Genomic DNA, 72,089 nt, shown 5'->3' with positions numbered 1-72,089 from the left:
TTGTTGAGAACTGCCTTATTAACTAGAGAGAACCTAGAATCAAAAGTTCAATTTGGGGCTTCCCTGGTGGCGCAGTGGTTGAGAGTCCGCCTGCTGATGCAGGGGACACGGGTTCGTGCCCCGGTCTGGGAAGATCCCACATGCCGCAGAGCGGCTAGGCCTGTGAGCCATGGCTGCTGAGCCTGCACGTCCGGAGCCTGTGCTCTGCAATGGGAGAGGCCACAACAGTGAGAGGCCCGCGTATTGCAAAAAAAAAAAAAAAAAAAAAAAAAAAAAAAAAAAAAGTTCAATTTGGATGAGTTCATCACTCACCTCAAGAGAAAAATACAGGAAAAAAAAGCATTAAGTTGTATCACTAGAAGCTGGAAGCTAGAAGCCAGATGATATGATGGGTGGTGACCAAACGGCAGCACAATACCCTTGCCACAAATTAATTAAGTGAATAAACAACCAAAGGTGTTTATTAAAACCAATCAACAAATTTGGTTAATCTGGCCTGGGATAGAGCTAAAAATGAAAGTGATAGTCCCCAGAGTAATGAAAAATCCCAGATTAAACAGTTCTGTTAATGATCCACATGACAGACAAAAGCATCTGTGCTAATTTTAAACTAAAGTAGAGCGGAGAGCGGAGAATAGGAAAATAAGGAGAAAAATTGGAACTTTGAAGTCAGACAGATTCAAAGTCAATTTTTCACCACTTACTAGGCATAACCTTGGTGAAGTTTTGCATTCTTTCCAATCCTCAGTTTCTCTTTTTTTAAAATAGGGAACAATTTATGACAGTATATACCTCATAAATTGTTCTAAGGATTAAATGAGAAAGTGCATGAGTGATATTTAGTACAATACCTGAAATATAGTAAGTGCTAATTAATTTTTAGCGACTATTACTATTATTATTAATTCTAAGGTGAGTTATTTGAAGAAAAGGATGAACGATCAAAATAACTTTGTTTTATGGAAGCAGGATTAGAGACAAACTGAGCGGGTTCAAAAGGTTCAAAATCTTGACAGTAAACTTGCAAACATAAATCAAGACGGTTCTGACTAGATTCTGCAGCAAAGAAGGAACAGTTTCCCTCCAAGGGGATGAGGGTCAGCCTTGCATCCTTTTGTAAAATCAGAGATTGTGGCCTCTTGTTCACATCTGTACCATGTGTGCCTGTATCCCAGCACACTTGTGGAATGAAAGGAAGAATGCTCTAGGACACACTCGTGAGGACATATGTCCCCTCAAAAATAAAAAAAAAATAGAAAAATAAAAAAAAACTCAACAATCATTAAAAAAAAAACAATTTAATCCAGACTCCTTGCAAAGTATCATTCAAAATATTCAGGAAAAAAGAAAAGTTTTCCCACCAAAAATTACTGGACATGTAAAGGAGTAGGAAAATATGATGAATAATCAAGAAAAAAACAATCAGAGGGGACAAACGCCAAGATGACTCAGATGTTAAATTTAGCAGGCAAGGACATAAAGAGGCTATTTTAAGCTGTTATTAGAAATATTTTTAGGGACTTAAAGCAAGATATGTGGTCATAATGAATAAATGACTAGAAACTCTCAGCGAAATAGAAATTACACTAAAAAACAGTGAACAGATATAGAATTTTAGTAGATAAAAACCAAAAACATAAATGGAAATCCTTGAAACAAAATGTCCAATATCTGAAGTGAAAAAAAAATCACTGATGGACTTAATAATATTTTGGAGATGACACATACAGACTCAGTGAACTTGAAAGCAGATGAATAGAAATTATGTCATATGAAAAAACAGAAAACAGATTTTTTAAAAAAGAGCCTCATGTAGCAGTGGAATAATACCATACTGTTTATAACACAGGTACATAAGGACCCAGGAGAGGAGAGAAAGATAATGAGGCAGGAAAAAAAAAAAAAAACACCCTTGAGAAAATAATGGTTGAAAATTTCCCAGATTTTATTTCAGAACCTCAGTCTACAGGTCCAAGAAGCTCAAGAAACCCCAGGAAGGAGAAATACAAAGAAAAAGCACTTAGACCACTCTAGTCAAAATGGACAACAACCACAGAGGAACAGAAAATCTTCAAAGCATCTAAAGAAACATGGCATATTTTATACATGGGAAAAGTTATATAAATGTTGCCTGACTTCTAACCAGAAACAATACAGGCCAGAAAATAATAAAATTACAACTGTAAAGTGATAACAAATACCTGTCAAGAGTATTCAATACCTTACAAAATTGTCCTTCAAAAATAAAAATAAAGATATTTTCTGAAAAATGAAAGCTCAGAAAATTTGTAACCACCATATCTATACTGCAAGAAATACTAAAAGAAGTTCAAGAGGCTGAAGGAAAGGATAACAAATGGAATTTCAGATTTAAAGGAAAGAAAGAAGATCTAAATGTGAGGATAGGTTTTAGAAGACTAACTTCTTTTCTTTTATTTCTTTGTTTCTCTAAAAGACAATTTATTGTTTAAAGCAAAAAAAAATCATTATAAGGTAGTGTTTATAAAGTGTGTAAAAGTAAGATTCATGACAACAGAAGCACAAAGTAATGGATGCAAAAATGAAATTAAAGTGCTATGAGGTTTAGGTGTGGAAAGACTTGAATAAGCCAGGAGGAGAAAACATGACCCAATTTATTTTATGTGTCTAGCATAGCACTGAATACAAAACCTGATAGAGATATTATATGAAAAGAGCAATATAGACCAACATCCCTGATGAAGATAGATGCAAAATTTTCAACAAAATATTAGTAAATCAATAGAAATATACAAAAGGAATAACACATAAACACCAATTGAGGCTACTCCCAGGAATGTAAAATTAATTTTATATTTAAAAATCAGTCACTGTAATTCAACAGCTTGATCATCTCAATAGAAATTGTCAAAAACAATTTTGACAAAATGGAACAGCAATTCATAATTTTAAGAAAATCAACTCTTACCAGACCAGGAATAGAAGGAAGCTTCCTCAATGTTGTAAAAGGTATCTATGAAAAATAAAGAAGAAAAAATAAAGAGCTTGGTGAAATATTGCACTGTTTCCTCCTAAGTTGGAAACAGTGGAAGGATATCAGTTCTCCCTATTTTTATTCAACATTTTACTGTGGAACACTCCACAGTGAAATAAGAAGGATAGAAAATAAAGTTCACTCAGATTGGAAAAAAGGTCAACTTTATTTATAGTTGATATGATTGTTTACATAGAAACTATTTAGAAACCAAGCAACTACTGGAAGTAATACATTTAACAAAGGCATAGAGTACAAGGTCAATATACAAAAATCAGTTGTATTTTTATATACTAGCAACAATTAAAGAATAAAAAATTTTAAATCAGTTTCCTATAACATCACCCCGAAAACAATAAGTAAGAAACAGTATCACATTCCAAAGGAATTGAAGAGATTTGAGCCACCATCAAATATATAAAAGATGTAGCAAAATTAGCCACGAGCATTTTTCTGATCCATTCATTTGTCTGACCTTTGTAAAAACCATGGGTCATGGTGGATGATGGGAGACTGATGATGGGAGACCTTAACGAGATTATAACTTCAATTATTGCTATCCTACAAGACATCAAGAACTGGGAAGTGTGAGATTTTACTCCACTTGCAAGCTAATAAGTTAGCCTGTCACAGTTTCTTGGACACTGGCAGAAAATAGGAGATTCTTGGGTTAGAGACAAAAATAATGTATTACTTACAGAAATAGCAGTAGACAGTGTATCAACATTTGCACCAGTTCCCCAAACCCTAGTTCACACAGGATGTTACAAAGACAACCAGGTGATTCCTTCACACTCAATGGGGTGTATTATAGGAAAGGAACCTCAAGCTTAAGGATCCTGAATCTTTTATAATGTGAAGTAAGCCTGGTTGCCCCTTGCCTTGATGGGAGATACTGTCTTTCTTATACTGGACTGTAAATAAACCTACTGTTGGCTCTGAAAGGGGATGCTTTCTCTATCTATCTTCCAAAGCTGTTTACTATACAATCATCCTTTGAAAGATAGTTTAGAATAAAGAAAGTTGTGCTTTGTGACCACCTGGAGGGGTGGGATAGGGAGGGTGGGAGGGGGATGAGGGAGGGAGGAGATATGGGGATATATGTATATGTATGGCTGATTCACTTTATTGTGGGACAGAATCTAGCACACCATTGTGAAGCAATTATACTCAATAAAAATGTTAAAAAAAGTCTGTGTCTCTGCTTACAAATTACACAGATATGTGAGATACTCATTGATAACTGACTCCCAATAGCTAATTATTATCTCTATTAACCCAGTCTCTGACATTTGGTGCACTCTTATCCAATTAACGATCCATTTACCATAGAAGATCAAGCACAGTTTGCCTTTACATGGTTATGTTAACTGTGATACTCTTTCGGGATCTAGTCCTCAAGTGTCTTGACCATGATGATCATTCTCACATTCTACAGAATATCCCAATGGTCTACTCTATAGCTGACATCATTCTAATCATTCTGATTGCCCTGGTAAGCAAGAGTGAACAAGTATTCTCAATACTTTAGTAAGACACATATATACCAGAAAGTGGAAGGAGACCCTACAAAGATTCAGGAGTCTTGTGTTTTGGGTCTGGTGATCTGGGGCACACTGAGTCCTTCCCTCTAAAGCAATGGTTATCAACCGGGGAAAAGTTCTGCTCCCGAGAGACATTTGGCAACGTCTGGAGGCATTTTTGGTCTTCAAAAATCAAGGTGAGTGGGTAGCATCTAGTGGGCATCAGGGGTAGAAGTCGGGGAAATAACTAAAGTGGATAGAAGCCATGGAAGCAACTAAACATGCTGCAATGCACAAGAAAACCTCCTCTAACAAAGAAGTATTCAACCCTACTTCTCAGTAATGGCAAGATTGAGATTGCTTTAAATGAAAGTAATAAATATGATTTTGCCTCTTGCAACTCCTACATGACAAAAAGAGATATAGTACGTGTGAGCCCCTTTAAATTTTGGTGGTAACATTTATAGCAAATGGTAATACTACTGTGACCTTTAACTGTGACTTAGGGGTTTCACGTTTTGCTTGTAGCCCTGTATAAGAGAGTGTTCTGTAGTGGGTCCATGTTGCTATTCAAGCTGCCCTGTCACTTGGAACATCTTTATGTGTCTCCTCTTTACCTTTATCCCTGGCCCTAGCACTTGCTTCCAAGCCACAGAGATTTAACAATAGTTCTTGCCCTTCCCATGATGGTAAAGGTACAACGATTTCTACTTCTCCCACAAACGCAAATGAATGACCCCCTGCATAAGGTACTTGAGGCCGAAATCTCAGCCTCTGTACACCCTTGCAGAATCTAATCTGGGAGACAGAGGTTTAGGTGAAGCAGAAGAGAATAGCTTTATTTCTTTGCCAGGCAAAGGGGGACACAGCGGATCCCTGCCCTCAAAAACTACGTGTCCCCACCTGGGTGGATTTGGTGAAGGGTTTTATAGCAATAGTTTGAGGGTGGGGTTGCTGACAAGACTAACGTGTGAGCAGGACCTGTACTCCCTAAATATCATCTTAGGTGGGTAGTCTCCTAATCTTGATGAGCTTCTCTGGTCCCTTTAATCTTGCCTCAGGTGGTTTCTTGGTTGTTCCTACCTTGAAAACAACTGTTTGAATCTGTCCTTTGGAACTCAGGGAAGGTCATGGAGGCTGAAGTCTTGCCTACAAGAAATGGGGGACAAAAGGGCCTCCGTGCCCAGGAGCCTTACAAGGCCCTGCTCGTTTTCATACTGATTAACAAGGAGAAACAACTGCCATGGCTTACTGGTGAAATGAAGTTGAGGAGGTCCTAGCTTCCCTACTGGAAGCCTCAGGGAATAACACAGCCTGAATGTTCAGGAGAGGGAACACTCCATGGAGTAGACTAATAAGATACAAGAGATGAGATGGAGGTAACAGAGAATCCCTTGCCCTACCAATCCACCAAGGACTCTTTTGAGGTGCAGTGATTCCTTGAAGACAGTCCAGATATATCCTGCAGGACTCAGGTGAGTAATGGGAGACTGTGGCCAGCACAGCAACACACTACTCTGTATTTGGTTCCCCTCTTTCCATGCCTTACTTTCCCTTTTTGTCTCGTGATCCTTTGTACCATTCAGGAGGCAAATGGTACCTCTAAACCTCTTAGGGATTTTGGCTGGGACTCAGAATTAAATTGACATAAATAGATTAACAGGAGAAAAGCATAAAAGTGAACTTAATATGAGTTTTACATGACGGAGAGCCCTCATAAGTAACTGAAGACCCAATGAAGCAGCTAGACTTGAATGCATATATATACTGAATTAGGCAAAGAGTAGTAAATCGTGAAAATGTGGCAAGGTAGTGGGGCTAGAACTAGGATAGTTCATTGGGTAGAAAAGTGACCAGAAAGATAAGTGTAGTTTAACAAGGTTTACTTTTATAGATTTCTCTCAGTGCTAAGAATGCTACTTTCCTCTTGGTATTAGGAGGGCATGTTCCACAAGCGGGTTTATCTCCTGCTTTCAGGAAGAAAAAGAGGAGGTCACAGTGCCCTTCTTTCACCAGATTTTTTTTTCAGGTGTCTTTAGCTCAAAATAATCCTTATGTCAAAATGGCATACTTTTAAGGTGGCATATTCTGTCACCCTTCAGTACCCTCCAATAAAACATCAGCATGTAATTTTGCCTCAGGTTTTCTTTTCTAAAGTGCTCAGGCTAAAACACAGTATACTAGAATATGGAGGAAATGTGGTCAGCAAGGAGACTATAGGGATAAGTTGAGGCTTCAATGTCAAGCTTAGTATTCAAAGCAAGCTCAGGTTCCAAGAATCTATGATTCTGTATTCACACAGAGTGGTCGGAACAGAATTCTGCCTCAATAAATGACTCAGTGCCTGTCCAGGCCTTCATTAGCTAATTAAAATGGGAAGTGAAGATTGCTGATTCTTTCTCTTCACATAATTCCTATGAGTCTCTCGTTCATTTAATTTCATGGGTTGCACTCTCATTCCTGTCAGTAGCCCGTCTCTCATGTGCTGGAGAGGAAAGGTCTGCCAGAGGTGAAGCAAAGCTTCTTTAGGGAATTAGTTAAAGAGAAATCTGCAGCAACTACAAGCATGAAATTTCCCCATGCTTACTGGAGGGGACTATTTAGTGCTCAAGCAGCTAAAGAACCCCAAAGCAGGACTTTTGAACTGTTATCAATATCTCCATGGTGCTTTAGGCAATTTCTGAAACTGCAATGGAATATAGTGGCTATTTTATGTTTCTGACTTGCATACAAGATAAAACAAGAATAGACATAAACTAACAAAATACATGACAAGTAGATCCTTGCAGGACATTTGGTCCTGTCCAAAATGTCCATAAGACATTTGGTCTATTAGATATTTGGTCTATGCCAAAATGTCCTTATATTTGCAGAACTATTTGATCCTGTCCAGAGCCATTTGGCACGGACCAAATATGCGGATGGATATTTTAGATAGCACCAAATGTCTTCTAGCCCAAATAGATTATTTGCAAATTGTAAATGTGCTAGAGTTAAACCATCATTATACCTAATCTATAGATGATGAAGTCAGTGAGCAGGTTGAATATGTCTCTGAAGTTAATTTGTGCTCTTTATGTTTTTACAGCAATGTAGTTTTTCTTTGTCTTATATGGTAAGTGAGGGAAAAGGTAAGCAATTTACACATATCTTGTGTTTGTTGAGTTTCTGTACAATGGAGTTTTGAGGTTAAAAACAATATGTGAATATTATATTTTATTAGAGGTGTCTTAATTTTCTTTCTGCAGAAGCATACCTTGAAACAAGGATTCAAGTACAGGTAGTTTATTGGGGAGGAAATACCAGAAGAGACTGATGGGGAGAGGAGAAGTGAGCCTAGGAAGGGAAGAAAGCCGATAGAGTATGTTATCAAGCAAGATACGACTGTGGACAACTGGAGTGTAATCCACTAGGGAATTTGGGATGACGGTAAAGAATATGCTTCAGAGTTTTCCCAATCAAGGCCAAGAAAACCAACATAATTATTTTTCAAATTCCTTTCACTGGATGAAGGCTGTTTCAGGAACTCTACTAGATTTCATTCTAAAGTCATCAGCTAAGTCTCTCTTCTGAAATATATTTTTCACCAAGTTGTACCTAAATGAGTATGTCCCATCCTATTCTATGTCTGGCTACACAGAAAAGTACAACTCCGGCTTTGGTGTGGGTGGATAACATGTACATAATACTCCATGGACAATGAACAGTTGTTGATTGTACCATCAGCTTGAAATACTGGGAAGAACAGCAGATGAGGAAGAAGATAAAGAAATCAGGACTCACCAATTGCCATGACATTCACAAGTGGTGCATCACAGATTGAACTTATGCATTCTGAATCTTAGTAATAAGTTTTTACCATTATGGAACCCAGCTTCTTGAATGATTTTATCCCTCGTGTCTCTTGGCTCACTGACGGTTACATGGTTGGGGATAAATAGGTACTTGTGAAATAACTGTGAGATATTTTTTAAAAAGAGAATATATTCCTAGACACTACTGTCCAAATTCTTGTCTTAAATTTTCCCTCCCCAGAGACATTAATCTGTTCATGGGTTGCTTGATGAAGATGTCTCATAACAAAGCTAAGTATGGAGTTGACTCTCAGCAGTCAACAAAACGGATTGCTTCTACATCCCCCTCTTTCCAGGGACTATTTTCCTCTCGACTCACATTTCCTAGCAAACCTTCCAGTAGCAGCAATAATTCTGAGTTCATCCTGTTATAGTACTTAGTGGACTTAAGAACAGCTGAGCTAAAAAGTCATACCCAGGCAGGAGTTACAAATTATACGTCAGGATAAAAGCTTCATAAATATTGATTCCACCTAATGGTTTGTGTCAAAGAAAGAAATCTCATTATGATAATGGCATTTTCTCCCTAAAACACTGCTCTTTGCACTGAGTTTCTCTAGGAGTATTAAGTTCATCAAGAATTTAGTTAATAAAACTGAATTGTTCAATATCTAACTTCATCCATTATTTAATGTATTGACAACATAGAAGATTTCTCACAGTGAAATCTTGAAAAATATTGTGGTGCAAACTAATTGGAAATTTGTTGTTGCAAGATAGCATTGTGAATCAGTCAAGACTGAGCAAAATGGGTTGTCCAAGCCAAGCATATTTAAATGATTTTGTTTTCCATTCAACTTTTCAGGCCACCCGTTAGAATGAGACACATTTCTTTGCTGCTTTGATGAAGGCTTATATAAATTCTTAAATTTGATTAGCCACCCAAAAAGACTTCCTGGAATCCACCAAAAGGGGAGGAGATGGCTCAGTCAAGGAGAGGAAAGTGACATATTGTGGGTAAGCAGAAAGCCACCACTAAAAATAGAAGAAAAGGAAAAATGAACTAGAACACACACACAGAAAATAGATTTACTGGGAAAAAAGAGTAACCATTCTAAGTTAAGCAAAGCAGTGATGATTTCATAATTTAAATCAATGATTTTTTGTGAGGCTACTGTGGATCTATTATTGTGTTCAGTATTACATTGGGTGTGGAAAAGTATGAAAAGAACCTTGAATTATCCTTTGTTTTAAGATGATTTTTGCATGTTACAAATAGCTTATAAGGAAGTGTTCATTAGAAAAAGAAGAACAAAAAAAACCCCCCAAAGTTAGCAGAAGCAAAGAAATCATAAAGATCAGTTCAGAAATAAATGAAAAAGAGATGAAGGAAACAGTAGCAAATATCAATAAAACTAAAAGCTGGTTCTTTGAGAAGATAAACAAAATTGATTAACCATTAGCCAGACTCATCAAGAAAAGAAGGGGGAAGACTCAAATCAATAATATTAGAAACGAAAAAGGAGAAGTAACAACTGACACTGCAGTGATAGAAAGGATCATGAGAGAGTACTAAAAGCAACTATATACCAATAAACAGACAGCCTGGAAGAAATGGACAAATTCTTAGAAAAGCACAACCTTCCAAGACTGAACCAGGAAGAAATACAAAATATAATCAGACCAATCACAAGAACTGAAATTGAGACTATGATTAAAAATCTTCCAACAAACCAAAGCCCAGGACAAGATGGCTTCACAGGTGAATTCTATCAAACATTTAGAGAAGAGCTAATACCTATCCTTCACAGATTCTTCCAAAATATAGCAGAGGGAGGAACACTCCCAAACTCATTCTACAAGGCCACAATCACCCTGATACCAAAACCAGACAAAGATGTTACAAAGAAAAAAAACAACAGGCCAATACACCGATGAACATAGATGCAAATATCCTCAACAAACTACTAGCAAACAGAATCCAACAGCACATTAAAAGGATCATACACCATGATCAAGTGGGATTTATTCCAGGAATATAAGGATTCTTCAATATATGCAAATCAATCAATGTGATGCATGATATTAACAAATTGAACAATAAAACCCATATGATCATCTCAACAGATGCAGAAAAAGCTTTTCACAAAATTCAACACCCATTTATGATACAAACCCTCCAGAAAGTAGGCATAGAGGGAACTTACCTCAACATAATAAAGGCCATATAAGACAAACCCACAGCAAACATCATTCTCAATGGTGAAAAACTAAAACCATTTCTACTAAGATCAGGAACAAGACAAGGTTGACCACTCCCACCACTCTTATTCAACATGGTTCTGGAAGTTTTAGCCACAGCAATCAGAGAAGAAAGAGAAATAAAAGGAATCCAAATCAGAAAAGAAGAAGTAACACTGTCACTGTTTGCAGATGACATGATACTATACCAAGAGAATCCTAAAGATGCTACCAGAAAACTACTAGAGCTAATCAATGATTTTGGTAAAGCAGCAGGATACAAAATTAATCTTGCATTCCTATACACTAATGATGAAAAATCTGAAAGAGAAATTAAGGAAACACTCCCATTTACCATTGCAACAAAAAGAATAAAATACTCAGGAATAAACTTACCTAAGGAGACAAAAGACCTGTATGCAGAAAACTATAAGACACTGATGAAAGAAATTAAAGATGATACAAATAGATGGAGAGATACACCATGTTCTTGGATTGGAAGAATCAACATTGTGAAAATGACTCTACTACCCAAAGCAATCTACAGATTCAATGCAATCCCTATCAAACTACCACTGGCATTTTTCACAGAACTAGAACAAAAAATTTCACAATTTGTAAGGAATCACAAAAGACCCGAATAGCCAAAGCAATCTTGAGAAAGAATAACGGATCTTGAGGAATGAGGCTCTCTGATTTCAGACTATACTACAAAGCTACAGTAATCAAGACAGTCTGGTACTGGCACAAAAACAGAATTATAGATCAGTGGAACAGGATAGAAAGCCCAGAGATAAACCCACGCACATATGGTCACCTCATCTTGATAAAGAAGGCAAGAATATACAATGGAGAAAAGACAGCCACTTGGAAAACTGGACAGCTACATGTAAAAGAATGAAATTAGAACACTCCCTAACACCATACACAAAAATAAACTCAAAATGGATTAAAGACCTAAATGTAAGGCCAGACACTATCAAACTCTTAGAGGAAAACATAGGCAGAACACTCTATGACATAAATCACAGCAAGATCCTTTTTGACCCACCTCCTAGAGAAATGGAAATAAAAACAAAAATAAACAAATGGGACCTTTTGCACAGCAAAGGAAACCATAAACAAGATGAAAACACAACCCTCAGAATGGGAGAAAATATTTGAAAATGAAGCAACTGACAAAGGTTTAATCTCCAAAATTTACAAGTAACACATTCAGCTCAATATCAAAAAACAAATAGCCCAATCCAAAAATGAGCAGAAGACTTAAATAGACATTTCTCCAAAGAAGATATACAGATGGCCAACAAACACATGAAAGGATGCTCAACATCACTACTCATTAGAGAAATGCAAATCAAAACTACAATGAGGTATCACCTCACACCAGTCAGAATTGCCACCATCAAAAAATCTAGAAACAATAAACGCTGGAGAGGGTGGGGAGAAAAGGGAACCCTCTTGCACTGTTGGTGGGAATGTAAATTCATACATCCACTATGGAGAACAGTATGGAGGTTCCTTAAAAATCTAAAAATAGAACTACCATATGACCCAGCAATCCCACTGCTGGGCATATACCCTGAGACAACCATAATTCAAAAGGAGTCATGTACCACAATGTTCATCACAGCTCTATTTACAATAGCCAGGACATGGAAGCAACCTAAGTGTCCATTGACAGATGAATGGATAAAGAAGGTGTGGCACACATATACAATGGAATATTACTCAGACATAATAAGAAACGAAATTGAGTTATTTGTAGTGAGGTGGATGGGCCTGGAGTCTGTCATACAGAGTGAAGTAAGTCAGAAAGAGAAAAACAAATATCGTATGCTAACACATATATAGAATCTAAAACAACCAAAAAGGTTCTGAAGAACCTAGGGACAGGACAGGAATAAAGATGCAGACATTGAGAATGGACTTGAGGACACAGGGATGGTGAAGTGTAAGCTGTGATGAAGTGAGAGAGTGGCATTGACATATATACACTACCAAATGTAGAATAGCTAGCTAGTGGGAAGCAGCTGCATAGCACAGGGAGATCAACTCGGTGCTCTGTGACCATTTAGAGGGGTGGGATATTGAGGGTGGGAGGGAGACACAAGAGGGAGGAGATATGGAGATATATGTATATGTATAGCTGATTCAATTTGTTATAAAGGAGAAACTAACACACCATTGTAAAGCAATTATACTCCAATAAAGATGTTAAAAAAAAGAAAGTGTTCAGCAGAATATTGCAACAGAATGTTTAAGCAGAAAGGATCTCAGACATAACTAACCTCAGCATCTTACATAGGGGAGACTGGAGCCCATAGCTTGGAGGTCTCAATATTGTATGGTAGAGCAAAATGTATTACTTTTTTTTTTCTAAGGTAGGTGACCAAAGCACATTTAACCTGGCTGGATAACAATGCAAATATTTCTTTAAGTACATTTTATGATGAATAATGTTTTCTTAAAATTAATTTCTTAGTAAATAGAGATGGTTTAAATAAAGATAATGAATGGTGGTATAATTATTCATTGTAGCCAACATTTATAACCATTATGGAACACAGCTTCTTAATGTTTTCATCCCTCATATCTCTTGGCTCACTGATGCTTACCTGGTTGGGGATTGATAAATAGGTACTTGTGAATTAACTGTGAGATTTTTTTTAAAAGGGAATATGTTCCTAGATACTTCTGTCCAGATTCTTGTCTTAAATTCTTCCTTCCCAGAGAAAATATGTGGAATGCATCATGCTAAATTTTTTACATCTCATATTTTCTCTCTTAATTCTTACCACAGGCTGGAAGATATATATTACAATGAAAAATAAGGAATTACTCTCCTTGTCCTCAAGCAACTCAGATTTAGAAGGCAATCCAGACACTGACTTAAGGAGTAACCAGTATGATGCCACAAGTACAGTAACACATAGAATTATATTATACTCTAAGTATATGGAAGAAGAAGCAATTTATTCTGCCTTAAGGAGTTCTTGGCATTCTTAATTGGAAAATACAATCTTGGACTTCTGATTTTTTTAAAATAAGTTTTCCAGGTAGCTTAAATGAAGGATAAGGATCTGCTAGACAATGGGACCTGTGTGAACAAAAGAATGATCTCTTAAAAGTATTCTCCTATCTCCTTTGCATAGTGAGGCAAGTTCTAAACCAGCTCTCAGAGTAAGAGAAAGGAAAAAGCTGAAATCAGGTGCAGAGAAGAGCAAATAGGACTCCTGAGATTAGTTCCTAATAAATGTAAAGTCAGGAAAATGGCCAAACATAGATGAATTACTCTATGAGTCAGACACTCATAACAGACAAAACCTTTAGGCTAATCTGCAGTCCAAATCCCAAAGTCACACACAAGGAGAAAAGGCAAAGAACTTATAGGGAAGCTCTTCATTTGAAGAGATTCTCATAGAAAAATGCTTTTTGCTCTTGAGCTCCTCTGGATGAAGCCTTGATTCAGATTCTAAGTGAACTGCAGCATGCCTGCCAGTTTCCTTTTCTGACATCACTTGGTTTCCAACACTGTTCTTCCTCACAGATAATGACATTCTTTCTCAAGCATAGCAAACACCATTATAGTTTATTGCCTGGTCTATATACACATTAAGGTGTTCAGATATTATTAGTTAGTTTGCCTATTAATTCAAAGTCATGTTCGGTTTCCCTTCACCTCACGTGCTCAGTGCCAACTGTTTCCTCATTTAGGAGAAAATCAAAGAATACTATATGCCAGCCTTTGTCTCCTCTTGTCCTCTTTTCCTCTGGGCACGGAGATTCTCAATTTGGAAATCTCAGCCCTGACTAGTTTTAGAGATACACATCCTTCCACCTTTCTTGAGATAGCCCTATTCTATGTCTAGAATAGTAAGGACCCTTCTTCCCTCTAGCAGGTGGAGTTTGAATTAGTCAAAATAATAGAAAGTACCCAAGCACAAATAGGACTACAAATGGACTCATTCTTCTTGTCTATTCATTTGTTTAATCAGTAGATATTTTGGGGGAGACAATTGTGGGCCAGGATTTCTTCTGGTTGCTGGGGATATAGTTATGAACAAGGCAAACATAAATCTTACAAGCATATTGAAACTTATTGTGCAATGGAGACAGATAATGCACAAAAACATACATGAGTAATCGATTTAGAGTTAAGATATGCACTATTCAGAAAAGTACAGCACAGTGAGAGGCTGTGATGTGAGGACACGCCTAGTCTGGAAAATCGGAGATTTTGCTGAGGAAGTGACACTTTTAACTGAAGCTTAAAAGGAAATGTGTGTGTGTGTGTGTGTGTGTGTGTGTGTGTGTGTAAGTGGAGAGAAGAGAGTGTGCCTCCCTGCAGGTACAAAGTCCTCATGGCAGAAAGTAATGACATTTTTGAAGAACTGAAAGAAGGTCATTGTGGCTGAACTGTGGTAAGAGAAAGATGGGTCTGGACAAGATGGAAGATGTAGGTAGAGGCAGATAGCACAGGACCTCATGGACTGTATTATGACTTTTGATCTTTATCCTAAGTGTAATGGAAAAGACTGAAGGGTTTTAAGTAGGAGTATTACAGACAGGTATTTGCAGTTCCAAAAGATTACTCCAAAAGCTTTCTGGAAAATGTATTGAAGGGGACAAAAGTGGATGTGAGGAGACTTGGTAATAAGGGTACTTCAATAATGTAGGTGTGAGATAATAGCTTCTTAGTCTAGGGAGGTGGTATGAAAGATAGAAATGGAAAGATTTGAAAAAATACCTATGACATTTAGACAGAACTTTGCAGTTGGTTGGAAAAGATGGAAAGGAAGAGAGAGGAAGGGGTTTCTTGAATGAATAACTTGGTAAATGGCCCTGCTACTTACTCAGGTAGTAAACATTGGGAGAAAAGTGAAACATTAGAGTGAAAAATGAATGATTCACTTCTAGATGTGGTTGAGAAAATTGTAAGAAGTCCAGGTATGGTAGTCAAAAGAAAGGTGAGGTGAGAGGTATACATTTTTGAGTCACTGGTATGTAGATAATAATTAAAGTCAAACATTTCCTAGAAGAGAGTGAAGCATGATAAGAAAAGAGATTCTAGAATCAAACCCTGAGAAAGTCCATCTTTAAAAGTCAGAGGAGGAGGAAATGGTAAAAGAAACTGAAGAAGAATGACAAGAAAAGTAGGAGAACACAGTAAGTTTTTCAGTAAGAAGGGTGTGGTCAACCAAGGAGATTCTGAAAAGATATCCAGGAAAAGGAAAAGCTAAAGTGTTCACTGCATTTAGCAGCAATAAGATTATTGGGAAAGGCTATTTCAGTGGAGTTGGGAAGAGGAAGGTGAAAGCAAGACTGAAATAGGCTAAAGTAAATATATGAGAAAGAAGTGGAGGCAGGAAATTACTTCAGGAAGTTTGGCCATGGTGGGATGGAGAGGCTAGGAACAGTAGGTGGAAGATTATGTGAGTAGTCTAATAAAGTTTATTTGCTGTTTGTTTTAAGATGGGAGAGAAAAAAGGTTTGATTAAATGTTAGTGGCACATGGAGGTCCTGGTCCATGATAGAAGGATAGACTGTCTTTACAACTACCATCTCCATGGTAACTGAAAAAAGAAGATGACTTTAGAAACATTTGTTATAACCAAGGGCCCCTTTTGGCCAAGGAGTCTACTCTTTAAACTGAGGCCCAAACCTCTTTTTTTTTTTTTTTAACAGTTTCTTCCTCTGATCTCAATTCTAAGAGTCTGGCTTCCTGCCGCTTATAACATCTTTAAGCTTAGAGAATCCTTTCTGTTACAGAGACCCTGCTAATTTAATTTTGCATCCTCTAGTAGAGCATGGATTTTGAACACAGTTTCTCGTCTCTTTCTGTTCCCATAGGCTATATTTCATATGATTTCTTGCTCAGTGATTTCACCTCAGTTACAGTTCTGAATGCTGTTCTGTCTTGCATTAAGTGCTACAAGTGAAGAAGCATATATTCTAAGTTCCCTGTCTGGACCAGAATCTAAGCCCCTACTTAACTTGTACTCAGACACTTACCATGCTCTCAATCACTATCAAAAATGCTACTTGAAAACAGACTAAACTCCCACATTATATTGTGTTGGTGCTTAGAAATTCCTGATGCCATGCTCATCCACTGGAGTAAAGTCTCTTCTAGATGTCAATTCTTGTTGGTGTTCAGTATGAGTTGTATATGTTATTATTACTATTACTCTCCCCTGGATTGTGCCAGAGAGGTCTTTGTATCTCATAGCTCTTCTTGTTAAATAAGTGACAAATATCTCAGTGTTTTGTTTCTAGATTTAAAACTTATATAATCAAATTCCAAACTACTGCTAATCTTACAGAAATAAAAAAGGCATATAAAGTAATACTATGAAGACTTTTATGCCAACATTTAGATAACCTAGATGAAATGGGCAAATTCCTTGAAAACCAAAGACTGCCAAAGCCAAATCAAGAAGTAGAATAGACCTATAAGAAATAAGAAGTTGGAACTAGTATTTCAGAAAAAATCCTCACACAAAAATGTCCAGGACCAGAAGACTTCACTGTCAAATTCTACCAATATTTAAGGAAGAATAAACACCATTCCTTCAGAAACAATTTTTTTAAAAATTAATTTTTTTTTTTTTTTTTTTTTTTTTTTTTTTGCGGTAGGCGGGCCTCTCACTGTTGTGGCCTCTCCCCTTGCAGAGCACAGGCTCCGGATGCGCAGGCTCAGCAGCCATGGCTCACGGGCCTAGCCGCTCTGCGGCATGTGGGATCTTCCCAGACCGGGGCACGAACCCGTGTCCCCTGCATCGGCAGGCGGACTCTCAACCACTGCGCCACCAGGGAAGCCCTAAAAATTAATTTTTATTGGAGTATAGTTGCTTTACAATGTTATGTTAGATTCTGCTGTACGGCAAAGTGAATCAGCTATACGTATACATATATCCCCTCTATTTTGGATTTCCTTCCCCTTTAGGTCCCCACAGAGCATTGAGCAGAGTTGCCTGTGCTGTATAGTAAGTTCTCATTAGTTATCTATTTTATATATAGTAGTGTAGATATGTCAATCCCAATCTCCTAATTCATTCCACCCCCTTCCCCCACTGGTATCCATAGTCCATTCTCTACATCTGTGTCTCTACTTCTGCTTTGCAAATAAGTTCATCTGTATCATTTTTCTAGAGTTCACATATAAGCAATATTATATGATATTTGTTTTTCTCTTTCTGACATACTTCTCTCTGTATGACAGTCTCTAGGTCCATTCATGCCTCTGCAAATTGCACAATTTCATTCTTTTTTACGGCTGAGTAATATTCCATTGTATATATGTACCACATCTTCTTTATCCATTCCTCTGTTGATGGACATTTAGGTTGCTTCCATGTGCTGGCTATTGTAAATAGTGCTGCTATGAACATTGGGGTGCATGTATATTTTTGAATTATGGTTTTCTCTGGGTATATGCCCAGGAGTGGGATGGCTGGGTAATATGGAAGTTCAATTTTTAGTTTTTTAAGGACCCTCCATACTGTTCTCCATAGTGGCTGTATCAATTTATATTCCCACCAACTGTGTAAGAGGGTTTCCTTTTCTCCACATCCTCTCCAGCATTTATTGTTTGTAGATCTTTTGATGATGGCCATTCTGACTGGTGTGAGGTGATACCTCATTGTAGTTTTGATTTGCATTTCTCTAATGATTAGTGATGTTGAGCATCTTTTCATGTGTTTGTTGGCCATCTGTGTGTCTTATTCAGAGAAATGTCTACTTAGGTCTTCTGCCCATTTTTTGATTAGGTTGTTGTTTTTTTTGATATTGAGCTGCATGGGCTGTTTGTATATTTTGGAGATTAATCCTTTTTCAGTTGTTTTGTTTGCAAATATTTTCTCTCATTCTGAGGGCTGTCTTTTAGTCATGTTTATAGTTTCCTTTGCTGTGCAAAAGCTTTTACATTTCATTAGGTCCCATTTGTTTATTTTTATTTTTATTTTCATTACTCTAGGAGGTGGCTCGAAAAAGATTTCACTGCAATTTATGTCAAAGTGTGTTCTATTTTTTCCTCTAAGAGTTTTATAGTATCTGTCCTTACATTTAGTTCTTTAATCCATTTTGAGCTTACTTTTGTATATGGTGTTAGGGAATGTTCTAATTTCATTCTTTTACATGTTGCTGTCTAGTTTTCCCAACATCACTTATTAAAGAGACTGTCTTTTCTCCATTTTATATTCTTGCCTCGTTTGTCATAGATTAGGTGGCCATAGGTGCATGTGTTTATCTCTGGGCTTTCTAGCCTGTTCCATTGATCTATATTTCTGTTTTTGTGTCAGTGCCATACTGTCTTGATTACTGTAGCTTTATAGTATAGTCTGAAATCTGGGAGTCTGAATCCTCCATTTCTGCTTTTCTTTCTCAAGATTGCTTTGGCTATTTGGGGTCTCTTGTGTTTCCATACAAATTGTGAAATTTTTTGTTCTAGTTCTGTGAAGAATGCTGTTGGTAATTTGATAGGGATTGCATTGAATCTGCAGACTGTTTTGGGTAGTATAGTCATTTTCACAATATTTATTCCTCCAATCCAAGAACATGGTAGAGCACTCCATCTGTTTGTGTCATCTTTCATTTCCTTCATCAGTAACTTATAGATATCTGAGTACCTTGCCTCCTTAGGTAGGTTAATCCCTAGGTAATTTATTCTATTTGTTGCAATGACAAATAGAATTATTTCCTTAATTTCTCTTTTTGATCTTTCATTGTTAGTGCATAAGAATGCAAGCAATTTCTGTGAATTAATTTTGTACCCTGCAACTTTACCAAATTCAATTAGCTCTAGTAGTTTTCTGGTGGCATCTTTAGGGTTTTCTATGTATAGTATCATGTCATCTGCAAACGGTGACAGTTTTACTTCTTCTTTTCCAATTTGGATCCCTTTTATTTCTTTTTCTTCTCTGATTGCCATGGCTAGGACTTCCAAAATTATGTTAAATAAAAGTGGTGAGAGTGGACATCCTTGTCTTTTTCCTGATCTTAGAGGAAACCATTTCAGGTTTTCACCATTGAGAATAATATTTACTGTGGGTTTGTTGTATATGGCCTTTATTATGTTGAGGTAGGTTGACTCTATGCCCACTTTCTGGAGAGTTTTTATCATAAATGAGTGTTGAATTTTGTTGAAAGCTTTTTCTGCATCTGTTGAGATGATCATATAGTTTTTTTCTTCAGTTTGTTAATATGGTGTATCACATTGATTGATTTGCATACATTGAAGAATCCTTGCATCCCTGGGATAAATCCAAGTTGATTATAGTGTATGATCCTTTTAATGTGTTGTTGGATTCTGTTTACTAGTATTTTGTTGAGGATTTTTCATCTATGTTCACCAGTGATATCGGTCTGTGATTTTCTTTTTTGTGTGTGATACCTTTTTCTGGTTTTGGTATCAGGGTGATGGTGGCCTTGTAGAATGAGCTTGGGAGTATTCCTCCCTCTGCAATTTTTTGGAAGAGTTTGAGAAGGATAGGTGCTAGCTCTTCTCTAAATTTTTGGCAGAATTCCCCTGTGAAGCCATCTGGTCCTGGACTTTGTTTGCTGGATGATTTTTAGTCACAGGTTCAATTTCATTACTTGTGATTGGTCTGTTTATATTTTCTATTTCTTCCTGGTTCAGCATTGGAAAGCTGTACCTTTCTAAGAATTTGTCCATTTCTTCCAGGTTGTCCATTTTATTGGCATAGAGTTGCTTGTAGTAGTCTCTTAGGATGTCTTGTATTTCTGTGGTGTCAGTTGTAACTTCTCCTTTTTCATTTCTAATTTTATTGATTTGAGTCCTCTCCCTTTTTTTCTTGTTGAGTCTGGCTAAAAGTTTATCAATTTTGTTTATCTTCTCAAAGAACCAGCTTTTAGTTTCATTGATCTTTGCTATTGTTTTCTTCAATTCTATTTCACTCATTTCTGCTCTGATTTTTATGATTTCTTTCCTTCTACTAACGTTGGGTTTTGGTTGCTCTTCTTTCTCTACTTGCTTTAGGTGTAAGGTTAAGTTTTTGTTTGTGATTTTTCTTTTGTTTGTTTCTTCAGGTGGGATTGTATTGCTATAAACTTTCCTCTTAGAACTGTTTTTGCTGCATCCCTTAGGTTTTGGGTTGTCGTGTTTTCTTTGCCATTTGTTTCTAGGTATTTTTTGATTTCCTCTTTGATTTCTTCAGTGATCCCTTGGTTATTTGGTAGCATATTGTTTAACCCCCCTGTGTTTGTATGTTTTGCAGTTTTTTTTTTTCCTGTAATTGATTTCTAATCTCATAGCATTGTGGTTGCAAAAGATGCTTGATATGATTTCAATTTTCTTAAATTTACCAAGGCTTGATTTGTGACACAAGATGTGATCTATCCTGAAGAATGTTCTGTATGCACTTGAGAAGAAAGTGTATTCTGCTGCTTTTGGATGGTATGTCCTATAAATATCAATTAAGCCTATTTGGTCTAATATGTCATTTAAGGCTTGTGTTTCCTTATTAATTTTCTGTCTGGATGACGTGTCCTTTAGTGTAAGTGGGGTGTTAACGTTCCCTGCTATTATTGTGTTACTGTCGATTTCTCCCTTATGGCTGCTAGCATTTCCCTTATGTATTGAGGTGCTCTTACGTTGGATGCATAAATATTTACTATTGTTATATCTTCTTCTTGGATTGATCCCTTGATCATTATGTCTTGTCCTTTCTTGTCTCTTGTAATTGTCTTTATTTTAAAGTATATTTTGTCCTTTATGAGTATTGCTACCCCAGCTTTCTTTTGATTTCCATTTGTATGGAATATCTTTTTCCATCCCCTCACTTTCAGCCTGTATGTGTCCTTAGGTCTGAAGTGGGTTTCTTGTAGACAACACATATACAGGTCTCATTTTTGTGTCCATTCAGCCAGTCTGTTTTGGTTGGAGCATTTAATACATTTACTGTTAAGGTAATTATGAATATGTATGTTCCTATTACCATTTTCTTAATTGTTTAGGGTTTGTTTATGTAGGTCTTTTTCTTCTCTTGTGTTTCCCACCTAGAGAAGTTCCTTTAGCATTTGCTGTAAAGCTGGTTTGTTGGTGCTGAATTCTCTTAGCTTTTCCTTGTCTGTAAGGCTTTTGATTTCTCATCCATCCAATCTGAATGAGATCCTTGCCGGGTAGAATCATCTAGGTTGTATATTTTTCCCTTTTATCACTTAAATATATCTTGTCACTCCCTTCTGACCTGCAGAGTTTCTTCTGAAAAATTAGCTGATAACCTTATAGGGATTCCATTGTTGCTTTTCCCTTGCTTCTCTTAATATTTTTTCTTTGTATTTAGTTTTTGTTAATTTGATTAATATGTGTCTTGGTGTGTTTCTCCTTGGTTTATCCTGTATGGGACTCTCTGTGCTTCCTGGACTTAGGTGACTATCTCCTTTCCCATATTACTTGAAAACTCAAGTATAATCTCTTTAAATATTTTCTCAGACACCTCCTCTTTCTCTTATTCTTCTTCTGGAACCCCTATAATTCGCATGTTGGTGTGTTTAGTTGTCCCAGAGGTCTCTGAGACTGTCCTCATTTCTTTTCATTCTTTTTTCTTTATTCTGCTCCATGACAGTTATTTCCACCATTCTATCTTTCAGGTCACTAATCCTTTCTTCTGCCTCAATTATTCTGCTATTGATTCCTTCTAGTGTATTTTTCATTTCAGTTATTGTGTTGTTCATCACTGTTTTTCTTTAGTTCTTCTAGGTCCTTGTTAAACGTTTCTTGTGTCTTCTCAATCCATGCCTCCTTTCCATTTCAGAGATCTTGGACCATCTTTACTATCATTGTTCTGAATTCTTTTTCAGGTAGATGGATTATTTCCTCTTCATTTATTTGGTCTTGTGGATTTTTACCTTTCTCCTTTGTCTGCAACATATTTCTTTGTCATCTTATTTTGCCTAATTTACTGTTTCTGTGGTCTCCTTTCTGCAGGCTGCAGGGTTGCAGGTCCTCTTGCTTCTGGTGTCTTCCCCCTTGTGGGTAGGTTTGGTCCAGCAGCTGGTGTAGGCTTGCTGGTGGGAGGGACTGGTGCCTGAGCTCTGGCGTGTGGAGCTGAGTCTTTTCCCTCTGAAGGGCAGGGTCACATCAGGTGTGTTTTGGGGTGTCTGTGAGTTTAGTACAACTTCAGGCAGCCTGTCTGCTGATGGGTGGAACTGTATTCCTGTTTTGCTGGTTGTTTGGCATGAGGTCTCCAGCACTGGAGCCTGTAGGCAGTTGGGTGGAGTCGGGTTTTGGTGTTGAGATGGAGACCTCGGGTAGAGCTCACATCAATTAATATTCTCTGGGGCTGAGAATTCTCTGGAGGTCCAGTGTCTTGGACTCTACTCTTACCCTGGAGGCTAAGGCCCAACTTCTGGCTAGGGAACCAAGACCTGGAAAGCTGCATGGTGTGGCCAAAAAGAAAAGAAAATAAAAAAAGAAAACAAATAGATAAACGAAACCCAAGACCTATGGTAACAACAAAATCAAACAAAAACAACAAAAAACCCAAAGAAAACAAAAAACAAGAGAACAGCCAAACAAACAGATGAACCCCAAAACCAAAACAAGCAATAAAAACAAAACTAATGGGCTTCCCTGGTGGCGCAGTTGTTGAGACTCTGCCTGCCGATGCAGGGGACATGGTTTTGTGCCCCGGTATGGGAAGATCCCACATGCCGCAGAGTGGCTAGGCCCATGAGCCATGGCCTCTGAGCCTGCGTGTCCCGAGCCTGTGCTCCACAATGGGAGAGGCCACAACAGTGAGAGGCCCACCTACCACAAAAACAAAAAACAAAAACAAAACTAACAAAAACAAAACAAAAACAGGAAGCAAACTAAAATAAAGAAAACATAAAACAAACACACAAAAATTATCAAAAAAAAGCAAAAAACAAAACAAAGACCAAAAACAAGAATAAAACACAAAACAACAACAAAAAAATAAAATAAAAATAGAAAAATAAAAATCTAATAAAAATTTTAAAAAAGAAAAGAAAAATATATAAAAAATAAAAATAAAAAACACAAAACTAACAACAAAACAAAACAAAATAATGATAGTAATAATAATATTTTCCTGAAGCCTCTGCTGTCAATATCCTTGCACCCACAATGAGCCACAGCCAACCCTTGCATCCACTCATGGCCCTTATATACTTCTAGGTCTCTGGAACTGTTATGAGCACTGTGGGGGCAGCACAGACTCTAACCTCACCCAAGTCCCATGTGTACTTGTCCCCAAAGTCAGCTTCTAAAGCTAGACCAGTGTCAGTTGTGGGAGCACTTGTTATCTATTCAAGTATTCCACAGACACAGAGTTTACCAAGCAGATCATGGGGATTTAATCCATGGCTTGTGCAGCTGCACAGAGAGATTTCGGTTTCTGTTCCTTAGTTTCACAGCCCCTGGGGCTCAGCTCTGGCTTTGGCCACACCTCTGTAAGTGCATCACCCTCAGGCCTCTGTTCCCCACCCAGCCAAGTGGTGTCAAAAGCAGCAGCTTATTGGGGCACGTACTCACTCAGACCGGGGAGGGATAAAGTGGGCACAACTGGGGTGTGTGTGAAATGCCTGTGACAGAGACTGGCAGGAAGTTGCAACATACTGGGGAGCACTCGTTCTGTTGGGAGTGCCTCTCAGTGCCATGAAGGCAGGGGCTGGTAGGTCAGGAAGGGGTTTGCAGTGGCGGTGCTGGCCCTTGCACACCACTCAACAATGGCAACTCATTTCCAAAGCAGACCACGCTTCCTCTAGGAACATTCCCAGCTGCGGAGCCCCTCACTCCCATCCCCTCAGGTTGTCTCTGCACAGCCAACAGCGGTCCTCTACTTGGATCTGCTCTCATAACCCCACACTTTAGCACTCAGCCGCTGCCAGCACTGGTGGCTTCCCGTCTCAGACTGGAGTGTCCAGATCTGATTCTGAAGAAGGCCTTGGCATGGGCAGCATGTGCAAGCCCACCGGAGCCTGTGCAGTCAGAGGAGGCCTTGGCTTGAGGGGTGGGCGAGCCTGCTCAGATGGGTGACCCTCCCCATGCCCGTGGGTTTAGTGGGTGGAGGAGGGGGTTGCAATAGTGGCCCCACCCCTTACACACCACTCAACAACAGCACCTTGCTTCGATAGTGGCCTGAGCTTCTTCCAAAAACATTCCTGGCTGTAGAGCTCCTTATTCCTGTCCCTTCAGGCTGTCTCTTCACAGCCAAAAGCTGTCCCCTCCCTGGGTCCACTCTCCAAGTACTACTTTCCAGCACCCAGCACCCCTCCACACGACTCAGGCTGGGAGGTGTGCAGGGCTGTGACATGGAACATATGTGCAGTTCTTACTTTGTCCTGCCTTCCACAGACCGGTTGCTGCATTCCTCTCCAATCCCCTGAAGGTTCTTTGTTGTCCCAGCTGAATTCCCTGCTGTGAATGGGCTTTTCTGAGTGTGGGGACCTCTCCTCACCTTCACTTCCCCACCAGGGGTGCTTCCCATTTCCTCTTTTCTTTTTTTTTTTCTTTCATCCCACCTAGTTGTGTGGGAATTTTTCTTGTACTTTTAGGTGTCTGAGATCTTCCACTAGTGTTCAGCAGGTCCTCTGTGAGAACTGTTCCATCTGTAGATGTATTCTTGATGTACTTGTGAGGAGAGACAAATTTGCCTCCTCCTATTCTGTCATCTTGACTCCTCCCTCCAGAAAGTCTTAAAAAATTAAAAGATAAATGAACACTTCCCAATTAGTTCTATGAAGCCAGTGTTTTCTTGATACTAAAGGTGGGCAATGACACAGCAAGAAAAGAAAATTACAGAACAATATGCCTTATAAATATAATTGTAAAAAACGTCAATAAAATACTAGCAAACTGAATCTAGTAACATATTCAAAGGAATCAAACACTATGAACAAATGGGATTTACCCCAGGAATACAAGTTTCATTTGACACACAAAAATCAATCAATGTAATACACCACAGTAATTGAATAAAGAATAAAACCAGGGCTTCCCTGGTGGTGCAGTGGTTGAGAGTCCACCTGCCGATGCAGGGGACATGGGTTCGTGCCCTGGTCCGGGAAGATCCCACATGCTGTGGAGCGGCTGGGCCCGTGAGCCATGGCCACTGAGGCTACGCGTCTGGAGTTTGTGCTCCACAACGGGAGAGGCCACAACAGTGAAAGGCCCGTGTACTGCAAAAAAAAAAAAAAAAAAAAAAAAAGAATAAAACCACATGATCATCTCAATAGATGAGAAAAAACATTTGACAGAATCCAACACTCTGTTACAATAAAAACACTCAACAAACTAAGAATTGAGGGACTTTCTTCAACCTGGTAAAGGGCATCTACAAAAAGTCCAGAACTAAGATCATACTTAAAGGTGAAAGATTGAAAACTCTTCCACCTAAGGTCAGGAGCAAGATAAATAGATCTACTCTCACCATTTCTATTCAACATTGTACTGAAGGTTGTAGCCAAAACAATTGGTAAGAGAAATGAATAAAGGCACCTAGATTAGGAAGAAAAGAGTAAAATTGTATTTGTGGATGACACAGTCTTCTAAATAGAAAATCTGCAGCAATCTGCAAAACAGACAAACAAAAATGTTAGAGCTAATAAATGAGGTCAGCAAGTTTGCAAGAAACAAGATCATTATACATACTCAATTGTATTTTATACTCTGGCAATGAACAATGCAAATATTAAGTTAAGAAAATAATTCCATTTACTATAGCAACAAAAAGATAAACTACGTAGAAATAAATTGAATAAATTAGTGTAAGATGTTCACTGAAAACTACAAAACAACTTTGAAAGTAATTAAAGACCTAAATAGTTCAAAAGATATCCTTTGTTTATGGATTGAAAGACTTGATAGCAATATTTCCTAAACTGATCTACAAATCCAAGGCAATTCCTATCAGAATCCTAGTTGCCTTTTTTCACAGAAATAGGCAAGTTAATCCAAAAATTTATATAGAAATACAAGTGATCCGGAAAAAAAGAAAAAAGTTGGAAGGCTCACATTTCCTGATTTCAAATCTTACTACAAAGCTACATTAGTCAAGACAATGTAGTATAAATATAAAGATAGACAAATTGAATAATGAAATAGGATTAAGAATTCAGAAATAAAACCACATATTTATTGTCAATTGGTTTAGACAAAATGATGAGACCATTCAATGGGGAAATTTCAACAAACGGTGCTGGGACAACTAGATGTCCATATGCAAAAGAATAAGTCTGGACATTTTGCTCATCTCATATGCAAAACTTAATGCAAAATGGGTCAAATGCCTACATTTTAGAGCTAGAACTATAAAACTCTAAAAGAACCCATAGTCATAAGTCTCCATGACTCTTGATCAGGCAATGGTTTCTTAGATACCATACTCAAAACACAAAACTATAAAAGAAAATATAGGTAAGTTGGACTTTATCCAAATAAAAACTTTTGTGCTTCAAAGGACACTATCAACAGAGTGAAAAGCCAATTGACAGAATACAAAATATGTTTGCAAAGTATATATCTGTTAAGGAACTAGTATCCAAAATATAAAGAAGTCTTACAATTTAAGAATAAAAAGACAAATAACTCAATTTAAAATATTGTCAAGGTATTTGAATAGGTATTTCTATTTAATTTTGACAAATAAAGCCAATTCTGAACTCTTAAAAAAAATCCATGTACTCACTTGTCAGAATGTCAAAGTCTCTGTTTTTGCCTTCTTCCTTCTGCCTGTTGTTTTCATTCACTCATTTAACTATATGTCAGGAATTTTACCAAGAACTAACAGGGTCAGAAAGGTCAAAATGAAATTGTTCATTTTTTCTACTTACTGGAAAGAGAGCCCAATACTTTAATAGGGTCAGAAAGTAAGTATTCAAAAGTGTTTGAGTCACCATATGGACCCTGACTCTTCCCGTCACTCATTATGAGAAATAGATAAAATGTACGTAAATCTTAAAGCTTTCTGTAAATTATAACTTGACAATGTCTTTGCTGACAAAATAGAAATGTTATGTATATGCTATAATTGAAATACAGTTTAAGTGATGAAAAATTGCTCTTGAAAATGCAAAGTGAAAGTGTCATAAGTTTCTTAAAATTGGGGTCTCTGTTATTGGCACAATCAATGACTTTTTATCTCTGTTTTTCCCCACTTGTGGGCAAGAGACAACTTGGGTTAAGAGTGTGGCTTTGCAGTGGGTAGGTCTAGGTTTCCCTTTTGTCTCCACAACTTTCTCCCTTTGCTGGAAAAAGTGAAATATGACAATTACATAATTATTGAAGGACTGTGGTGGGAATTAAATAAGATACTGTATGTGACGTACTTAGGACAGGGCCTGACATGGGATCATTGCTCAATGAATGGCAGCAATAACCTTACTATGTTACTGTGCATACTAGTGGCTCCAGGAACAAATATGTTGACTTCATTTACCTATTCAATACAATCAATAGTGAAAATTTGTTTTTCTTTGAACAATTACTTTGGCTATACACTCATGAGAAGAATTTAGTAGAATAATTTGATTATTAGGGAGAAATGGATGAATAATTTAATGAAAGGGCTTTGTAAGCTTTTTCCCACAGTGAATGGATGATAATGAAAAAGGAACTAATTTTTCATCACCTTGCCAACATCAACTAAGACATAACAGAAGAAAAGATTCAGACGATTGTATCAGATTTCCTGAAACAAACGTTGTGGAACAAAAGTCATACATATAAGTTTGTTTAGAAACAAGTCAGTACCCAGCCCTATCAGAGAAGGCAAGCCAATTATTTTGCCTCTGTTAAGAAGGCAAACCCCATAAGAAATGGGGTTCCTTGTTCTATATAACAAAATTTAAAAAAATCAGAACAATCTTATTTACATTTAAAAATATATATTTTTTTAAAATTAAGGAACCATGAGCTAAACATGTCTTTAATATTGGCTCGCTCATATTTAACTTTCTAATTTCATTGAATAATTTATTATCAGGTCTTTCTTCATTTTGGATTATTAAATTTATCAGTATATTTTATATAAGATTTATCAGATTTATTATCTATATATTTTATATATGATTTTTCTTTTTTCTTTACTATTTAACTTGTAACTATTTTTCATCACATTTGTATATTCTTTGTTCATCAAGTGATACTGATATACCATTTTCCATATTGATATAGTTTTTAGAAAATAGTTCAAAAAGCTAATCTAAATAACTTACTGAATAAACTATGATAGATAACATCAAGGTATATTTGAATGATAGAAACATGATAAACTTTTAAAATCAGGTTTCAAAGACAATGTTTATTCTTAACTTTTTAGGCTCAAGAAAAAACAGACATTTAAAGGGTCGCAACTATTCACTTATTTAGCTTTATAACTAGCTATAACGTTGAAGAGCATTATCCCATTTTGTCTTTAAATTACCACACATTTCATTTATTATTTATTCACATAGCAACTATGTTTTCACTGATTTTTCCTTTAAATCACTCTGATACTTGCAAATAGGAATAGAAATGACTATAACAATAACTGCTCTCAAAGTATTGACAATTTAATAGTGGAGACAGACACGTAAATGCATAACTGTAATAAAAAGAATGGATTTTTGAGTTGTGATAGATTTATCAACAAAGTGTTGCAGCAGTCCAAAGGAGGTTAAAAAAAATATGTAGCAGGGGGAACTATACTCTTGTAATAACCTATAATGGAAAAGAATCTAAAAAATAATATATATGTATAACTTAATCACTTTGCTGTACACCTGAAACTAACACAACATTGTAAATCAACTATATTTCAATAAAAATTTTTAAAAAAAATGTTATGGCCATAAGGGAAAAGAAGAGAGAGAGATCCAGAAGACTAAACAGTGCTGGTGACATTTGATCAGAGGCTTGAGAACTGAGAAGGTAAAATGGCGGTGGGATGAAGAGTCCATTAATGCAGAAATATATCAGCAAAGCTCTGGAGTGTAGAAAGTGCAGGATATGTTCAGGAATTAGAAGTCTAATATAGCTGTGCACAAAGACATGTAGTGGAAAATGAGTCTGTGAAGAAAAAACAGTCCTACCCATCAAACTAAGTAGTTTAGACTTTATTCAGAAAATTTATTAAAGCAGTGGGTGAAAAGTTTGGTTACTGCATCTCCTTAACATTATCATGTGCTGCAGTTCACGCACGTGGAACCAAGTCAGTTTTAGAGCAAGTACACCTTAAGTCTCTTGGGAGAAGGAGTAAATGCCAAGGCCATTGGTCATTATTGCATCTTCGGAGCCATAAAATTGGAACCACAGATATACTGAAAGACTTTGACTTAAAAAGAAAACCAACATAATTAAAGCAAGTATTAGAGAGAGTAATTGATGGGACATTTGCCAACTTTGAATTAATTAGATTCAGCCTTAATTTTTAAAAGTGCTGCTTGCAGCAAAATGAAACCATCCTTCTCCAACAGAGTGAGATGTTAATGTTCCCATTATGATTCATTTCAAATTTGAGCTCTTCCCAGCTCAAATCTATTGGGTTGGTTGAAAATGAAGTGGTGCTTGCAAATAACATTACTATCCGGAAGACCTATCTGGCTCTAAATTAGCCAAATGAAGGGCATTGTTCCCATTTCATTTTTATGAAAAGCTAACCCACAGGTCTCTAGTCCCAGTCTTTGCTTTATGCTGTGCATGTGTTTGAGTGCGTGTGCATGCATAGGAATTCATGCTTTTAGTGAAATGGGCAAGTATGAGATATATTGATTGGGTTCTTCTTGTCATTGACTGAGTAGCAAACCTGTCACTTCTCCAAGTAAGTGAATCATGTTGACAGGGTGCACCACATTTTGTAAGCTTTTTTTCTCTTTGTCCAGATCATTTGTAGTTGAAGCACATTTGCCACCTTTTAAACGTGGTCTCTGCAGCGTTCCAGAGCCATTGAAATATTCGTCTTGACCTGGATAGTCAGTTTTTCTGCTAGCACAGAAGATTTTTAACATGAACAAGATCCTCTCAACCACTCTTTGTTTTGGACTCTTAACTTTATCTGTAATGTTCTTTTTAGAATCGGTGCATGGGCTGCCATATTTTATCCAAGGTATGTACATACGAATCTAAAATCCTACAGGTGGGTAAATAATCCTATCTTCCTGTTTTCATTGCTTTGATTTTTCTACCACTATGGCAATAATGTTTTAAACATCAATATGATTGAATCATCAAACAGCCCTTCAGTAGTTGTTGTTTTAAATTACATGTAATCTGTGATGCTGTTCTTCTCAAGTAAATTAATTTCAACTGACACTGTACTAAATTAATTTCAACTACATTCTTTTTTTCTAATCCAGGGGCATCTGTTTCTTATTTCTATTCCATGACCAAAGATGGGAATGTGTAAATAGTGATACAGTGCTATGCATATTTCAAAAATACATCTTGAGGAAAGAAAAATGAGATTTTCATCCAATGAGATTATTAATAAGTTACTTATGAAAGGAGAGTGGTTCCTAGTAGAACACAGCCGCATGACACAGGGAGATCAGCTTGGTGCTTTGTGACCACCTAGAGAGGTGGGATAGGGAGGGTGAGAGGGAGGGAGACGCAACAAAGAAGAGATATGGGAACATATGTATATGTATAAATGATTCACTTTGTTATAAAGCAGAAAATAACACACGATTGTAAAGCAATTATACTCCAATAAAGATGTAAAAAAAAATTCAAAGTGTTCATCAAACTCATGACAACTAATCTAAGCACAGTTTATTCACTTTGTTTTGTAATAAAATTGTATAATTAAAAAAAAGATGGAAACTTGTGTGTGAAGAGATTTGGGGAGAGTAATGCATGGGGAAATTTACATAGTACTTTCAGGAGGATGATGATAACAGCCACATTACGCATTGACTGTATCAGATTTCTAACATACTTAGGGTACTTATGTTAAATGAAATAATTTGATTTATGATGTCTACAAACATTGCCACGATAAAGTTAGAGAAAATAAGTTTCTGCTCTTGTAATATGGTAACTTGATCTTTCTTTAAAATTTTCAGTGCATTCTGTAGTGGAAATAGCTTTTAATCTGGGAATCAGTGGAGCCAGATTAAATGCTGATTTATTAGGCAAACAACCTCATTGGAACTTTTATATATTCCTTTACATTTTAAAAATAGTAACTTAAAAATATTGCTCTTTAATATCTCTTCCAGTTTGAAACTGAGTTGATCTACCATCTAACTGATCTCCTTGTCAGGAAGAGGGAGATAGCCTTTTACTTTTGTCTTACTTGGGGGAACCAAGACAGAATGTAATAAATTTTGTTTACACGACACTGGGTTGAGAAAACGGATTAAGTTTCCCCTTTCAGATCTAATTCAACTTTACTAGACCATTTTGCCTCAAATGTGCTTTTAAAAGTCAATGAAAATTAGAGCAGTTCTTTTGACAGTGGAAATAAAATTGCAGAAACCCTTGTTATTTATTTATAGGGATTTTCCCTTTGAAAAACAAATACAAGCCTGAGACTTAAATACAAGCCTGGGAATGAAAGATTCTGGATTTTATCCATGGCACTCACATTTTGTCTTTGGCCAGTCAAAATCATTGTACTTGGTAGGACTTCATTGTTTTTCCTGTGAAATAATGGGATTTTCAGTTTTCTTAACGCAGTGTATATGTGTGAGGAGGGAAACATCTGGCCATTCATAAAGGACTTTGCAATATTAGGATGTTAGTTAGTGGTAACTGTAACTTCTGATATCATGTGTATATGAAATACAGTAAAATCCAACTCAAACATTTTGCTAGGTTATAATTAGATAACAACTCTGATCCCAGAATAGCACATATTGATATGTATATTTCATTGGCAACATACAGGAAAGGTTTCTTTCTGGGACCCCCTTTGATCTCAGTTTCATTATATATAAATGGAGAAGATTAGCTATTGGGAAAATTATTTTCTAATCTAAATTTTCGATGATTAGAGTGAGCTTCTCTCCATGTACACATTTTTCAAAATGGTTGACTTACTTTAGTCTTTTAACACATTGTTTTCAAATATGCATTTGTCTGCTGACAGAAGACCAAGGGGTCGCCATCCTCTGTGTTAGACGCCATGCAAGACCAACAGCACAACCTGCCAGCTTTCATTTGCTTGGGGCCATACGAAAGCCTGCCTCAGTGGATAAGCTTGAAACTGGGCAAACTTCCTACCACAAAAGGTGGAGGAGTGAATATTGTGACCAGAAAGGATACAGCAATTTAATTTTTTTTGGTATATTATCATTTGAGGGGTTTCCAGGTTTCTTTCTGGTAAAGTTTCTTGTCTATATCCCTTAAAAATCTTCACATTCAAATGACAAGCAGGAGACAACTGTCTTTTAAGCTTCAGTATCTCAATTAGTAATCAATCAGTTTTTTCCTGTGTATTTGCAAAAATAATGACTCTCTCATGTCTGAGCAACTTTGCCATCATTTGTGCTAAAGGGGTATCTGCACTTGAGTATTTTTTTATTCAAACATCTCCTTTATCAACACTAACTTTTAGTGCAAAGAAAGATGAAAAGTACATGCATTTTTTTCTTTTAAAGCTGTATGTGTTTTAATACTAAAAATAAAAAGAAGAAATAAGACTTATTTGTTATTTTTCTTAGGCAATATATTACTTAACTTTAGAAATAAAAAAAATTTAATTTCTTAAAAAAAACTTTTTCCTCAGAGATTCTTACAAAAGGTGGTTTTCTTAAAAGTTAGTGACAAGAATTTTTTTAGGACAGTCATTCAGGTGTAATTACTAGAAACCAAACTGGTAGAGAATGGTAAATACATTAATTGTCTTTTTAAAATATGTTCCACTTAAATATGCAGAGAAGTGGGCTGTAAATTAAGCAAACAAAAGCTTCAGATCATCACTTTTCTAGTTACCTTCCTTCTAGTCTTATAAATTCCCTAAACTGAAGGCAATGAATCTGTTTCTTTTATCACAGTTCTCTTTCTGAAAAAAATAATCATTATCACCTGGCTACACAATGTTCCTTATTTTTTTCAATTAAAGCATTTTAAAGATTGTAATTTAACATTTTAATGAACAGCTATAATAAAAAATTACTACATTATTGCATAGTCATGTCTTTCTCTTAAACTAAATTATCTCCAAGGGTCCTTGTTTAATTGATGTTAAGCAAAAATTCCATTGATAGTCTATTATTTTAACTACTCAAAGAAAAAAAAAACCAGAATTTCACAAATAATTTCTATGTCTGTGAAGTAATAGAAATTGAGGAACTTTGAAATTGAGGAAATTGAGCAACAATAAGTGTTTTTGGTCAATGCAGAAAATTTTGATGCTGCCACCTACCCCAAGTCATTTATTTTCTTTCTCAGCAAAGCTTTCATTCCTTTAATTAGCCACTTAGTTTCTTGAGTTCATTAGTTGACATTTTGTAGACACAGGGAAAGAGAAACAATTTAAAGGAAGAATCTAGCTAAATTATGAGCCATTTCTCTAACTGAAACCACAATATTCCCACTCTTAAATTTTAAACTCACTAATCTACCTTTTGTCCACACAATATCAGTTATTATGAGGAGATAGAGGGAAGAATGATCTTATAGAAATTGTATCATAAAGGTTTGATTTTTTAGGCCACCTCACAAAGTTCATTTTGTTTATAACACACTAATTATTATTTTGTTTGTATTAAAATCTTGTTGACTCTTCATTTTTTATAGCTTGAATAAAGTCTATTGTCCTGACTTCTGCTCCATAATTAAAGTATTTATGAAAATTTGGGTGACTTTTCTGTTTTTAGAGTGCTGAAATAGCTGGGCATCTGACCAATGAGTAGGCTGGGAGGTAAATGGACAAAGATGGAAAGATATCAATATGGAAAAAGTAGGCACTGTCTTACCTCTTCCACAGGGTTGCCTTGGATGATTCAAAGACAATTCCCAGAACACAAAAAGGCTCATATTTTAATGTGTATCAAATAAAATCTCAAAATCAAATGTTATTTTTTCTTTTAAAAACAACTTTTAATTCATATTTCTTATGTTAAACACAATAGTAGAAAATTTTTTAAAAATGCAGATGAAAAAACAGAAAGTAAAATTTACCTGCAATTCTACTAACCCAGAAATAATTACAGGTAAAATTTAGCCTGTAACCTTCCAGGTATATTCTCTATCTCTGCCTCCCTCTCTCTCTCACAATCTCTCTTTGAGTGTTCACATACATTCAACGATTGTTAAAACAGCCCATCTTTTTGGATTACACACCTCTCTATATACACATTTTATTGGTGAGTATACACATTGATAGTGCATTTAGTGATTGATAGTGATTACAGTTACCTGTAAAACGTATTTAATCAGAAACATGTTCAGTGACACAGACTGAAAATGGAGATTTCACTACATTGAGGTAATTATTACAGGAAATGAATTGTTTCCAGATAAAGAAGATACAGATCGCGAAGAACTATTGTTGGCTCTACTGAATAAAAATTTTGATCTCCAAAGACCTTCCAACATTGGTGAGTTAAGAATAAAGTCAAACTTTATTTATTCCATCTTCTGACCTGTTCTTTCTACATGTTAATTTATATTAAATAAAATAATAATTACTAATTTTAATGCTGCATTGAAGGCTTAAATGTCTTTCTTATCTCTTATTCACGCTAAAAGCAATGGCATTATTAAAAAATATTAAAATCTTATTTTGTTCAGTTTGAGAGTCCTAATGAGATCAGTAACTATCTAGTTACACAATAGTTATCTTTAGTCGTATTTTCCTCTCACCTAAGCAACTCCCACTGGTACAGTTAATATTAATTTTTACTAAATGCTTCAAGAATATCACTAAATGTTTCAAAACAGGTTTCCACTAAAAATTTCTCAAGTTAACTGTGGTTTTGTGGCAATTAAGTTAGCACTTTTTTTTTGCAATCAAATTCTTTCAATTTGGGAAATCATTGGAATAGAAACCATTGGGAAATTTAGGCTATACCAACTGAGATTTTTTTTCTTTGCAGAACAGGAGAATATGATTTAGAATTATGCAACAGACTGGTCTCCAAGAAATGACAAATATTGTCAGAAACTTAGCAAGTCTAACCTGAGAGACAGTGTGACAATATGATAATGTGGTACCCTCTGAGAAAACATCTGTTCTTATAAAAAATTGTCTATTCATGGGACAGTGTACCAGTTAAAACAATACCTTAATAAATACTTTAAAATACAGGATTTTAAAATTAATAAGATATTTTTATTAAAGAAAATGAACAGAATTATATATATATATATATATATATAAGCTATACTCAAATTGTAAAACCCAGAGGGAGTTGATATTAACATTTCTGGAAATTTCCTTCTTGATTGAATTACATAGAAAAGACTTGTGTCCTGCTTTTTTTACTGAATATCATTTCATGAGAATTTCCCCATGCCAGTTAAATAGCTTATTTCTAAATACTAGTCCTTGTTAGAACTATGGTCTATTTTTAAAAACTCTGTGCTTATTGATAGAAATTAGGTATTTGCTCATTACATTACTGATTATATTTCAATATTACAGACATTGAAAAAATGCTTGGACCTTTATATTAGGGACAGGTGGGTGATCTCAAATCATACAAAAAAGACCTTTGTCTTCCTTGAATGTATGACCTGAAATGAATTAAATATTACTTGCAATGTACATTTTTCATATGATAAATGTGTCTTGCAGATATAGAGCTGGCTAACAAATTGGAAGAACTTAACCAGGTGAGAATGTGAAGTACTTAAAACTTCAATTTTAATAATAACCAAAAGACACTTTCTTTTGACATAATAGTTGTTAAAATTATTAATACTCTATTATAAAACCTTTATTCCTGCTAGAGGAAGAGTGAAGTAATTCGCTAGGAAAAAATAATCAAATTCTACTAAAAAATAAAGAAAACAGAACAGAGCCATAACTGAAGTGATCATGGGATAAAATGTCTAGAAATCTGGATTCTAGACCCAGCTCTCCAATTACCTATGAGACCGTGGAAGAATTAAACTTCTCTGGACCTTAATCTCCTCATCTGTAAAATAGGAGGCTATAACTAGATTGGTGGTTTTCAAAAGTTATTATTATTTTTTTAAAGTGAAAATTTTTTTCTAAACAAAATTGTATGTGGTCTCAGTAAATGAAATATATAAAAGTGGAGCTGCTCTGTTTGAAACAGCTAGTTTGGTGAAGGAAGGTCCCGAAGTGCTTCTTTCTTGACCTGCATTTGGCCTCGGTACAAAAAGCCCCTTAGCAACTTTATCTCCTGACTCCTTGCTATGAAGAAAATTGGAAAATCATTGGATTAGATGATTTCTTAACTCTCTCAAACACAACTGCATGCAAATCCACTATTATACAAACTGTATGGCTGTTTGTGAGAGAGAGTTATGCCCCATCAATTCTTAGTATCCAGGACACAGACACATGCAGTAGCTCAGGCTGAGTTCTATTTTGATAGAATTAGGTCTTTAGGGTTTAGGCAATCAATGAGCTTGCTAAAAATTAACATGGCTTACACTCTGGGTGGAAATCCTAGGGCATCAAAATACTTCTCACTTACTGCTAGAAGGGACAAATTTTTCAGGAAATCCAAGCATTCACATAACTCTTTGGAACTCCTTGAAAAGGACTGGTCATTATAGGTGATTTAATATCAAGACCAGCTACACAGGTTGTGTTTATAGGCTCCCCATTAATGAACACTCAGACTTAGCTTCCTTCACCATAAGCCGGTTTGTTCCTGATCACCTGTTAAGTCATGGACCTTTCCCAGCCAGTTTCTAAATGAAAGTTTCATTATATTTTTCTATTTAATTCTTTTTGTTTATTTTCATTTGTTACTTTTATTTCCTTTTATTTCCTTTTTCCTCCTTCCTTTCTCCCATCTTTCCTTCTCCCTTTCTTTGTCTATATTTCTTCTTCTTCAATAGAAAAAACCATTGCTGTTATTAAAGATTAATACTTTTCATATTTGATTTTTAACAGTTGGAAAAACTGAAAGAGCAGCTCATGGAGGCAAAGGATGCTGAGATGTCTTATGCTATAGGTGGTCTATCTTCTTCCCATCCTAATAAGCGAGGTAAGTTTGGTGGTAGAAAAGAGTTGAAATAGAGATTTGCTGGACCTTTCCATAGTTAGTGTAGCCTAGGCCGTGATGTGTTACCAATTATAATCTAAATCTCAGAGACCTGATACAATAAAATCCAATCATAAAGTTCAATGCACATAGTACAACCCTCTTCTATTTTGTGGCTATATCGTCTAGATTATTGCTGTAGCTTGACTACCTCCAAGATTACCAAGACACAGGAAAGGATAGAGGATGCATCTCAGCTCTCAACTGCCTCAGTTCAGAACTCAGTTTGGTGACATGTTTCACTTCTACTGAAGTCCATTGCCTAGAAGTAATCACTTGGGCTGCCACCAAAATATTGGCAAGACAGGGTAATAAATTTTAGAAAGCACATACAGTACTTGGAGAGTACTGCCTCAACCACAGTCAATCCTTTGTTTTGATCTTTTTTTTTTTTTTTTTTTTTTTTTTTTTTGCGGTACGTGGGCCTCTCACTGTTGTGGCCTCTCCCGTTGTGGAGCACAGGCTTCGGATGCGCAGGCTCAGCAGCCATGGCTCACGGGCCGAGCCGCTCCGTGGCATGTGGGATCTTCCCAGATCGGGGCACGAACCCGTGTTCCCTGCATCGGCAGGTGGACTCTCAACCACTGCGCCACCAGGGAAGCCCTTCCTTTGATCTTTTCTTAACCACATAGGCTATACTCAACCGTCTCACATTAGAGACAACTCCAAACTCCTTTCACTGCTGCACCCAGAACAAAGAATAAGCCCTCCAGGAGATACTAATCTTTGTCAAATACAATGTGTCTCTTCTTCATTCACAGACCTATCAGCTAAAAGGACAAAATTCAATAATTGGAACAGGGACTGGATTATCACAATCAATAATCTTATTCACAAAGGAAAAGAACAAGAGACACACAACATCAAGAATGCTGGCCTCCAGCAATTCTGAAATCTCACTGGGCAAATATTATAAAAGTTTCTTACCCTGGAGATGGAGAATGGTTTCTTAATTAGGACCTGCTAGTGTGTAGGTGGAGTGCTTTGTCCACTGTGTTATTTCCCCTGGCTTCACCCTTTCTGAGGTTTTTGCTTTTTTGGCTTTTTCATTTTCATCCCTGGACACATCATATGGGCTCCTTGGGGAATATTCCCTTCTTGAGGATTGCACAGTTTTCTCAGGTCTCCTCCTACTCTCACAAATTTGGAGGCCCAAGGTTTATTTAGTCTTAAAGTGTCAAAAACATTTTTTATTCTAGGGTTTATGGTTTCTTTGCCAATGGTGTTCTTGTAACAATTTAGAAAGTTTCTCAGCTATTTGCTACACACAATCTTTTTTAAACAATTTTAACTCTTTTGCCTTCTCATCCCCAACTGAGTTGCCTTGAAGACATCTGGAACATACTTTGAAGGCTATACATATAATCTGATTTGTGCCCTGAGCTCCTTATTCCAATTGACATTTACCTGGCATCCCTCACTTAGAGTCATTTTAAATTCCATTTTATAGTTTTGGGATCCAGAAACAGCTCTTGCAATATTTCAAGGTCTTGTATTTCTGAACTATCTCTATTTCTTTTTATTTATTTGCAAAGATACCATTTGCTTCTTAAGCTCACTATTTCTTGCAATACCTGGCTAAGTGTATCCAACAGCAACTTAAAAATACTGCCAATATTCTATTTTCCTAGTTTTTCTTCTAGAAATTCAAGAGGAGAACAATCTGAACCTGAACTGTTGCAGATGTCAGTTTTACCACATACTATGCTTCTATGTAAAATGTCTCTTCCTGTTTCCAGCCTATGATATCAATTTCCTTGTCTGCCATTAATCAACTGCTGAGACTGTGCCATAACTTAAGTTCTTCTTAGAGTACCACCCTCCTTCAAGTTTTCAAAGTGTATTTTGGGATAAATTAGGCAAAACACATCAACAAAATAACCTTACAATCTCAGTGGTGTGACTTGGTTTAAGATTTATTTTGTATTTACATGAAGCCTTAGGTACCTTGGTTATTTTCCTTCACTTTGTCCCTGCACCATGTGTCCTTGTAGCAGGATAAGAAAAACATGGAGGTAAATGCACCCTTACCTGCCAAAATCAGGCACATGATCTCAAGCTAACTTAGCGGGGTTGGGGAAGCCCCTGGGGAATGTGGAGAAATGCAAGGAACAGTGGAGAATCCTACCTCTACCATAGATATTTTGAGCTTGTTATGACATGTATAACAAAATCTTCCCAGTAATGATTTACGTAAACCACTGAGTATATAAATTTGAGTTTAGGGAAGTAGCCCAGATTGAAGATCTAAATTTGACAGTTATCTGCATATCACTATTGCTAGGTATTGTGATGAGACTGTCTAGGGAATCACTCTAGACAGATATAAAACAGAAGACATCCAAGGCCAAGTCCCAGGCCACACCAAGGTTAGAGACTGGGCAGATGAGAGAGAATTAGCAAAGGAGGCTGAGGAGGATCAGCTACCATGGAAAAAGGTGACAAAGAAAAAGATGCCTTGGAAGTCAGATAAAAAAATTGTTTCCAGGAAGACATAGTTCAGCTGTTCTAATGCTAAGATAGGTCCAGTAAAATGAGAACTGAGATTTTCCATCTGAATAGCAATGCGAAGGGTTTTAATGGTTTTGATAATAATTATCTGGTGGACTTATGGTTAAAGAGAATATGACAAAACAACAGAAATGATTAACAACAGACAACTCTTTTGAGGAATTTTTTCTACAGGGTAGTAAAAATTGGGATATTAGAGTAGCTTGAGGGGGTCAAGGAACCTTTGTGTTTGTTTGTTTTTAAGCAAGGTGATATTAAAACATATGTGTATGTAGTAGGAACAAAGTAAATATTTGTGATGATAAACATATGAATTAGATGCCCAGGTTAGGTGACAAAAACAACCCACATCATATCTGAAGTGTGGTGTTTATTGGCATAACTAGAAACAGTCCACCATAAATAACAATGTGTAATGGTAAAATGGACTCAGAGATTCAGCTTAAAGCAAGAGTATCTTACATTTACTGTGAATTATTGTAATTTGTTTAATTATTTAATATATAGTTGACCAACAGCTGCTAAATTCTTCCATTCATTAAAAATATAACTGTCCAACACCTAATATCATGCTAAAAATGGGGATTACAAGAGTGAACTAGATACACATCAAGAGACACCAGAATGCTGGCTAGAGTTTTCCTTCACATAAACAATAAATGATAAATAAGCATTGAGGAGTTGGCTCTACTGGGGATACCATTCATGAAATTTCCCTTCAACTGGTCCAGAAAATTTCCAAACTATGTTCCAGTGCATACTTAATTGAGCTACTCTTGTGGTATAAATCTGGGATATGTGTAGATTTCTTTTTCCTTCCAGACTGAGATATTCAAAGATATCCAAAGGGAGAGAAAGGGACTTTCCAAAATACTATAAAAAGAAGATTGGATTAGAGGGCGAAGTTCTTCAGTTTACTGTCTGAAAATAAACTTCTGCTTGCATAGGATTTGAATGTGGTTTTGTTTAAAGAAAACGCTGGCTCTTTTAGGAATGAAAAGTAGACTCTGAGTGCTATCATAACACTATGTGTTTGCGCTGATGAGCACTAGGGTCACAGTTTACAGAATGAGTGGAGGTAGGGAGAGAAACCTAGGCAGGAAGATAGACTTTTATCATTTATGGCAAAGAGTGTCTTTACTGAGTTTTTCAACTCATTTTTATTGTGCATCCTATTAATCAATAGTGAATTGAAGACCTATTCCCCCAAGGTCTTCATTTTATAAACCATTTAGATTGAAGGAAATTAGAGAAATTTGTAATTAATTAGATGAAGCTAACATAAATTGGACAATTGATTGGTAACAACCCACAGAAGATTTAAAATGACTCATTCATTCATTTGAAGATTAAAATGCTGTTCAGATTGGTTTGATTTTTCTGAAACATCACTTTATCATCAGAATGTGAAGACTCAATGTGATGATCAAATTATTTAAATATCATTTTTTGGTCTGCAAAGTAAACTTTAAATTTTCTTCCTTCTTTTTTCTCCAGTAAATAGAAGCATATTTATCACTGATTTTACTTATGTGAGTTCCTCTTTGGGACTTAACTTACCCCAACTCTTAAATAGAAGGGTGCGTCTTACTGTATTCTCTGAACTGCGTTATATGCATTATAATGTAGAACAGTGCTGTCCAATAGAACTTTCTTTGATGATTTGATCATTCTCTAATTTGCACTGCCCATTACGGTAGTTACAGGCCACTAGGCATTATTGAGCACTTGAAAGTTGGCTAGTGTGATAGAGAAGCTGAATTTTCACATTTTATTTAATTTTAATTAATTTAAAGATCCACATGAGGCTAATAACTACCATTTGAACATTCGTTTTAGAAAACTTTCTCTCATACTCAGGCATACATAAACTATTTTATTCAAATGTACCATTTTATCAAAAATATTCCTAATAAAGATTTTGTTTTGTTTATTTTTTAGCTTGCTTCTGGAAATACTGTGTCTAAAGTTTTTCCTCTGGATGCCAAAAAAAGATAAGAACATTAGACAAAATTATTTATCTACTCACTTTACTGCTTAAAGATTGTAACTAGTTCAAGCATAAAGAAATGGTGGCAGAACTTATCCAGCATATTACATGCTTAAAACTTATGTTGTGAATAATGATGACAAATCAGTTGCACTTTTGAATGGCATGGGACTATCAAAATGGCTTTGTAGACCTAAAGTTGAGAGTGCTGTATCTATTATATGCTTTTCATAAATTCATTGTCTACATATAGTTTTGTCCAGAGATGACTAGGCTGTTGAGCTATCAATTAAAATATTTTAGACAGTGTTTTGGAAAATTAAATTATATTGTCCCAATTTATATGAGAAATTATATTTTATTAAATTTATTTAAAATATTTTAGAAAATGTCTTGGAAAATTAAATTATATTGTCTCAATTTATGGAAAATGTGCATCATTGTCCTTTCCCTTTTTTTGTGATTATGCTGGCTACTATCTCTTTTCTGTTCATTAGGATAATTGTCACTGAGACTATTACAACCAAATGAATACATTACTGGGAAGCAGAAATCTATTGTTTATCAAACTCTAGGAGAAAGATGTATTAGAAGTTTCAGAGATAGATATTAAGAAAATTTTCATACAGAACAATTTGCTTTTGGGTCCTTTAATTCTCATCTCTGCCTCCTCCACAATATCAGAAACTATTTGAGCCTCTCAGCACGTCTGTGAGAGACTAGACTCAGTGTACAAAAAACGTTAAGTAAAACAAAACAAAAACTCATTGGATTTTCCTTCATTTTTTCCCCCATGTCTTCACATCAAACTGCTCTTGCTTACATCTCGTCTGAGCAAACTTATTTAATCAATTCAAGGCTGGGAATCCAATTTCATTTTTGTTTGCCACCTGTTGTGGCACAGAAGCATAGTTGAAGTAACTTTATAATTAAAGAATATCAATGACTAGCTGGCCAGGTGAGCCTACCAGCATTCCCTTACATCACAGAACAGGGGAAATGCAGTTTATCTACATGATGTTAATTGTGTGGTGCTTAAAGCTAAGACTATCTCATGAGCTAGAATGAACAATATTGCTTAAGCTAAAAAAAAAATTTAAAAATACATGAAACTGACCAAGTTGAGTAACATGCCTGCAGTGCTTTAAATACACTTGTTAGGAGCCACTTAAATGTACATAAATATTAGTTGCTCAATAATGCCTGAATGTTCCCACGTATTTACACCTGTTGTGAACACAGACATGATATTATCATAAAGAAAACAAAACTCCTGTTTTCATCATCTCACGTTTATTAACTTTGGAGCAGTTGAACAATATTTGTGCATTTGTAAACTTTAGGGGTAATGTCATTCAAAAAAGGTTTTGATACTTCTTCCTTTTAGAGAAAGTCATCTTTTTATAATTTGTTTTCTTTTTATAATTTGTTTTAAGAAGTTTAATTCCCTAAAGGTATCTGTAGATTAAAGGTAGAATTTGCCTGATATTTTTTTTTGTGTGTGTGTAGCCAGGAATTAATATCCCCCATGAAAAATTGGCTATATAATTAACACCAGAACTCAGAAATCCATATTCACAGTTTGCTCTATGAAGCTTTTTACAGGAACAAAGAAAAATAAAAAGTAATTATTTCTTTGAAACTAAATGAAAAGTCCCTTTCAATTGCTGGCTTTCAATGAAATATAGCTGGATTTAGTAACATACAATGTGTTATACAAATAGATGAGATGACTCGTCATGTTTTTAACAGAAATTATGTCTTAAATTTCCTGCTATGTTAAAAGGATGCCTTATTTTAAACTAGAATACCGCTGACTTATTTTCTACTCTGTATAAAGTAGTGGTAAAAGGTAAAATATGAAATAAAATAGTTATAAGTGGAGAAAACACTTTTCTTTTTTTCTTCATGTAAGTCTTGTGTATATGCTATGAGACAAATGCATTACACATTAGAATAGAGTATAATTTGATACACTGTGACTTCTTACTTTAGTTAAAATGGAGGCCATAAGCATAATTTTGAATTTAAAAATTAAAGATAATAGGAAATCAATTTGTTTAATCCAACTTTAAATCTTTATCATGATAAATATTTAGGTTAAAGTAGGTTTTAATACCTTTTGTCAAAGTGTGAAGCAAGAGCACCCAGTTGGATTAGCAGCTGACAAATATCCAAAGGGGAGAAAAAGGAAAGAAAGAGCTTCTAAGGAATTAGCCATATTTCTATAATTCATCAGAAAGTTGGGAAAAGTGGGCAAGAGCAATTATAACTTAAATAATTCTTTCAAATAGTGAGTCCTGCAGGATATCTGTCCATGTACCACTAACTTTCTAATGTAAGTTTATGAACAGAAATTGAAGAATCAGTGAGATTTCTCAAAATTCAGTTCTCTTTGCTAAGGCTCCTCTATTACAATTAAAAGAATCATTCATTTTCAGTTTTTTCCTAAACTTAAAGTTTTTCAGCAGTTAGAAAATATCCCCCCTCAAGGAGAAATTATATACAAAACCACTTTGTACTCTAAGTGCATATGTTCATCTCTATGTCTGGGTTTATTTTGTTCTTTGGATCGTACATTAATTCATTTTTAGTTAAGATCAACAACAACCCATTTCTCTCTTCTTCTTCTAATATGACTATACCTTCTCATCACAGTCTTCCTTTTTAGGCTAAAATAAACCTTTGCTCTGCTGACCGAACATTTTTCTTCCCACGTATCAGGTCTGTTTGACAGTGATTACTAGGGTTTAAAGAAGTGTTTTCAGAAGGTTTTTAAATTTCTGCTGACTTATGCTAAACCTCTGGTCCAAGGAATAAGTTATCTTTATGTTTTGAAAGCATATCCAATGAACAATGAGCTTATGCATCTAAATTACAAGAACAACACAGTTTTGCTGAGAGATGAGCTTTCCAGAATACCAAAACTTATGCTTTCATAGGCCAATTAAAAATAATTTGAGGGCTTCCCTGGTGGTGCAGTGGTTGAGAGTCTGCCTACCGATACAGGGGACGCGGGTTCGTGCCCTGGTCCAGGAAGATTCCACATGCCGCAGAGCGGCTGAAACCGGTGAGCCATGGCCGCTTAGCCTGCGCGTCCGGAGCCTGTGCGTCTGGAGCCTGCACGTCCGGAGCCTGTGCTCCACAATGGGAGAGGCCACAATAGTGAGGGCCCGCGTACCGGAAAATAATAATAATTTGAATCTTTTTAAAGAAATCATTCTCATATATTCTTCAATGCTTTATTAAACACAGTATATGAAACAAATTAAATGGATTCTTAGATGAGTGATTAACAAGAAAAAGACTGTTTATTGTAATGTGCTAAAATATGCTGTGCTACAATTAGGTGAACTTAACTGGCCCCAAGTGCTTTGGTGGTTTCCTACTTGGTGATTCTTTGACTTCCCCATACTTTCATCTGTTATTTCTGTGTGTAGTTTTTCTCATAATCAGTCAACACTACTCTTAATTAACTATAAGTTGTAATTTAGAGAAATGGAAAGTTGTTAGGGGACATGAGATAGCCAAACTTGGCAAATGAGTAATATCCTTTATTTCCTAGTTCTAAGTCAATGTACTCTGACCTGTAGTGTTTCTCAGTTCATTGGGAGAATAAAGTTTATGGGCTTAATTACTGCTGTTTTTTTTCTGCTCAGAGACATTTTTCTCTTGTTTCTGGAACTGGGACTGTGTTTTATTTGGTTGAACCGGATTGACATTTGAATATAAGAGAAGCCTATTTTCATAATCATTACTCAAGAGCCTCACAGACAAAGGATATGAGAGAAGTAAAACTTCAAGAGAAACTATACAGCGTTGTCTTTCCTTGTTCCCCAATGATGAACAAATGGATTGTACCTAAATTTTACTGAAAGAAATCAGTCTTCAGTTATTATTCTTCAGTAATATATGTAAATGGTAAATGCACATAGAAAGCGTTTTACTGTATTGTGTTTCTTAGAAAAGTAAGGTTTGGGGCCAAGTAACCGTTCATGAATAACTAAAATATATATTTAAAATATATCCATACATTGAAATTATCTGCACAATTTAATTGAAGTTACAACAATACTGTGATGTGATGGACTGAAGTTAAATCTCTGGAAAGGATTACAGAAGGTTCCTTATAAGTTTACTCATTAAGGAGTGTGAAGAACTTCACCACAGCATCTTCCATATTTCTGTGACAGTTCACCCCAGGAAGTTGTGTCTGCAAAAATGAAAGTTGAAAATGTTAAACTAATGTGAACTCTGTAGCTAAGGGGAAACTCATCAACTTCAGTGGAGAAGAGCTAAAACTCTAATTACATGAGGTTTCATTATAACTTCTACTTATGCACCATATTTTTATTGCAGAGACAATAATGCAGAATGATAATTTCAGATCAAAATTTATTAAAAAAGATATATATATATATTTTTTTTTTTTTGCGGTACGCGGGCCTCTCACTGTTGTGGCCTCTCCCGTTGCGGAGCACAGGCTCCGGACGCGCAGGCTCAGCGGCCATGGCTCACGGACCCAGCCACTCCGCGGCATGTGGGATCTTCCCAGACGGGGGCACGAACCCGTGTCCCCTGCATCGTCAGGCGGACTTTCAACCACTGCGCCACCAGGGGAGCCCAAAAAAGGATATTTTTAATGTAACAGCTAGGCGCTTATGCTGAAACCACACTTCCATTCTTCCGGTACCTCTATTTATTTTGAGTTTTCAGTCTTGGTTCAAAGGATGTTGCCATGACAAGTGAAAGATAAAGAAAATCTGATTACTACTTCTATTGTTATATTAACATGTTGATAATTATTGTACATCTTGCTCTTTTTAAAGGGTCCAACCATATACTGGTATTTAAACACAATATTTCTGTTATTTGAGAGTTACATTAATTTATCTGAATGATAATGTGTCAATATTGTTCTAAAATAAAAATTGTCAGTATAATACAGCAACATTTGCCTCACATTATTAAAAGTCTTAAGGCATGTGGCAGCCGGGGTAGCACAATTAATGTTCATACTTCTATCACATTTCATCAAGTGGGCATCCTGATTTCAATGGCAGTGACCTAGAACTTGTTAATTGCATCTAGAGACGTTATGAAACTTTACCAATCTTAATTCAAGTTGCTTAGAACTGAAGCCTATTAAAAACTCAAAGCTTGGGTCCAATACATTAATGATCTGAGGAGGACATTGTGTAAAAATCAGATTATCTTCCTTTCCAAAATGCCTATCAGGGAAGATATTAGCATTTGTTCTGGAAACTAAGTAACACACAGCAGCTGTATCTAGACTTGATTTCAAACCAAGAAAACTTCCATGATTACTACCAGTTTCGTTTTTAGTGTGAAGACTTATATTGAAACCCAGAAGGTGAAAACCCACAAATAAAATTGCTCCAAATGAGTGTACGTCAACTCCCACAGAAGTGAAACAAAGATTTTCATAAAGTCTGAGATATGGTTTCAGTTTCCTTAAGAAATGGTTAATCAGTGAAGTTGGCAATAACAATTTAGCACACAGGCCTTATAGGTCATGAAGAGAATGTTGGCTTAGAAGTCCAGAGACTGGGTCCTGGTTCTTGCTTTGTCCAAAAGTCTGTAAAATTTTGGGCAATTCAATTTCCTCTCAAAGCCCATGTTCTCATTCGTTAAAAAAAAAAAAAAAAAAAGAAGATTTAGGTTAAATGAGACTTTATGTTCTTTAATCTCAAAAGATTTAGCTGCATGATTATGTGAACACTATTTAATAGCTCAAGTTTTCTATTAAATGATTCACATATTACATCTGTTTAATTCAAGGGAATATTGTGACAATAAGAAATAACATAGCAAAAATAATTTTGAAAAGTTGAATGTAAATCAGAAATATATTTTGATGGCCTTTATTATTTATAAATATAAAACATGAAACTTCACATGAGGAAGTCAAAAAATGTCTGAGAAATTTTGGTGATAGTAGCAGGAAGTAAGGAATAGAAACGATGGTTGAGCAATGATTGAAAAAGGAAGAGAAAATACGTGATATTAAGTTCTTTTTTAATCATATTTTTTGTGATACTACTCTCTTGAGGTTATAATAATAAGGACAGTGATTGTCATGATACTCTGTAAAGTCTGTTAAGTGAAGGACATAATATACTAATTTGGATTTCACTCAACAGTGATTCAGAAAACATGTTAATTCAATGGCCTTTTCATAGTTTAGTAGCTGTCTGGAGTTTTCATGGTCTAAAACTTCATATAAAAATTTATAGGAGGGGCTTCCCTGGTGGCGCAGTGGTTGAGAGTCCGCCTGCGGATGCAGGGCACATGGGTTCTTGCCCCGGTCCGGGAGGATCCCACATGCCGCAGGGCGGCTGGGCCCGTGAGCCATGGCCGCTGAGCCTGTGTGTCCGGAGCCTGTGCTCCACAACGGGAGAGGCCACAACAGTGAGAGGCCTGCATACCGCAAAAAAAAAAAAAAAAAAAAAAAAAAAAAAAAATTATAGGAAAAATGAGTCTCTTGTATGATTTTTTTAATCATAACCTGTTTTGGTTGAATTCAGAAATACTAAAATGGGTGATAATCAAGGGTTGCAAAGGTGATAGGATACATGTGGAAACCAGCTGAACTTAATTATTTTAACCTCAGTGTCATAACGTTCTTAATACTTCAAGAAACTACAGGATTGTGGCCCGAATTTCAAGGAGATACTTGATTTTTGATAGCAGTTATTTCCTACTCAAATATAATATGGTGATTGTTAACAGCCCCAAGAGTGACCATACTTGATATATCTCTAGATATAAAGACAGTTCAGTCTGAGTTTTGAAGATGGTGCTGCTCAAAAGGCAGTGATATTGGCTGTATTCAGTAAGTCCTCCCATATTTATGGACATTCAGTAACTTCTTTTATTTCATTTCATTTCATTTCATTTCATTTATTTATTTATTTATTTAATTATTTATTTTGTGGTACGCGGGCCCCTCACTGCTGTGGCCCCTCCCGCTGTGGAGCACAGGCTCCGGACGCACAGGTCCATCGGCCATGGCTCACGGGCCCAGCTGCCCCCTTGGCATGTGGGATCCTCCCAAACCGGGGCAAGAACCCGTGTCCCCTGCATTGGCAGGCGGACTCCCAACCACTGTGCCACCAGGGAAGCCCTCAGTAACTTCTTAACTGCATTGATCAACGACTCCACAGAGAAAAATATTTATTTTAAATAAATCATTCTGAGAATGAGAAAGTCGAGGTAAGATACTGATTTTTCATTGTGGTTGAGAGTATTTGATGAGGAGAAAAAAATGACATGACAAATTAAAAGAGGATCAAGGCTAACGTGATGCTTTTGGGGCATCACTGGTCTGAGGATTATCTTGAGAAAAACAGAAAGCAGAGTTCTCTCTCTGTAGCCTGAAATTGTCAAAGCAGTTATGGGTTGTCTTATCTATTTGCGAGGAAGAATGCACCCTCTGTAAGCCCTATTGGGAGAAAATACATTGCCTAGATTTTATATGCAACAAATATTCAGTGTTTAAAACATATAATATGTGTGATTAAATATATTGTTTAAAATATAAGCTTACAATTTAAGCTTTCTGGGATTGAATTATACTTATATCAATTACTAGCTATGTGACATTGTGGATTAATTAATATATCTAAGCTTTCCACTTATTTGTATAATATAATAATTATTGAGTGCTTAACACATGTCAGGCACAATTCTAAGTGCTTAATGTATATCAATTCATTTATCTTCAGGACAATGCATTGTGATAGAAATTATTTTTATCCTCATTTTATGAAAGAGGTTTTTAGACTTTAAGCAAGTTGCCACAGCTAACAGATAGATGATCTGGGATTTGACCCAAAAAGTCTGACCTCTCTACCTGGCACTTTTACCCCTTATACTGTACTGCTTCTCAAGATGTTGGGATAGTAACAGTACTTACTTTATGGAACATGATGAGTAAATTAAACAATGCATGTATAGCACTAGTGTAGGACTCAGCATGGAGTTAACTTTCAGAACTGTAATATAAGCTGTTATCACTTGCAGGTATTGTGTGTCCAATACATTCTGGGACTAGTACAAGAATCTAATTTAATTTCTACGATACCCTTATGTTATTATCTAAACATACAAGCTGTAGAGAAATAAGATGTCTTAATAGAAATGAGATAATGAATGACAGAACCAGGATTTGGATTATATGTCCTGATTCCTTGGCTAATACGCTTTCTGGGACACCATTCTCTCTCCTGTGTTCATGATGATAATTCTGGTAATGTAGTTATTAGCCACAAAATTGTGAGTGTCACTAGAATGTGTCTTCTTCATAGTAGAGGGATTGCTACACATTTATTTATATTTATGGGAGTGATTTATTGTTTATTAGAATTTTAATCTTTGCATATTAATATTCAATAATTACATAGAAGTCTGTAAGAATAACTAAATCTTTTATTTTAGGGTGAAGTAGGTCTAGGAATGATCTTTTTTAATGTCATTTAAATTATTTAGCATCTACATACTAATAAAGTACAGAAATGTTTGAAAAAGCATATTTATAAGCTAAGGAATCAAAAGAGGGATTTACAAACCAAGATGGATCAGTTAGCCCATTGTGAAATGTTAATCAAAGTCTGCAGGTATTATATTTCTTCAAATTATACTCACGATTGGAATCAATTAGCCTCTGGAATTTGAAAGCCGGTTTCTACCAATCCGATCCATGGGGATACCAAATCGCCTTTTTGGATGATCTACTACTTTCCTGAAACAAGCGAAAAAGAACATTTTTAAGCTAAAGTCCAAGTTATCAATCATTAGTTTTGCTCTTTTATTTCATGCAGATCTGGGGGCTTTCTTCTGGAGTTGGAATAACTGTGATAGTTCTCGTTCATCAGCACCCACTATGCATTAGACACCATCTCTTATCTATTCAACATCTGTTGAGGTAGGTTAGGCTTAGAGAAATTAAATAACTTATCCAAAATCAAATAGTCCAGATGAAAAGCCAGGTCTTATCAGCATAACAATCTGCTGAATGTTTAGTTTGGGTAAGTCCCTTTCTCCTCTTCAGATTTGAGTGTATTCCTCTGTTAATTGAGGAAGATTGCACTAGGTCAGCGGTTTTCCACAAGTTCGCCCTTAGAATGTTTCTCCTGGGGAAGGAAAGAGAGAAAAGGATGCTGATGCCAAGACTGAATGTGGGGTAAGTGTGTCTCTCAGGTCTTCACTCAGATTTTACCTAGAGAAGCTTTGTATGTGATGGTCTATGTTTGTTATATGTACTCAAATATTGCTTGGAAAAAAAATACTTCATTATTAAAATAAAGTTAAAAAAATCCTACAGGAGGCCTTTACAGTTTGTATGTTCTATAAATTATCTCTTTAAAAAGAAACATTTTAATTTGATTTGTTATTGCCATCACTTGGTGCTATCAAGTCAAAATCCTAACAGAAGAGGTCCAAGAGCTGTGAATGCATAATATACACTGGCCTTGGAATTAAAAGACATTTTCAGTCTTTCAGTCTTTCAAAAACCTATAGTTAAGTACTGTCTGATTGACAAGGATTTTTTTATATGACATTTCTTTTATTATATACTATAACTTTTTTTTCATTTTTCCTTCTTTATAACACGTTTTTAAGGAAGTATTATGACAACCCAACAAGGTACAATGTTAACTGGACTGGGACTCTTATCACAGTATTAAACTTGTTTGAATAACTCTTTCTCTCCTGTGTAACTTTTTATTATTTTTAATAGCTCAGTACAGAACCGCTGGTTTCAGAAGTGGTTTTGCAGAGTTTTCCACCTTTGCCATCCTGCGAAATTTTGGATATCAGTGATGAGCAGACTCTTCCCAGGCTGATTGAAGCACTAGAGAAACGACATTACCTTTGCTTAAGATTGTACTGTCCTTTGAAGGAATTCCCTGGCAGTCCGTGGTTAGGACTCTGTGCTCCCACTGCCAAGGGCCCGGGTTCGATCCCTGGTCTGGGAACTAAGATCCCACAACCTCTTATGCTGGATGAGGATCAAATGAAACCTTGCAGAGTGTGGCTCAGGACCTGGGTCACAGTAGGAGCTCAAATTTCTCTGCTACCATAACGCTGCAGGTTTCTCATTTTCTCCTGTATTCACTTAGTATTTTATCTGAGAAGCTGCACTAAGCACCGAGACCTCCAGGTTAAAACCTATTTCCTGCTCTTCAGCATGTAACTGCCTGCTTAAATAGTGTCACACGGGCTACAGCAGATGGGAGTGATGCTTATTTATCTAGGTAACTTTTTCTAAAAATATTTTTACTGTTCACAAGCCTTGAGTTTTTAACCAAACCAAGGGAGCAGGCATCTGCAAACGCCTAGCAACTTTTCGAACCCACCAACAAGCCAGTTACATGACAAGGATTTAATATTACACGAATAGTAGAGGACAAAGTTCTCTCATTTTTCTTGACGCCAAGTTTTCGCCTTAACTACCAGGTCTTATCAATGTTCCTCATATCAGTCTCCTTCCACATTGAAAAGGGCTGACCTCTGTAACCAATAGCATATTGTGGAAATGACTTCTAAAGCTAAGTAATGAAAAATATTTCTGCCTTGCTTTGTTGGATCACCCACTCTAGGGGAAGTCAGTTGCCATTTCCTAAGTTCATCTCACAGCCCTATAGAGAGGTTTACATGGCAATGAACTAAGGCCTTCTGCCAACAGCTAGTGAGGGACTGAGACTTCCTGTCATCAGCCTTACGAGTGGGCCATTTTGGAAATGGATATCCCCAGGCCCCATGTAGCCTTCATATGACTGCAGCCCTGGCCAGCTTCTTCACTGTAACCTTGGGAGAGACCCTGAACCAGAATCACTTAGACAAACTTTTCCTAGATTTTTGATGCACAGAAACTGAGTGAGAACATAAATGTTTATTATTGCCTTAAGCTGCTACGTTTTGGGTAACTTGTTTGCATAGCAATAGAGATGTAATACGGTAAGATTCAAAGTGCTTTGGGATTCCACAAGAGAAGAGATCACAGCCAAGTTTGGAGGTTCCAGGAAGAAATTATGGGGCATATGAAAACAATAAAACAAATGGTGACCCCTGAGTCCTGCAATATTGGTTACCACAATTTAAAATTACAGAATTAATAAATGACTATAGGAAGTTAGATATAAATATATGAGCTTGGAAAAACTAATGTATGAGACAGAGTATAATGAAGGGGACTCAGCAAGTTCCTGTAAAGAATGAAAAGAGAAATCATTAAAGTCTACAGTCATGTTTAAATTTAAAAGAGACAATTAGGTTTTCAAATTCAAATTCCAGAATGTTCTGATGAAGGACCACATTAAGTCTGAGTGATGATGTAGTTTTAGGGGCCAGTACATAATGTCTTTTTTCCTGAGTCCACCTTCAGAAACAATACAGAAATAAGATATGAATGATCAATGTGGAGAATTCAAAATGTCATTTTGATCAAGCTGAATGTAGAATAAGACTTTAATTTGCATGTAAATGACTTTCTTACATCTCCTCTGAGGATTAGACGGATTTATACAATTAGTCATAATTATCAAATAAAAACAGAAAGAAAAGGGATGAGCTGAGCATGCTCAACTACTCCTCTCAAACTGACCTATCAAGTACATGATTACTTCTCCTTTGAGAAGTAGTGAATAAAGTGGTGGGGCTTGGGGCCAGTCTTTACTTAACTGGAGTTTCTCTATGTGGAAACATGAGGCTGAGAAATATGACTAAATAAATGGGATATGTTTAGAATAATGAAAGAAACTGCTATTTCATTAGCACACAGTTGACTTATGACTTTTGGAGTTCTGTCTCAAAAGTGGTAATTCAATGTTAAATAGATTCTATTAAACTTATGATGGTGGTGCTGACTAGACATAATGTCAGCTTCTGAAGTACTATCCAAGGAAAGGGCCATATGAACAAGCATTCAGAAACAAACCAGGAGCACTGGAATCAAAAAATGAGATTTAAAGGGTTCAATGTAAAGTAACCCAGGCATGCTTGATTTGGAAACTACCGTAGAGCTGTAGGATTAGGCAGAAAGTATTTTCATTTGCTTGGCTCATGAGCCTCTTTGAGGGTCTGATGACACTCAAAACTTCTATCCAGCAAATGAATTTACACAAAAGTGTCTTCTAGAATTTTCTTTTTGGGGGAGTAGTTAATGTACATTTCAAAGCCCATATATGGAATCAAGTATTATCCCTTTTAGGAGAAAGTTTTAAACCTTCATATATGAGTTAGTGTAGAGAGAAAAGGTGAAGGAACTTTACCATGGAGTTGAGCTGGGTATAAGAGGCAAGCAGTAAAGAACAATTATTGGGAAATATGACCCAAGATCAATGCTCAAGGGCATTTCCTATAGTACAGACAAGCTTTTAAATATGAGGAAGGAAACATGGAAATAGGGCACCACATTCTGAATTCTTTCTCTGTGTTCTTCACTATGAAATGGAGCCCATTTTGAACTACCTCCTTTGGGTATTAACAATTAAGTGCTGGAAAAAATTAGCAAAAATCATGAGGTACCTAGGTTGGCCTCAGCCTGCAACATTGCTTCACAATGAAGTAGAAAGGTGAAATGTTAGGATTTTCACATTTAATCTTTGGCATGGTCATCAAGAAGCGCAATCATGTCTGACAAATTGAAGTTGGAATTGCTATTCTCAACTTTAGTCTGAACCTTATGTCTGGCTTTGGATAGAAAAACATATACTGTTGGTACGGTTTTTCAAAATGATTTATTTAATGCATGCATTCTAAGTGAATCTCACTTTTCCTGGCCTTGGACAAGTGTCTTATTCACATATAACTTTAATTTCTTTATCATAAGCAGCTTATTTCAGTGGAAAGTCATTGGACTTGGAGTTCAACAACTTGATATTCTAGCTACCTTATGCCAAGGAAATCATTTTATATCTGTGAAAATATACTAATAAAATGGGGCTAATATCTTCTTAGGGTGTTAGGAATTTAAAAAAAATCCCAGTGTATCAGAATGTTAAAATGGGATTCTTTCTATCTCAGTTTTGGCTGTGGTCTAGAAAAGTTGAAGGGGGGAAAAAAAACAGTGGTATTTTCTCTTGCATTCTAAAGTAAGGTGCTAGAGTTATCCACTATTTGTAAAGGAGGTTGTTACAAACTAATTTTCTCAACCTTCATCCAATAAAAATATTGATATTGAATAGGTAAAGAAAGAATTTCTCTGGAGCAAGTTTTTGGAGAACAGTGACATTTCCCTCTTCTTTCATATAGAGAAAGGGCTTCAAGAAAAGCTTGACATATACCCATTGAAGCAAGGTAGACCTCACAGAACAGACTATGAAATCTAAAGGGCAGGATTCTGTAACAATTGGCTCGATGCCAGAGTGAAGAAATGGTTATATAAGCAACAGCTTTACTTTGAGTGACCAGAGTCAAGGATGTGGGTTTTCTGTAGAACAGATGTAGAGCGAGCATGTGGGTAGAGTTGGCCTAGGCTAATTATAAAAGGGAACTTCCCTGAAGGGCTTTTGTCCAGGGGTTACGGGTGAGGCACCAGGATGCTGCTGGTGGTGTCAAATGAAGAAACTGAGCGGGTAGGATAAAGGTGAGGAGTAAAACTGACCTGCTGAAAGAGAAGCATAGCCGGAGGCAAGGTATTTATGTCAATGTTCCCTATGGGGGGTTATGCAGTGACCCCACAAAACGGCCCATGGTGAGGAGTCATCTTTGAGCATTTACTGAGGCCAGAGAGCACAAAAGTCAAGTCATGATAGCATCAGTCAAGTAAGACTTTTCTTTACTTTTCTGCACCCACATCCCCAGTACTAGAGGGGACATAAGGCAGCCCAGTGTGGTAGAGGAAGGGGTGAGGACAAACTGACCACAAACCTCTTCCCAGTGCAGCGTTCCAGCTTGAAAAGGAGAAACTTTAATAATATTCATAGTTTGGGCTAAAACATATTATTTTTATTATTTTAATTACTGAAATATGATTGTTTTTCTAATAAAAGTGATGAGATGAATTTTTATTTCAGTGTGACCTGTAGAGTCATAGTACCTGCCTGTGTTTTTACCCAAGAGATAGGAAACAACTCCTACTGAATGTGTTTGAATGCATGTGAGTGAGGGATAAAGTTGCTTTTCTAATTATGTTCTATGGAGTCTTCTCTTTCAATTAAGTGGTTATAATAACAATGTTAGAGAGCAAAGTGTTTATTGACCTGCGTCTATAGAATGTATATAACTGTGCTGGGTGTCTTCCATCTGTTCTCCAGATACACTCTCTGACTTTTCTCACCCTACTTTCAGTCCAGGAAACTAACCTCACTGGATCCCAGAATAGTGCCTGTGCTCCCTGGCTTTGGTTTGAGACAGACCTAATGGGCAGCCTTGGCAGGGGAGAGTGGAAGGAGAGAGGAAGTGAAGTCAGTATAATTTTCTCCTTGCTGCCTCCTTGCAAGATCACTTCCTCCTAACTGAAGGTCACGGCTTCTCCCAAGGCATCTGAATCTTCAGACCAGGGTCCTGAGCTGTTGTGCCATCCATTATGATTTGCTTCTACCCAGCCTTTTGTAAATAGTTTTCCTGTGTCTAAATCCTTCTCAAATTTTCCTATCTCAAATGTTTCCTGTTTCTTGCAGGAACCCCGACTGACACAATGATATTACTTGCTTTGCTGACCTCAAAATATTAATGGGAGAATTAAAACAATAACAGTTGTGAAAATGATTATCCTAATTAAATTCAGATATAAAGTATTATTATTTTTGTTAATATTTTACAAGGCATTTTCAGTGTTGTGTGAAGAAGTGAGAGAAACCACCTTTTAGAAAAATTCCAATACCTTCTAATATTAAAGTGTCATTCAAATAGTAGATATAATTTTGCTAGGGATATGGTCATAGCTGCTTCTTTTTTTTTTTTTTTTTTTTTCATAAGCTGAATGACCATTAACTTCAGGCTTTAAACAAGTGAACCGAATGAAGAAATATTTTGAACTTCAAAGCATAGTTGAGATAACCCTGCCCTGAGAATTAAAATAGCTTGCACATCCAATTGAAAATGAAGCTAGTGTCATATTCAGGTGAAAAAAAAAGTTAAATATGATATAAAATAGGAACAGATGGCTCTTTGCTTCATTTTATGATGATCTGACATGGACTTTGCCCTGGTATTTTTTATGTTTGTTTGTTTTCTTTTTTCTTTCTCACTAGCTGTTCATTCATTCTTCACATTTCCATCTCTTATGGACCTTTTCAAAAGCGGAGTTTTAAATTTTTCTTTTCTGAATATTTTATAGTAATTGAAAATAAAATAATGCATTTCATATGCATGAGACAGAGTTTTAAAATCTGGGGTCATGTAATTCAAGGATCCATAAACATGGATGGGAAATGTTACACCTTTAGTCTCATTATCCTCTAATTGAAATATAGCATTTGTTTCAGTTATGAATGTAGAAAAAAAATCACCATGGTGTTAGTAGTAAGTAAACCCTTGTCACATTAGAAATCACAGATATATTCGGATCACATTTTTGTCATTACAGATACTTTGAAATTGTTTTTATGTTCAGCACTACTTTAATTTATTGGTATTTAGACATGTCTTTTAGATCTTATTTTATGCATTAATAAAGAAGCATATATGTTGTCATATTACAAATTCATTTTAAGTATTATGATAATTCTGTTTCTATATATTAGTAACCTTTGAACTCATGACGTTTGTCCATTTAAAAACAATATTCTGAGAAGGGGTCCACAGTGGCCCACGACACAGAAAGAGCTTATGAATTCCTAGATTTAGTGATGGGTGAAATCTTTGGGCTACAGTATGGAAAACGGACCTCAGACCTATAACCTTCTCTCGGTGAGTATGAGAAAATAGAAAATGCATGCCCTGAGAAGGAGAAAAATTGATGGCATATACATGAACATCACAAGTGTTTGTAAGCAACAAAGAAATTGTTTTGTATACGTTCATGCATAGTAAGGTAACAAGATAATCCTGGCCTTGTGAATAATTCAAAAGCAAGTAAAGAAGTAGTAAAGCTATCTGGACTAAAGGACCAAAGGTCTTATCTCATATAATGTAATCAAAGAACAGCAAATAACATTATGTACAGCTCTCCCAAGCAAAATTACTATAATTTTTAGAAATCTTTTAATAAAATAGTTGCAAAACTCTAAACTATATATTCTTGCTACTAAATGTAGGAAAACATTCATTTTAGTCCTGTGACTTTATCATATACATTTAAATGATTCTCAAATATCTTTGCAACAGATGATAGAAAAATTTAACATTTAATGTGTTTTGAGTTAGCATTATAATTTGAAAGAAATCTAAATTATTTTTCAATTAAAACTCAAGAATGTGTATAGAAATGTATTATGCAATATCTATTACTTATCTCCCATTGTTTTCCAAATCTCTAATAGACAAATTTAATGTTTGCTTTAAGACCAAGAACAGGAATTCCTGAATAAAAAATGAATCCTGAAGGAAAAGCTCACAGGAAGTGTCCTTGGAATCTAATTCAAAGGGGTAAAACATCCACTATCAAAAATAAAAGCATAAAAGACATAAATAAATTATATGTAAAAAAGAAAACTATTAATTTGTATATGTCATTCTAAATAAATGCTAAATAAAACAATCCTGATATAGGAGGTCACCTTTGTTGTTAAGCCATAGAGTACAAAGGAGCAGAGTCTCTGCATTCTAACTGTAGTCATGAAACAAAATATAGTGTCTTGATTAGGGGAAATTCTCAGTTTTTCAAGGTCATGCGTAAACTTCTGTGCAAATGCACTAGCTGTCCTTAACACTTCCAGCCTTCTGGAAGTAGTTGGAGGTAAAGGGAAAGGTAGAGAAAAAGGCAGAAGAAAATTGACCAGTTTTGACCTCTGAAGATCATTAATTACTAATATCCTTTCTTTATACAACACTCAATGGGACCATCACAATCTGGTTCCAGAGACACTGACTAAGATTATATAGGTTTTGTACTACACAGTCCAGAGGGCAACAATATGAATGATTGCTGAAAACAGTATCCCTGTTTGGTCCTAACTCTCCTTCCCAATTTTATTTTTAACCCTGCTTCTTAGGTTGTATGTTGATACTGAACCTACACCATGCTATTTAGTCATCCCAAGAACATGCCCTGGATGTTCAGGCCTTTAAGCCATCTCTTACCTGACTTCCTTTTAACAGAATAATTTTTCTTAATCCAATTAACCTTTCAAAAATAGTACTAGTTATTTGGGTCAAAATGTGCTGTTATTACGGAATTTGGCAAATCATCTTTTTTCACCATTTTTGGAAAATTATTGAAAAAATACCCACAATTTCTTTAAATAGTGATTCTCTTCTACTTATCACAATTAAACTCTAATTAGATTAAATTGTATGTTATAATTTCTCATTCTGTTCTCCATACCTTTGTGATATATTCTGAGTCATTTTCTTAGCGTTATCATATGGTGAATGTATTTACTCTTCTGCCAGGTCTAATCTCTTGTTTATCTTATTGTTTCATTTCATTTCTTTAATTTGTTATGAAACATTTCAAACACAGGCGAAAATAGAATAGTATAATAGACTCCCATGTATGCATCATTCTAAGTCAACAATTACTGATTATGGTAGGTCTTGTTTCATTTATTCCTTTCCCACTCCTGTATTATTTTGAAGCAAATCCCAGACAAATACTTACAACTAAATATTTAAATAACAATAAATCTAATTTCTAATGCAACCACAGTACCATTTTCATATTTAAAAGAGACAGTAGGGCTCCCCTGGTGGTGCAGTGGTTAAGAATCTGCCTGCCATTGCAGGGGACACGGGTTCGAGCCCTGGTGGGGGAAGACCCCAAATGCTGCGGAGCAACTAAGCCCATGCACCACAACTACTGAGCCTATGCTCTAGAGCCTGCAAGCTACAGCTACTGAGCCCACGAGCCACAACTACTGAGCCCACATGCTGCAACCACTGAAGTCCATACTCCTAGAGCCTGAGCTCTGCAACAAGAGAAGCCACTGCAATGGGAAGCCCGAGCACCGCAACGAAGAGTAGCCCCCACTCGCTGCAACTAGACAAAGCCACACGCAGCAGCAAACACCCAACACAGCCAAAAAGAAAGAAAAAAAAAAGAGACAATAATTACTTAAAATCATTAAGTAGCCACAGTGCACATTCACAATTGTCTCTTACACATGTTAATTTTTAAACAGACAATTGCTTGAATTAGAACCCCCCCCCAAAATTGTGACTAGTTAATAAGTCCCTTAAATCTACTTTGATCTTTTGGATCCCTTCCCTCCTCCATCTCTTGTTTTTCTTCAAATCTTTGTAACTTATTTATTGAAGAAACTAGGTTATTTATTCTGCTGTTTTCTACAGTCTGAATTGCTGTTTGCTTCCCTATAATGTTTCTGAAGTCATTTCTTTGTCTTCTATATTTCCTGGAAATTGAGAGGTAGAACTAGAGGCAAGAAAAAATTTTTTTTCAATTCTGTTATATAGGTAGTGTTGAGTTCTTCCATCAGGGAGCATATAATGACTCACTGTTTTTTCTTTTGTGATGCTAGCAGAAACTGACAATCATTGCCTAGAGCCATCATTTCATTAGGGTTTGCAAAATAGATACATTCTAATACTACCACTCCTCTTCATTTATTAGCTGGAATAATTCTATAAGGGAGAATTTCTACATCTACTAATTCTGTTGTTTCTTCATTGCTTTAGCTGTACAAATTCTATAAAGAGAAAATTCCACGTTTTCCTTCTTCTCCATGTCTGCAAGCAACTATTTGTTGTAATATCCTTTTGTGCTCAGCTAATAGCCATGAAGCAATAAAAAACTCATTCTAAATTTCATATGCTCCCCCTACTGTCCCTGAATTGCTTGATACTTTGCTGTATCTATACTGTCAGACTGCATAACTATAACACATGGCACTCTTTTTTTTTTTTGTAACCATCATCACACTTTAATTCTAAAGTTATGTTCACACCAATTCTTATGATGTTACCTCTCCAGTCATTTTGATTGTTTGAAGAATTTCTTCCAGTAGCTTCCTCAGGAAGTACTCATAAGAACAATATTCCCTAATTTTATACACACTTATAATAGTTTATTTTTAGCCTTTATATGTGAAAATCTGTTCAAATGACTAAGTGCTTGCTAATTTCCTTTTCTTACTAGCCAAGCTATGTTAGATAGATTATATCTCTTAATATAGTATTTCTTTATGACACTTCCTAAAGAAATTGTTATGATGGAATCTCAATGTAGATTATATATATTTATAAGATTTATGTAAAACATATTTGCTGTATATGCTATGTATGCTATTATAAATCACATATAAATATTTACATAAATGTTTACATGTTGACTTTCAAATTATTTTGTAGACTGTACTGCAAGATCCAGGAATCAAAGAAATACTATTTATTAGAAGGCACAATATTTTCTCCACTTAACCTTTGGCTTTCTATAACCTTCTTTAAAAATTGCCTCTCTTCTTGCTTTGTGTTATAATTTGTTATAAATATTTCTATGTTTCTTATTGGAATGTGATCTCTTTGAGGGGCAAAGACTATATTTTCCTTCTTTTTTCCACCGTAGCCCAACACAGTGCCTAGAACATAAGTGGAACTAACTTGTATTTGTTTAATTAGAATACGATTTGAATTTCAAAATACATGTGTGGTATTTTTTTCAAGTACATGTTGGATAAATTATAGTCCCAAAGTGATGATTTTATTTCCTAGTGTAACTTTGAGAATCTTTCAGAAGTCTAGCAAATTGCATCCTGTATTGATGAGAATCATCGAGCAAAAGCAAAGTCACAGACCAGGAACAAAAGTGATGTGTCCTAGAATGCCAAGTAACCAAGTGAAACTGGACTAAAGGATGTGGAAATGAGTGCAGGAAGAAAAGAGGTGCCAGATTATGAAAATTTTCATAGAATTTCCTTAAGGAGTTTGCTTTTATCTTTTAAGCAATGGGAACTTTTCATGAAAAGATTTTTGTGTTAGATGATCCCCCTGGTAGCAGAGTAAAGGATGCATTCACCAATAAAGGGGTGAAGATGGTGGTAGAAGTGGAGATGGGGAAAGACTGGAGATGGGGAAAGACTGGAGAAAGAAAACATGTCAAAAAGATGATTTAGGCCAGAATTAGGAAAGCCTTAATGTAAAAGGATATTCTGGAGATATTAAACATATAAAACAAGTAGGATTTAGAGAATTTAGTGAATAATGGAATGTTTAAAGTAAGTAAATGGAATCCTGGTGAGCAAAAGGGATCCTAGTAAATTCCCCAAATTCCAGACTTTGGGGAATTGGGTGATCTCTTGTGACACTGCTGCTGTGAAATGTACAGCATGAGGAAGAGATACTGAGGTGGTAGAAAATGAATTAAGTTTGGAATGACTGCTTTAAAGTACTGACACTTACTCAATGATTAAAGAGAGATTTAATTACTCTAATTCTGTTATAATAGTTAACAGTTTACAAAGTACTCATTTGATTTTTATAGAGGTAAGTAATTATCCCCATTTTCCAGATAAATAAGCTGAGGATCACAGAGAATAAGATTCTTATCCAAGTCACATGGCTAGAAATGCTTAGAAATTTGACTTAAACACATGTGTCCTGACTCCAGGTCCTGAGAGCTCTTCACTGCCTTCTTGGTATAGGAGAGGGGACTTATTCACATCATTTGGAATGCTGTGTAACAAGGGTAAAAATAAAATGGTATTGTGGTTACCTTTATTAAATAGAAAATGTAACTGACCAGAACATTTATCTCATAGAACATATGTCTCCCCTTGCTTCCCAAATGCTGTTATGTCTTATAAGAGCTACTTTATATTTATATGCAACAGAATCTTCTTCAGAAAACATTTTGACAAAAATATTTGTGCATACTATAGCAGTTATTTTGCTCCCTAAACATTATTTCTAAAATGATGCCATTAAACTCAGAAATTAGCTAAGACACTTTTAAACCTGTTTACCTACAAGGTTTCATTGTATTTTTTTTTTTTAATGTGGACCTCTCTGTTTCTGAACCTAGAGTGAAAGAATTAGAAAATTAAAATGTTCCTTCTCTAAGAGTTCACTTACCTCTGTTTACCTTTATGATCTACAGAACCAGCTGAGAGTCTGTCCAGGGGAGAACCAAAACCAGAGAAGCTTCTTTTCTTCTTTGTTTCAATCACATCATTCTCCAGAGACACAAGTTCATCAAGAAGTAAGAGTTTTGCTGCCAGATCAGTGGCTGATTTCTCCTCCTTGACTTTGGGTGGTGACTGAACATCTAAGACTCTAGAATCAAAGGCCTATAGGGCAGGAAAGGTGATTCCATTCATTAACAAGAAGAAAATACATACAATCATCTGCATTTGTTTTTTGCTATTTTTAGCTGACTTGCCTGTCATGAACCTTGATTTCTCATGAGTTATGATCCAGAGAGAAAGACTTTTGGGGACAAAAACACATAGAGATGAGGTTTATCCAAAAGAAATGAAAAGGAAACAATACACACACACACACATACACATACACACAAAGAAAAAAAATTGTAAACTCCTCTAAAGGAGGCCTGCCTCTAAAATTTAGTATAACTGATTATTCTTTCAGATTCTTTCCCAGTAACAACTGCATCCTTCCTTATTACTCCAAAAGCACTTTATCTATACTTCTTTCATCACTGCCATTATTACATTTTCCCTTGTATTAGATTAGGTACAATATATTTGTATTGCCTATTAGATTGTGAGTAACTTGAGGGCAAAGACTAGGTCTAATTAGTCTTTTATCTGCTCTATTCAATGCCTATCCCAGTATTTTGCTCATAGTTAGTACTCAGTAAATTTCTGATGAATATTTATTGAATGAATTCTGAAAAAAATCTAAACCTCATGTTATTTTCTTTTCACCACTCATTCATTCCTTACTGATTCAAGCCACTAAACATCCACTGTGCAGGTCCTGCGTTAGACCCAAGAGATACAAAATGAGTAAAATCCAGTCTGTGCCCTGAAGGAGCTTACCATCTCCACCCATGTGATTTACTAACAAATATTAATGAGTGTCTATGATGAGTCAGAGCTATCCCAAGGACTTTTTTTGTCCCATGTCAGATTTCTTGTTTATTTGTTTATTTACACATATTGCCACCTGGCATGTCATCCAAACCATAAAAGTATAAGCTTCCGGGGGCTTCCCTGGTGGCGCAGTGGTTGAGAGTCTGCCTGCCGATGCAGGGGACACGGGTTCGTGCCCCAGTCCAGGAAGATCCCACATGCCGCGGAGCGGCTGGGCCCGTGAGCCATGGCTGCTGGGCCTGCGCGTCCGGAGCCTCTGCTCTGCAGCGGGAGAGGCCACAACAGTGAGAGGCCCGCGTACCGCAAAAAAAAAAAAAAAAAAAAAAAAAAAAAAAAAAAAAAAAGTATAAGCTTCCGGTTTGTGAAGTCTGTCTTCCTTTCTCAGGCGCAATCACAGCATTTCAGAAAATGCCCCTGCTAGCAATCTGGAATAATTTTGTTGTGCAGGGGATGCTACTTCTTTCCCAAGAGCCTGAGACTATTCCCCTGTGGGAAGAAGGGTTAATAACTACAGGGGTCTCTTCCCTTTCTTCCTTTAGTCACATTCTTGCTAGACTCTTGGTCTGGGAAAGACTCTTTTTCTTCACTTCCTGTCTTTATTTTTGAGTTACTTCTCTTATTCTCTTTGTATTCCCTTCATTTTTTTCCCAATAAAATGAAACAGTAGTACTTTCCAAGCCTTTTCATCATTGACTCACACAATTCTCTTTTGCAATACTTACAGTCCACCTCAAAGCTCTTGAGACCTAAAGTCATTGAGCTCCTTCTTTCCTAAACCAGTGAAATCTGTTCTAAGTCTAGTCAGTTCTTTCTGGAAAACCTCTCTTGCCCTGCTCTTTCTGATTCCCATGAGGAGAGATTTATATCAGGTCCTCTTCACTGCTTAGTGCACACTCTCAATCACCATATAATTTATTTATCTCCTCTCTCTCTCTCTTTTTTCTATTCTGTCCTGAATACTGCCATGAAGTTAATTATCCCCAAACACTACTTTCATCATATAAAAACATTAAAAATCTCTATAGCTCTTTGTAACTCATAGTTCAAAGTCCACAACTTTTAAAAAACCTCAACTTCTGTTACTTCCTTACATAAGCCTGGCGGCATAGAAACTAAAGAGGGGAAGGATGTTATAATCATGAGAAAGAAACTCTTAAGATCAGGAGGCAAACCTTCAAAGGGCACATTTAGGAGAACTTTTATTATCTCTCAGAGCTTCTTCCAAAAACTACGTGTTCATTCTTCCAACTGACATATATACAAATTAGATTTTTGTTTCTTTTTAAAGATATTCTTAATCATCAGGAAAAATTCACAAAACTTGTATAAAACTTGTCCTTCAGTAAAACGAATTTCAGATTCTCACTTTATGTTATTTAAGAAGCACAAAGAATGTATGTTTCTATTAAGATCAAATGAGCCAAATTAACTTTTCTCTGTGTGGCGATGTCCTCACATTTCTTTTCCTTTGTAGTTTAGTCTTGGCAGCAAGAAAACATCTGTAGAGTGATAAAATTTTGGCCCAACTACTCAAATCTTGACATGTAAACGACTTCAAATTTCACATAAAAGCACTTCATCTTCATGTAATTGATTCAATTATAAATATGGCTGAAATTATAATGAATTTTCTCCTATAGCTTTTGGTTTATGGAATACAAATCTTTGTTGTTACTTACAGCTTTTTTTTTAACATTTAGATACCTGTTTTTCTCTGAATCCATGGTGAAGACAAGGCATAGAAAGAAATGCTTATTTACTTGATTTTTGTGTTATCAAACCTTCTCCCTACTTGTCAGCAACACCTGCTTCTGACATTAGTAAAAATGGCTTATGTTCATAAAAGAAGTATGGTCCCTTAAGCTAGTTTCCATTACCTCTTCTGTGACATCCACTGAGAGCACTTTTCCTGAGCTCCAGACCATCAACGTCACAGCCAGGATAAAATGTGCACTTGCCAATCTCCAGTCCAGCATCTAAGGGTCATACACATCAGGGTTAACATTGATTAGTCTGGCAAAATAGAAAACAAAAATGTCTATAAAGTTTATTATAGGCAGGTAATAAACCAAGTTATTCAGCTTCTATGTGTTGGAGTGCACCTCTGCAAAACTTATATAATACTTAATAGAAGCTGTCAATCTCCCAGAATGAATTCTATCAAGGCTTCATTTCCATGGAAACCTAGACTGGGGTTGTACAACAATAATCATAATTTAACTCTAACCCAAGTCTGAAAAATCTAGTTTGTGTAACTTTATTCTTTGACTCTCTAATCCACAGAGTACAACCTCATGTACCTAAGGGGAAATGTGTTAAATTGACTAGTTATGAGAGACTAAGGCCTGATGGGATTTGTGGTGAGCAAGAGAGGATGTGCTGTGTCTAAAAGCACTTCAATTCAAAATTTCAGAAACACCACAGTTCCAATAGGAGACTATCTTTATGTCCTGTGATATGTAAGGATTTCTTGAGCAAGACTCAAAAGGTAGATCTCATGGAAAAAATTAACGAATTACACTATATCAAAACTGAAAAATTCTACATGATAAATACATAAACAAATTACAATAAAAACCAAATTAAAAATGGAATATATTTTCAACAGATATAAAAAAGAAAGATTAACATTTGGAACATTTAAATAACTCTGATAAATAAAAATTTAAAAACAGACTCACAATTAAGTAAAACTGGGCCAAAGTTTATAAGGAGACATGTATCTGAAAGTTCATAGCTTCATTTTATATAGTAGTAAAAAAACTAATCAATTCAAGTACCCTACTCAAGAAGAAATGGATTGATCAAACGAGGTAAATTCGTACGATGGACTTTATGCAAATAAATTAAATATAGGTGTTATCTACTCTTCAAAACAAATGACCTGAATATTATGTGTAATTATATGCAAGGATTTAAAAAAGCAGATTTGAGGGGAGATTAGAAGTTCTAGAACAATACATATGTCATGCTACCATTTACCTAAATTGGAAATACGTAAAGCAATTTCATATATTTTGAAATCTATATATATAATTAAAATATAAACCAATGGAACTTGATTCATGACTATGATTACTTCTGGGGAGGGTGGAGAGTATATGAGATTATGGAGAAAACACAAGGGACTCAGTTTTTATCTCTCTATATATACATAGTAAAGCAAACATGTTAAAATATTGCATTTGTTAATTCTGTGTAGTAAGCACAAAGGTGTATCATTTATGAATTTTTATATTTAAATAAACCTATAAATCCAATTAAAGCTTATCTACAACTGAGATCAGGCCTGCTGGATGCCAGTCTTGCCACTGGTTAAAGCAGAAGGCCTTGCTCTGCTGGGAGAAGCTCACAGGCTACCAACAGACGGGCTTGACTTCACCACTTAGCACATGATATTGGGAAGTCCCCCAGGCCATCCTTCATGGACGAGAAGTTTCAGTAAACTTCTGTTGCCTTAAAAAAAATCATTTGGCATTTTTTTTCTTAAATTCCATATATATGTGTTAGCATACGGTATTTGTCTTTCTCTTTCTGACTTACTTCACTCTGTATGACATGAAGAACCTGGGGTAAAACAGGAATAAAGACACAGACCTACTTGGGAATGGACTTGAGGATATGGGGAATGGGAAGGGTAAGCTGTGAAAAAGCGAGAGAGAGGCATGGACATACATACACTACCAAACGTAAGGTAGATAGATAGTGGGAAGCAGCCGCAGAGCACAGGGAGATCAGCTCGGTGCTTTGTGACCGCCTGGAGGGGTGGGATGGGGAGGGTGGGAGGGAGGGAGATGCATGAGGGAAGGGATGTGGGAACAGATGTATATGTATGACTGATTCACTTTGTTATAAAGCAGAAACTAATTTAAAAAAAAAAAGAGAAATCTAGAAACAATAAATGCTGGAGAGGGTGTGGAGAAAAGGGAACACTCTTGCACTGCTGGTGGGAATGTGAATTGGTACAGCCACTATGGAGAACGGTATGGAGGTTCCTTAAAAAACTACAAATAGAACTACCATATGACCCAGCAATCCCACTACTGGGCATATACCCTGAGAAAACCATAATTCAAAAAGAGACATGTACCAAAATGTTCATTGCAGCTCTATTCACAATAGCCCGGAGCTGGAAACAACCTAAGTGTCCATCATCGGATGAATGGATAAAGAAGATGTGGCACATATATACAATGGAATATTACTCAGCCATAAAAAGAAACGAAACTGAGCTATTTGTAATGAGGTGGATAGACCTAGAGTCTGTCATACAGAGTGAAGTTAGTCAGAAAGAGAAAGACAAATACCGTATGCTAACACATATATACGGAATTAAAAAAAAAAATGTCATGAAGAACCTAGGGGCAAAACGGGAATGAAGACGCAGACCTACTTGAGAATGGACTTGAGGATATGGGGAGGGGGAAGGGTGGGCTGTGACAAGGCGAAAGAGAGGCATGGACGTGTATACACTACCAAACGTAAGGTAGATAGATAGTGGGAAGCAGCCGCAGAGCACAGGGAGATCAGCTCGGTGCTTTGTGACCGTCTGGAGGGGTGGGATGGGGAGGGTGGGAGGGAGGGAGAAGCATGAGGGAAGGGATGTGGGAACAGATGTATATGTATGACTGATTCACTTTGTTATAAAGCAGAAACTAATAAAAAAATAAAAAATTAAAAAAAATCATTTGGAAACCTACAGGGAGCAAAAAGAAAGGGATCCTAAGATCAATCTGAAGAACTGGATTTGACTCATATTTGCTTTAGTAATAGTGTGACCTTGAGTGTGTGTCATTTAACCTACTTGAGCTTTATTTGTGAAATGAGGAGTAACTCTGATCTCAGAAGAACTTTTTGAGAGGAGTGGATTAATTCATGTATAACCTCTTTATCCCATATAGCATTTATAATTTGTAAGTGAAAGAACATTTATGAGATATTACTAAATATTTCTTTAATAACTACATTCTCCTTGTGATCCAAGGTTTTCTTTATGACACTTCCTTAAAATACTGTTACTCTGAAACCTCAGTGTGGATTTTAGTAAAAAATGTATCTGCTAGAATACAGACAAATAAGACCTAGACATAGTAGCATCTGTATTAAATGTGTATTAATACTCAAAATGGAGATAAAATATTTTAGCATTGTCTATAACATTTATTTATCAAATATAATCTTAATTTTCATGTAATGCAGTCTAAACTAGTTCTTCATTATGTCATCAATTACTCTACTTTGCAATCTAGTCATACAATGCTGTTCACTAGCTGCTTCTGTGTATTCCACAATTTCTGGAAGGGAGCAGTAAATTCTGTGTTCTCTTTCTGACAAACATATTTAATATTTGAGTTTTTTGATAAGTATCTAAAAACAGCTAATCATGATTATTTCTCTAAATTGAGACAGGAGAAAAATAACAAGCATGAATGTAAAAGATATCTGGTAAAAATACCAACCAAAAACTGCATTACTTATTTCTTTAGAAAATCAGCCATTGAATCATTCTTCCTTCTGATTTTGCTGCTGTCTCTGACTTTCCTCAGCAAAAGGGAAGGTATATCAAAAACATAAATGTATTTTTACAATGAGCTCATATTTCTGTCATATCTTTTTTTTTAAAATACCTCTTTCATTCAATCAAAGATAAACTACAGTTGTGATGTTTTTCTTCCACTTTTTTTATGATGCTAAAAACAGGTTACAAAGTGTGAAATTGCTCAATTTTATGAGTTCTCCCATGTGGATTTCTTTCAACTATTTTTATGCACATTTTACTAACCAGGTTTCTCTTCATCTCTGCAATCCTATAAAAGGCACAGGATGATGAGTGTTTGTAATATTGATGATTATGTCTGAGGCATATATTTTTGTGTTTGGGTGTATATAGGAAAAATGTCATAATGTATCATCTTACAGATAACCACATCCTGATTATTTGGATAGGGAGATATAAAAATAAATGCTGAGTTTAAATACACACATTTAATGGTTTAAAGCCATGCTTGCAGCCAGTTAACCAAAAGGCCAAGTTCCTAAATATGGCATTTGGTGCACTAATGAAAACAAACACCCTGGCACCTGCCACACAAAAGACATTTGATTAACTAGTTGAAACTTGATTGCTACAAAATTAGAAACAGAGGAAATTATAGGGACGGAAGGAAAAGACCAGGTTCAGCTCCGTTTTCCATTTTGTTGATAGTGGATAAATATAGCCCATGACTAAAAATCTACTCAGCCCCATGTACACTCCAGATCACAGAAGGAACACTCAAAGGATGTTCATTGTGTGAATACATGACAGTGGAGGTGTTTGCAATTTTTTTTAGTACAGCTATACTTTTCATTGAGTAATTTTTGAATAACATTCCTCTAATGTGAGGAGCTTCAAAAGAGACAGTGGACATGGGATCTGCCTTATAAGAAGATTAAGCTCTGAAAGTCCAGCACTAAAGTAACTGGTTTAATTATATTTAAACTAGGATTAAATGAGAAGTCTGTTAAAATGAAGAAAGAATTTGCTTTATTGAGAATCAGTGCTGCAATGAGTCATTGTTACTGTGAAAAATGATCTCTCAAGTGGGCTTGGTGGGAAAAAGAAAAGATTGGTTGCCACTGATCCAAACTATCTGCCTTTGAGGGCTGGTGTTGAAGAAAAACAAATCACTCAGGTGATGAAGGAACTTTCTCTTCAACAACGTCTGACTTAGGGATAGTAGATCTAACCATTAGAAACTCACAAAAGGACTGAGTTTTGGGGTTGATTCTTGATAACTTCTGGGATAATTTCTTAATTAGAGCTATTCCAAATAGACTCTATCCACCCTATTTTCAACAGAAATTTAAAATAAAGCCTTAATTAAAGATAAAGGACTTAAAAAGTAATTATTATTATTTTTAATCCTGTTTTTCTGCTTTGGCATTGCAGACATTTAAGTGAGATTTAACAGGACATGTTATGAAGGGTCTCTAGTTCTGCCAGTGGGAAATGACCGTGTGTACTTGCACACAACACTCCCCAAATCTTCTTTCTCTGAAAACGGGGGTGGTCTTCTAGGCAAGTGGTGGATCAGCTTGGTCCCACAGTAAATCTGTAAAATGGAGTAAGTTCTTCTTCAATGTACTCTTTACCCTGCCCCATAAAGCCATGGTCACCCAGATCTTTTTGATAATAGAGGAAAGCTTCCAGGATAGTAGATAGCAGAATAACTATCATTTTTTATTTTAAAGACGGGCCTAAAAGGGACAGTGGTTACCACAAAGTCTGTGTGGCTCGCTGTGATAGAAAGAGACCTGATCTAGGGTTTCTGAGACTCAGGCTCTGCTTTGGCTCGGCTGCTATTTCACTGTATGATTTTGGCCAAACCCTTTCCTCTCTAGACTGAGTAAATTGAGGTTAGTCTCCCTGACCTCTAAAGTTGCTTCTAGCTTTTGTAAAGTCTGTTTCTGAATCCGGCTCTTTTCTGGTGGAAACACAGACTCTGTATGTAGGTAATGATAATAGTTGGTGTAGGTTTGGCTGGGAAAACCTTTCTGCTGTCCCTCAAATCAGCTGAGTCTATGCATAAGATTTTGCATCTAGGTTTTCACATAAATATGTTCCTCTTGAATTTTAAGTATTTCTAGCTGAAAAGACAGGGCCTTCAAATCTTTGATTTTAAGATTTCATTTATGGTAAGCAATCCCATTTTATAAATGTATTTTAAGAAAGAAAAA

The 72,089-nt window shown here is 36.1% G+C and overlaps 2 protein-coding genes across 2 annotated transcripts; one reads left to right on the top strand and one right to left on the bottom strand.

The window, feature by feature from the left end:
- Window positions 1-30,543: 30,543 nt before the first annotated feature.
- On the top strand, window positions 30,544-42,208 carry UTS2B (urotensin 2B; the record flags this gene model as incomplete). The annotated part of the gene is made up of 5 exons (XM_081235404.1): window positions 30,544-30,643; window positions 34,986-35,084; window positions 36,284-36,321; window positions 37,580-37,673; window positions 42,183-42,208. The coding sequence occupies 5 exons, from the start codon at window positions 30,544-30,546 to the stop codon at window positions 42,206-42,208; spliced, it is 357 nt and encodes a 118-aa protein (XP_081091530.1).
- Window positions 42,209-50,910: 8,702 nt separating this feature from the next.
- Window positions 50,911-66,346, bottom strand: OSTN (osteocrin; the record flags this gene model as incomplete). Its single annotated transcript, XM_081234855.1, has 3 exons — window positions 50,911-50,995; window positions 63,388-63,602; window positions 66,248-66,346. 3 exons carry the CDS (start codon window positions 66,344-66,346, stop codon window positions 50,911-50,913), a joined length of 399 nt encoding a protein of 132 aa, XP_081090981.1.
- Window positions 66,347-72,089: the final 5,743 nt, after the last annotated feature.

This window comes from Mesoplodon bidens (genome assembly GCF_964165515.1).
Source record: "Mesoplodon bidens genome assembly, chromosome: 5".
Classification (NCBI taxonomy): domain Eukaryota; kingdom Metazoa; phylum Chordata; class Mammalia; order Artiodactyla; family Ziphiidae; genus Mesoplodon; species Mesoplodon bidens.
Note: the sequence above shows the minus strand (reverse complement) of the source record. Positions and strands in the feature narration are given on the sequence as shown.